Source organism: Triticum aestivum, chromosome 5A (genome assembly GCF_018294505.1).
Source record: "Triticum aestivum cultivar Chinese Spring chromosome 5A, IWGSC CS RefSeq v2.1, whole genome shotgun sequence".
NCBI lineage: Eukaryota > Viridiplantae > Streptophyta > Magnoliopsida > Poales > Poaceae > Triticum > Triticum aestivum.
This window is the reverse complement of record NC_057806.1, coordinates 614,431,375-614,503,463: the sequence shown is the minus strand read 5'-3', so window position 1 is coordinate 614,503,463 and position 72,089 is coordinate 614,431,375. Positions and strand designations below refer to the sequence as shown.

General features: G+C 46.5%; 2 protein-coding genes across 2 annotated transcripts; both read left to right on the top strand.

Annotated features, from left to right (window-relative positions):
- The first annotated feature begins 31,228 nt into the window (after nucleotides 1-31,228).
- Nucleotides 31,229-39,540, top strand: LOC123105341 (indole-3-acetaldehyde oxidase). Its single transcript, XM_044527399.1, has 7 exons — nucleotides 31,229-31,511; nucleotides 34,913-36,517; nucleotides 36,814-37,076; nucleotides 37,203-37,412; nucleotides 37,502-37,720; nucleotides 37,802-38,962; nucleotides 39,046-39,540. Exons 1-7 carry the CDS (start codon nucleotides 31,349-31,351, stop codon nucleotides 39,457-39,459), a joined length of 4,035 nt encoding a protein of 1,344 aa, XP_044383334.1. The 5' UTR covers nucleotides 31,229-31,348; the 3' UTR covers nucleotides 39,460-39,540.
- Nucleotides 39,541-44,469: 4,929 nt separating this feature from the next.
- LOC123105340 (indole-3-acetaldehyde oxidase) lies at nucleotides 44,470-55,600 on the top strand. The gene is made up of 8 exons (XM_044527398.1): nucleotides 44,470-44,691; nucleotides 44,779-44,963; nucleotides 47,935-49,542; nucleotides 52,278-52,540; nucleotides 52,666-52,875; nucleotides 52,959-53,177; nucleotides 53,419-54,579; nucleotides 55,151-55,600. The coding sequence occupies exons 2-8, from the start codon at nucleotides 44,798-44,800 to the stop codon at nucleotides 55,562-55,564; spliced, it is 4,041 nt and encodes a 1,346-aa protein (XP_044383333.1). The 5' UTR covers nucleotides 44,470-44,691; nucleotides 44,779-44,797; the 3' UTR covers nucleotides 55,565-55,600.
- Nucleotides 55,601-72,089: the final 16,489 nt, after the last annotated feature.

The window sequence follows — 72,089 nt, the reverse complement described above, 5'->3', positions numbered from 1 at the left end:
AATGAGTATCCCCAATATGAGTTCGGAGGTAGTGCACCGATGAAAGATGATGGCGATGACTCCGACGAAGAGTATGAGAGGCACCACAACATTGTTGGTGATGTAGAGGCTGAAGTAAGGCATCAGGACATGGATCCTGACATTATCTATCAGCGTGCTTGTGTGGATGACTCGGATGATGAAGGCCCGGTGAATGAGTTGGACGAGGATGGCTTGACTGCGAAAGAAGCAGAGTGGTACACAAAAATCACTGGTAGGGATCACAAAGTTCCCTTGTTTTGTGATGTTAGCCTTGCATATAAGGCTATAGTCGACGGTGGCATGAGCAAGACAATTGAGGCTAGACAGTTCCCAAGTAGTACACCCGACGCGATTTCGATGTCATACGTGAGGAAAGGTTTGATGTTCGAGCACATGCTAGAATTCAGGATGTGGTTGTGTGAGTATGCTGTCAAACACCACAGGCCTTTCATAGTTGTTCACTCGGACTGCAACAAGCGATACACCGTGAAATGTGAGGTAGAAAGATGCAAATGGAAAGTCAATGGAAGACTCATGAAAGATGGTTGGTGGAATATAACTAGTTGCAAAGCCACTCACTAATGCACACCGCCGGCCGTAGAAGCACGGAAGACACACCGTCAACTAACATCAGAATTCATTGGTTATAAATACCAGAAACATATAGCCGAGGATCCAACCATTAAAGTGAAGTTGTTGATGAGTTGGATTGAAGATAAATTCGGATATAAGGCCAAGTACGGAAATACATGGAAGGCCAAGCAAGTCACTCTCAGAATGTTGTATGGTGGATGGGAAGAGGCTTACAATATGCTAGCCAGGTTGCTGGGAGCGATGTCGTACAGAAACCCGGGAATGTACCACTATGTCCAAGATATTGAAGGAGTGTTCCGTCGTGCCTTTTGGACGCTTGGCCCATGCATTGCAGCTTTTGAGCATTGTCGACCGGTTTTGTCTATAGATGGGACATTCTTGACAGGGAAATACAAGGGCACACTCATGATAGCAATGGCACATGATGCTAACGATCAGGTGTTGCCTGTGGCATTTGCTTTGGTCTCCATGGAGAACCAAGACAACTGGGAATGGTTCATGAGACTTGTTAGGAGCACGGCCATTCCTCCGAATAGGGAGGTATGCATCATATCCGATCGGCACCAAGGCATATTGAAGGCCGTGGATATTCATATTCCAGGTCATGCGAGGCTTCACCACCGATGGTGTATGAGGCACTTCGTTGCAAACTTTTACAGGGCTTGTAAGAACAAGGATCTTTGCAAGGATCTTAACTCCGCATGTGTAGCCTTCTCCGTTAAGTCATTCACGACACGCTTGAACAAAATCTATGAGAAGGCAAACAAAGGTGGGAAAGATTTCTTAGAAAGGAATATTGATGAGAGACACAAGTGGTCACGGGCATGTGACGAAGGAGGCATGAGATATGGTGACATGACAAGCAATCTAGTTGAGTGCTTCAACTTTGCCTTGAAGGGTGCACGTCAGTTGCCAGTGATGGCAATAGCGGAATATACCTTTTACAAGCTGAATGAGTATTTTTTGAAGCAGTCCGACGAAATAGACAAGTTGATTGCTGATAGTGAGAAGCCTCCCAATGAAATTTATCCGAAGAAGGTTGCCGAGTGGCTGGAGTTTCAGAGAGACAAGTCAGCCATCCAGCGAGTCACTTGTTTCGATAATGTAGAAATGAAATACCAAGTGAATGAGCCAGGTGGGACAACTAGAGATGGACAATCATATGGTGCTCGCTCATTTACGGTGACTCTTAGGGCAAGACATTGCACTTGTGAGCGGCCTAGTAAGTACCACTGGCCATGCTCGCACATGATGTCAGCGGCCCGCATCAGGAATGTGGATATCTCCGATGGAGTAGTTGTGAGGTTGCATGAATTCAATTTGCAAACTCATAAGTTAACATGGGCGTCTAGATTCCACCCTTTTTTGGACGCATCGCAGTGGCCAGAGTACGATGTAGATACATAATTACCTCCCCTCATTCCACTAGCACAGCACGATGCTTCTCCTCGTAATAATCATCAAGGCCGGGATATTTATCCGGCTCAAACATCCCACAAAATAAGGTCAATGGATTTGTTATAATATATGCTTAATATTATGACCGCATGATATACAAAATCGTGTGAAAACAACTACAAATTATCCCAAAGATACATTACCAACACCAATTCTTTTCAACCTATTTTATCCTAAAGAATCTATCACAACTATTTATTAACAAATAGTAGGCTCAACCTAATCCAAAAAAATGGTCTCTCTCTAAATCCAATAATAAACAAGTTAACTAAGAATACTTAAACACAAGGAGTATATGTCTTCTTTCTAAACATAATGTAACCAAAATATTCTTCAAACAAATCACTAATAACTCATCTTAGGGTTCCACCATGTTTGAAAAAATACATCTACAATAGCCAATCTTGACTGAAAATAAATGGAGGATTGGGAGGACAATACCTCAAGCAACTCGGGGATGCTCCGATCTCCTCGTTTTGATGATCAAAATAGCAGATCTGGGGAAGATTTGGTGAAGAAGAGGGAGGGAGCGGCCGCCAGTTCGTCCCAGAGTAGGAACTGCTCGACTGGGGGAGTGGGCTGGGTTACACTGGTAGAAAAAGGGCCTATAGTCCCGGTTCGTAAGGGCCTTTAGTCCCGGTTCCTGAACCGGGACTAAAGTGTCGATACTAATGCCCCGACCCTTTAATCCCGGTTCAATCCAGAACCGAGACTGATGGGCCTCCACGTGGGCAGTGCGCAGAGCCCAGGCAGGAGACCCTTTGGTCCCGGTTGGTGGCACCAACCGGGACCAATAGGCATCCACGCGTCAGCATTTCTGTGGCTGGGGGTTTTGTTTTTTTTTGAAGGGGGGGTTGGGGGTTTTGGGGGGTTAATTTAGGTGTTTCATATATTGTGTTAGCTAGCTATAATTAATAGAGAGAAGTGTCCTCTCTTATGTCCGTGCTTGGTCGACGCTATGTACTATACATACGTATAGAGAGGACTAGACACGCTAGCTAGCTAGTAAGCAAACGAAGGAAACAGAAGATCGTCATGAACATATATGCATATAGAGAGAAGTGATATTGACCACCTCTCCTTCTACGAGAGATTGGTCGAACAACAAGTTCTCGTATATCTATCTGACACTACCGGCTACATATATACAATAATTATCTCTTACAAATATAATCATACGGACTCAGGGTCCACATAGAATTCTCCGTCTTCAGGGATCACGTGGTCAAGAAAGAATGCCACCAATTCCTCTTGAATTGCTCACATGCGAGCTGGTGCTAGGAGTTCATCCCGCTTCCGAAACATCTAATTTAAAGAAGGGGGTCAATACATATATATATGGATGAATGAAACTCAACACAAATGATGGTAATAAAATAAAATTGTGAATGTTGTTATTTACGTACTTCATATTGTTCGTCAGTGTAGCCCCGCTCACAGGTCGTGTGGCGGATGGACTCGCAAACGTAGTATCCACATAAATCATTCCCTTGTTCCTGCCACAACCACTTTACAAGAAATAGAGGTTAATCAAACTGATAAGCAAGAATGCCAAATGGTATTGATGAAACTAGTGCTTGAATGACTAGTAGATGCGCTTAAAATGCTACTATAGTACTTACTTTCGGGTGTCTAAATTGCAGCTCCTTCGGCAGTCCCGGAGCTTTTCTGGTGAATTTTCTCCAAACCCTGCCGGACAAACAAAACAATTACTTGATATATCAGGAAATGAACAAAGTTGCTGATATGGTGGATAATGATCGATTTAATTTACTTCTCGAGTATTTGAGTCATGTCTGCATAGTCCTGGGGATATTTTCGTCTTGAGTCTAAGACGGTTACTAGTCCCTGCTCAAGCTTAATCTCTAGGAGAATATAGTGGAAACTGCACACGCATGCATAACTCATCAATTACATTACTATAACCTTGACTAATATATAAGGGAAATCGAATACGCACAAGACAGTAACACTCACTTGAAGTTGTAAGGAAAGAGTATTATATCTTTGTTTTCATTTATTACGAACGATCGTAGCAAGTTGGCCTCGGTAGCTGCGGCATGAAATTTAACCTGAGTTGCATCTATGAGATATGTGTTAATGAACCCAATATCACCGACTTGTCTTTTCTTCAATTCGGCGATCTTCAATCTGCATAATATAGTGAGGATGATTATAAATACATGCAATGAAAGAGCTAAGCTATATAGAGAAACTTAATGACAGAAGTAGTACTACTTACAGACAGTAGCAGGCGACCGTTGTTTTATCGAGGGCCAATTGATTGAAAAACTGATAGAACTCCTCAAATGGAACAGGCAACAGTTCAATTCCAACGAGGTCATGCTCCTTTTTAACTTTCACATACAAAGTACTCCTCCCCCCAGAGTCTCTGCAGATTTTCAAGTACCAATCATGCAATCTTCGCGTCATCGTTGATAGAGATCTTTCATCTTTGACGAGAGGCTTCCCGTACTCGTATCTTTGTATCTGCACGTCCATGGGTTCATAATGTACTTCGTCGGGCAGGTAATCTGCAAGATTGCTATAACCGGGCACCATCCTCGGATCATTAGCGACGTTGTGGCTAGGCACCTTGAGCGGGGGGCACGATTGCTTCGCTTGTTCGCCGAGATGGGCAATTTGTTTCCCAGCTCGTCGTTCTTTCAGCCTTTGATCACTGACAGTACTTCTCGACCGCTCCGCTTCGGCAAATTCCTTTCCAATAATGCGCTTATAGTTTCCTTTCGGCGGAGACTTTGGTGGTTTTGTCAGGGCAGCCAGAGTGCACTTCACTTTCACCGGATCTACCGTCTCCTCCGGAGGTGGATGTCTCTTTGCTCTCAACCCTTGAAACCAGTCATCCACTTCGGTTCACGCGATCTCGGCGTTCTCCTCCGGGGTCCTCTCATATGGTAACTTCTGGAGTCTTCAGAGAAGGACCGAATCTGTATGTCCTCCCGCCTCTGGTTGTACTGCTAGACGCCGACCGAGCAGACGGAGCGGTTGTCTTCTTTACTTGCTTACGAGGCGGAGGAGAAGGACTACGATGCGCCGGAGCAGCTGGAACGGCGGCAGGTCTCTTCCGCCCTTGCTAACGAGGCGGAGAAGGAGGAGGTTGGCTGCTCGGGCACGTCGGCACAGGCAGAGAAGGAGGCGGAGTGCCGCCACGCGCCGGAGAAGGAGCCGGCTGAGGGCCCTGATCGTCACTCGCCGGAGGAGGAGGCGGTGGAGGAGGCGGAGTACCCTGACTCGCTGGAGGAGGAGGAGGAGGAGGCGGAGGCGTCTAGTTCAGAAGGTTGATGAGCTCCTTCCGCCATAGGCATGGAGTCTTCAGAGCAGACCCCAGCCGAGTCTCCCCTTCACCGGTAGGGTGGTCAAGCTAGAGGTCCTCAAATCCCTCCATTATTTCATCCACCATCACCCTAGCATATCCTTCTGGAATCGGCCGGCAGTGAAAAGTTGCACCGGGTTCAGTAGGATAAACAGAGCCAACAGCCGCCTTGACCTTCAAATTCATCCATTGCGTCATAAGGTGGCAATTTTGAGACTCCGTGATAGCATCCACGGGATAGCTGGCAGGAGCCGTCAAGGCATGCTCCGGCTGAAGCAGCTCGGTGGAAGCCACGCTGCTTCTGCGCTGAGATGGCGGGGTAGCTTCGGGGGAGGCTTCGGCAGTACGTTTGCTGTGATTTGCTTCTCGTTCCTCTATCGCGTCTACCCTTGCTTGCAGCGCCTGCATTTGGGTCTGCTGCACTTTTTTCCTCCTCTCATGGGATTTGTATCCGCCTGCGTCCGAAAACCCAACCTTCCACGGAATGGAGCCTGGCGTGCCTCGTGTCCGTCTAGGGTGCTCAGGATTCCCGAGGGCCATTGTGAGCTCGTCGTTCTCTCTGTCTGGAAAGAACGTCCCTTCCTGCGCTGCTTCGATATACTGCTTAAGCTTCCTGACTGGTATGTCCATTTGATCGTTCGTCCAAATGCACTTCCCTGTTACAGGGTCCAAGGTTCCGCCAGCCCCGAAGAACCAAGTCCGGCAACTGTCTGGCCAGTTAATTGTCTCTGGTTCGATCCCTTTATCAACCAGATCATTCTCAGTCTTGTACCACTTAGGCCGGGCTACGAGGTAGCCACCTGACCCCGTGCGATGGTGAAGCTTCTTCTTCGCAGCATTTTGCTTGTTTGTCGTCGACATCTTCTTACTCTTTTCTGATGTCTTGTGGGCCACAAATGCGGGCCAGTGATCTCTGATCTTCTCATATCTGCCCTTGAATTCTGGTGTCTCATTATTTTCGACAAACTTATTCAGCTCTTTCTTCCACCTCCTGAATAGTTCTGCCATCCTCTTAAGAGCAAAAGACTTGATTAATTTCTCTTTAACTGGGTTCTTTGGATTATCCTCTGGCGGTAGGGTGAAATTTGACTTCAGCTCAGTCCAAAGATCATTTTTCTGCATATCATTGACATAAGACACCTCAGGGTCTTCTGTAGCCGGCTTAAACCATTGCTGGATGCTTATCGGGATCTTGTCCCTAACCAGAACCCCGCACTGAGCAACAAATGTGCTCTTTGTCCGGACGGGTTCAATCGGTTGGCCGTCGGGCGCGATTGGTATGATCTCAAAATTTTCATTCGAGCTCAACTTTTTCTTCGGGCCTCGTCTCTTTACCGAAGTTGTGCTCGATCCGGAGGGCTAGAAAAAAGAACAAAGACTTAATTAATATGTGTACATACCAAAACAATGAATGCATCAATCAGCTAGTCAGCATAGGCTTAACTAATATATATACCTGGCCGGACTCGGTTCGGTCACCGGAGCCGTCATCACGGTCTCCTTCTTGCACCGGCATTGGGTCACCAGAGCCGTCCTCATGTTCTTCTTCTTGCACCGGCATTAGGTCACCATAGCCAGCTTGTTCACCCTCTCCTTCCAGACCATCGGTTTTGGTGAGAAAAAACGAGACGGCATCACTTCCTTCTGCGATTATGTCCCTCGACAACGCTTCTTTTGCTTCGTCTAGGGCGGTGTCCATAGTTTCTACAAATATTTACAACATGACAATTATTATCCAAACATGACAGATGGATATATTAGTGCCAAACGTAGAACTAGCTAACTAATCATAGTAAGCTATCGGGAGGGGGTATATATCGACAACGACGACACTACATCTATGTCCCTCGACGACCCTCGTTCCCGATAAAAAAAGAGGAAGAAGAAGAAAAAAAAGAGGAGAAGAAAGAATAGAGGAGAAGAAAGAACTCTTCTCCTCTTCTTCTCCTCTTTTTTTTCTTCTTCCTCTTCTTCCTCTCATGTTCGAGAGGATCGCCGAGGGGTCGGGAGGTTGCCTAGTGTCAAAGTATTCAACAAAACCATGTCTTCATCATTAGCCAAAAGTAACATGTGCATGATGGTACGAAGCTCTTCAAAGTTGTTCTGGAACGGAGTCCCAGATAGGATAATTCGCTTTTTGGTACAAAGTTCAGCAAGAGCCTTCCGAATATCGCTATTTGGAAGGCCTTTGCTGAATTCGTACCAAAAGGCGGATTATCCTATCCGGGACTCCATTCCAGAACAACTTTGCAGAACTTCGTACCAACATGCCCTGGTTACTTCCGGCTAATGATGAAGGCATGGATTTCTTCAATACTTTGACACTAGGAAACCTCTCTCGACCCCTCGGCGATCCTCGACCCCTCGAACCCTCGACGACCCTGGAACCCTCGACCCCTAGATGACCCTCTTCTTCCTCTCATTTTCGAGAGGATTGCCGAGGGGTCGGGAGGTTGCATAGTGTCAAAGGATTCAACAAAACCATGTCTTCATCATTAGGCGAAAGTAACATGTGCATGATGGTACGAAGCTCTTCAAAGTTGTTCTGGAACGGAGTCCCAGATAGGATAATTCGCTTTTTGGTACAAAGTTCAGCAAGAGCCTTCCGAATATCGCTATTTGGAAGGCCTTTGCTGAATTCGTACCAAAAGGCGGATTATTCTATCCGGGACTCCATTCCAGAACAACTTTGCAGAACTTCGTACCAACATGCCCTGGTTACTTCCGGCTAATGATGAAGGCATGGATTTCTTCAATACTTTGACACTAGGAAACCTCTCTCGACCCCTCGGCGATCCTCGACCCCTCGAACCCTCGACGACCCTGGAACCCTCGACCCCTAGACGACCCTGGAACCCTTGAACCTCGACCCTGTAGAACCCTCGAACCCTCGACCCTGAAACCCTCGACCCTTGACCCCTTAACGACCCTCGACCCTCTACCCTAGTTCCCGACCCTCGACCCCTCGGCGATCCTCGACACCCTCGTTCCCGATAAAAATTAAGAAGAAGAAGAAGAAGAAGAAGAAGAAGAAGAAGAAGAAGAAGAAGAAGAAGAAGAAGAAAGACGAGAAGAAGAAAGGAATAGCTAGAGGAGAAGATCGAAGAAAAAAAAAGAAGAAAAAAAAAGAGGAGAAGAAGAAAGGAATATTCTATTTTTTCTTCTTCTCGACTATTCCTTTCTTCTTCTCCTCTTTTTTTTCTTCTTTTTTCTTCTTCTTATTTATTTCTCCTCTTCTTCCTCTCCTCTTCTTCTTCTTATTTAGTTCTCTCGACCCCTCGTCCCTCTCTAGACCCCTCGACGACCCTCGTCCCTGATAACATTTTTTTCTCCCCTCGACACCTCTCGACCTCTCGTCCCACTCTCGACCCCTCATCATCATCTATCACCCCCCTCGTTTTCTTTAGCATATATCCATGAACAAAATAGAGGAGAAGATCAAAGAAAAAAAAGAAGTCTTCCTCTTCTTATTTTCCTTTTTCCACTCCTTCCTTTTCTTCTTCTTCTTCTTCTTCTTCCTTCTTCCTTCTTCCTCTTTTATTCCTTTTCCTTATTTTACTTTTTCCTCTACACTAACCTAATTAAAATGCACTAACCTAAAATCGATATCTACTAACAAACTAAATAAAAAATTAATACATATATGAAAAAACATATATAAACAAAAAATGCTATGAACATTATATTCATACATACATACATATATATAGCCACACCCATTCATCATATAGCTATAAACAAAAAAATTAATACATATATGAAAAACATATATAAAAAACAGAGCCTCGATGGCGGCGGCTCACAACGGGGGCGACCGGCGGCGGCGGGCCCGGGGCGGCGCGGGGCACGGGCGACGGCGAGGGCGGCGACAACGTCGGGGCGGCGCGGGCGACGACGGGGCGGCGCGGGGCAGCGCCTGGCGGCGACGGGGCAGGGGCGACGACGGCGGCGGGCTCGGGGCAGCGCGGGGCACGGGCGACGGCAGGGGCGGCGACGACGTCGGGGCGGCACGGGCAGCGCGGGGCGTGAGCGACGACGGGGGTTGCGATGACGTGCGCGGGCGACGACGATGAGGAACTGAATGAAATTTTTGACAAGTGTTGTATATATAGTAAGAGCATTGGTCCCGGTTCGTGGCACAAACCAGGACTAATGCCCCCTTTAGTCCCGGTTGGTGCCACCAACCGGGACCAAGTTGGTGGCACCAACCGGGACTAAAGGGGGGCATTGGTCACGGTTGGTGCCACGAACCGGGACCAATGCCCCCTTTAGTCCAGGTTGGTGCCACCAACCGGGACCAATGGCCTTGTGCTGCCCCGCGCCCAAAAAAGTCCCACTTCGCTAGCTGAAGGGCGCCGGCACTTGTTTATAAGCGCTGGTGTGCCTCCCCATTCGAGCTCCTCTCTTATGCAGGCTTTCGGGCCTAAACTTGCTACTGCCTATGGGCCTATTGGGCCTTCTGCGGGCCTGAATCCTGGCCCATGTAGGGTTTCTAGTCGTATTCAGGCCGTGGAGGCCCAGTAGGTGGTATTTTTTTGGTTTTTTCTTTTTTATTTCTACATTTTTTTGTTTTTTGTTTTTTATTTCTACTTAAAACTAAATACTTACAGTTTTTTAGTGATTTCTTTTTGCTTTTAGGTCACAAAAATTATAAACTTTCTGTTAGTGCCATTAGTTTTAAATTTTGAATAGTTTAAATTTGAATTTTTAAAAATTTGTGTGAATCACTAGTTTATGAATAACTTTACTATAAAAATAGAATTTTTTTTCTATTTATTTTTTATTTATACTTACAACTAAATACTTATAGTTTTTAGTGATTTCTTTTTGATTTTAGGTCACAAAAATTATAAACTTTCTGTTAGTGCCATTAGTTTTAAAATTTTGAATAGTTTAAATTTGTATTTTTTAAAATTTGTGTGAATCACTAGTTTATGAATAACTTTACTATAAAAATAGATTTTTTTTCTTTTTTGTTATTTATTTTTTATTTATACTTACAATTAAATACTTATAGTTTGATTCTAGGTCACAAAAATTATATTCTTTTTGCTATTAAAGAATATTATAGTTTTATTTGAGTTGATCATAACATAATATTTTAATTGATTGTTTTTATTTTCATAAAAGTTTTGTAGTTCATTTTGTTTGCTATTAATTCATTCTTTGAGCTAAATGACCCTGAAATTGGAAAGCATTTAAAATGAACTCTGAAAAAGTTGAAAGTTGGGATGGTATCATAATTTCACCCACATAGCATGTGCATGTACAAAACGGACAATGGTAGCATGTTCGTGTGTTACAAAGTTGGCATGGTATCATCATAATAGTTGCGGGAGAAAGTCTTCACTTTTTCTTCGCTTGTGTCATTTGCTTATTGCGCCGTAACCATGGATAATCTTCATTGTTTATCAGGATGCTTGGGTCAGCCTTGACATTGAAGGGAGGAATTTCATGAAACTTTTCATAATCTTCAGACATGTCTGTCTTGCCGTCCACTCCCAGGATGTCCCTTTTTCCTGAAAGAACTATGTGGCGCTTTGGCTCATCGTATGATGTATTCGCTTCCTTATCTTTTCTTTTTCTCGGTTGGGTAGACATGTCCTTCACATAGATAACCTGTTCCACATCATTGGCTAGGACGAACGGTTCGTCAGTGTACCCAAGATTTTTCAGATCCACTATTGTCATTCCGTACTGTGGGTCTACCTGTACCACGCCGCCTAACAGATTGACCCATTTGCACTTAAACAAAGGGACCTTAAAATCAGGTCCGTAGTCAAGTTCCCATATGTCCACTATGTAACCATAATATGTATCCTTTCCGCTCTCGGTTGCTGCATCAAAGCGGACACTGCTGTTTTGGTTGGTGCTCTTTTGATCTTGGGCGATCGTGTAAAATGTATTCTCATTTATCTCGTATCCTTCGTAAGTCAATACAGTCAAAGATGGTCCCCTGGACAACAAGTACAACTCATCACAAACAGTGTTGTCACCTCTGAGACGTGTTTCCAACCAACTGCTGAAAGTCCTGATGTGTTCACATGTAATCCAGTCGTCGCACTGCTCCGGGTGTTTGGAGCGCAGACTGTTCTTGTGTTCATCGACATACGGGGTCACTAAGGTAGAGTTCTGTAGAACTGTGTAGTGTGCTTGAGACAAAGAATATCCGTCCCTGCATATTATTGAGTCTCTTCCAAGAGTGCCTTTTCCAGTCAGTCTCCCCTCATACCGCGATTTAGGGAGACCTATCTTGTTAAGGCCAGGAATGAAGTCAACACAAAACCCGATAACATCCTTTGTTTGATGGCCCATGGAGATGCTTCATTCTGGCCTAGCGCGATAACGGACATATTTCTTTAGGACTCCCATGAACCTCTCAAAGGGGAACATATTGTGTAGAAATACGGGCCCCAGGATGACAATCTCGTCGACTAGACGAACTAGGACGTGCGTCATGATATTGAAGAAGGATGATGGGAACACCAGCTCGAAACTGACAAGACATTGCGCCACATCACTCCTTAGCCTTGGTACGATTTCTGGATCGATCACCTTCTGAGAGATTGCATTGAGGAATGCACATAGCTTCACAATGGCTAATCGGACGTTTTCTGGTAGAAGCTCCCTCAATGCAACCGGAAGCAGTTGCGTCATAATCACGTGGCAGTCATGAGACTTTAGGTTCTGAAACTTTTTCTCTGGCATATTTATTATTCCCTTTATATTCGACGAGAAGCCAGTCGTGACCTTCATACTGAGCAGGCATTCAAAGAAGATTTCTTTCTCTTCTTTCGTAAGAGCGTAGCTGGCAGGACCTTTATACTGCTTCGGAGGCATGCCGTCATTTTCGTGCAAACGTTGCAGGTCCTCCCGTGCCTCAGGTGTATCATTTGTCTTCCCATACACGCCCAAGAAGCCTAGCAGGTTCACGCAAAGGTTCTTCGTCACGTGCATCACGTCGATTGAGGAGCGGACCTCTAGGTCTTTCCAGTAGGGTAGGTCCCAAAATATAGATTTCTTCTTCCACATGGGTGCGTGTCCCTCAGCGTCATTCGGAACAGCTAGTCCATCGGGACCCTTTCCAAAGATTACGTAGTGTAAATCATTGACCATAGCAAGCACGTGATCACCGGTGCGCATGGCGGGCTTCTTCCGGTGATCTGCCTCGCCTTTGAAATGCTTGCCTTTCTTTCGACATTGATGGTTGGTCGGAAGAAATCGACGATGGCCCAGGTACACATTCTTCCTGCATTTGTCCAGGTATATACTTTCAGTGTCATCTAAACAGTGCGTGCATGCGTGGTATCCTTTGTTTGTCTGTCCTGAAAGGTTACTGAGAGCGGGCCAATCGTTGATGGTCACGAACAGCAACGCCTTAAGGTTAAATTCCTCCTGTCTGTGCTCATCCCACGTACGTACACCGTTTTCATTCCACAGCTGTAAAAGTTCTTCAACTAATGGCCTTAGGTACACATCAATGTCGTTGTCGGGTTGCTTAGGGCCTTGGATGAGAACTGGCATCATAATGAACTTCCGCTTCATGCACATCCAAGGAGGAAGGTTATACATACATAGAGTCACAGGCCAGGTGCTGTGATTGCTGCTCTGCTCCCCGAAAGGACTAATGCCATCCGCGCTTAAAGCAAACCATACATTCCTTGGGTCCTTTGCAAACTCATCCCAGTACTTTCTCTCGATTTTTCTCCACTGTGACCCGTCAGCGGGTGCTCTCAACTTCCCATCTTTCTTTCGGTTCTCACTGTGCCACCGCATCAACTTGGCATGCTCTTCGTTTTTGAACAGACGTTTCAACCATGGTATTATAGGAGCATACCACATCACCTTCGCAGGAACCCTCTTCCTGGGGGGCTCGCCGTCAACATCACCAGGGTCATCTCGTCTGATCTTATACCGCAATGCACCACATACCGGGCATGCATTCAGATCCTTGTATGCACCGCGGTAGAGGATGCAGTCATTAGGGCATGCATGTATCTTCTCCACCTCCAATCCTAGAGGGCATACGACCTTCTTTGCTGCGTATGTACTGTCGGGCAATTCGTTATCCTTTGGAAGCTTCTTCTTCAATATTTTCAGTAGCTTCTCAAATCCTTTGTCAGCCACAGCATTCTCTGCCTTCCACTGCAGCAATTCCAGTACGGTACCGAGCTTTGTGTTCCATCTTCGCAATTGGGGTATAACCCTTTTTTGTGATCCTCTAACATGCGATCGAACTTCAGCTTCTCCTTTTGACTAATGCATTGCGTCCTTGCATCGACAATGACCCGGCGGAGATCATCATCATCGGGCACATCATCTGGTTCCTCTTGATCTTTAGCAGCTTCACCCGTTGCAGCAACATTGGGCACATCATCTGGTTCCTCTTGATCTTCACCAGCTCCCCCCGTTGCAGCATCACCGTATTCAGGGGGCACATAGTTGTCATCGCACTCTTCTTCTTCGCCGTCTTCCATCATAACCCCTATTTCTCCGTGCCTCGTCCAAACATTATAGTGTGGCATGAAACCCTTGTAAAGCAGGTGGGAGTGAAGGATTTCCGGTTAGAGTAAGACCTCGTATTCCCACATTCAGTGCATGGACAACACATAAAACCATTATGCTTGTTTGCCTCAGCCGCATCGAGAAACTCATGCACGCCCATAATGTACTCGCGGGTGTGTCTGTCACCGTACATCCATTGCCGGTTCATCTGCGTGCATTATATATAATTAAGTGTCCAAATGAATAGAAGTTCATCATCACATTAAAACCAAAGTTCATACATAGTTCTCATCTAACAACATATAGCTCTCTAGAGCATCTAATTAATTAAACCATACATTGAAACTATGTAAAACATTTCAATGCGAAAACAAATGCGATCATAATCGCAACCAAGGTAACAATTGATCCAACGGCATAATGATACCAAGCCTCGGTATGAATGGCATATTTTCTAATCTTTCTAATCTTCAAGCGCATTGCATCCATCTGGATCTTGTGATCATCGACGACATCCGCAACATGCAACTCCAATATCATCTTCTCCTCCTCAATTTTTTTATTTTTTCCTTCAACAAATTGTTTTCTTCTTCAACTAAATTTAACCTCTCGACAATAGGGTCGGTTGGCATTTCCGATTCACATACATCCTAGATAAATAAAATCTATGTCACGTTGGTCGGCATTGTTGGGGAACGTAGCAGAAATTCAAAAATTTCCTACGTGTCACCAAGATCTATCTATGGAGAAACCAGCAACGAGGGAGGAGTGGATCTACATACCCTTGTAGATCGCGCGCGGAAGCGTTCAAGAGAACGGGGTTGATGGAGTCGTACTCGTCGTGATCCAAATCACCGATGATCCTAGCGCCGAACGGACGGCACCTCCGTGTTCAACACACGTACGGAGCAGCGACGTCTCCTCCTTCTTGATCCAGCAAGGGGGAAGGAGAGGTTGATGGAGATCCAGCAGCATGACGGCGTGGTGGTGGAAGTAGCAGGATTCCAACAGGGCTTCGCCAAGCGTTGTGGGAGGAGGGAGATGTGTCATGGGAGGGAGAGGGAGGCGCCAGGGCTTAGGTGTAGCTGCCCTCCCTTCCCCCCACTATATATAGGGCCAAGGGAGAGGGGGGGCGCAGCCTTGGCCCTTCCTCCAAGGAAGGGTGCGGCCAGGGAGGAGTCCATCCTCCCCAAGGCACCTAGGAGGTGCCTTCCCCCTTTAGGACTCTTCCTTTCCCTTATCTCTTGGCGCATGGGCTTCTTGGGGCTGGTGTCCTTGGCCCATATAGGCCAAGGCGCACACCCCTACAGCCCATGTGGCCCCCCGGGGCAGGTGGACCCCCGGACCCCTTTCGGCACTCCCAGTACAATACCCATAATGCGCGAAACTTTTCCGGCGACCAAAACAAGACTTCCCATATATAAATCTTTACCTCCGGACCATTCCGGAACTCCTCGTGACGTCCGGGATCTCATCCGGGACTCCGAACAACTTTTGGGTTATCGCATACTAATATCTCTATAACCCTAGCGTCACCGAACCTTAAGTGTGTAGACCCTACGGGTTCGGGAGACATGCAGACATGACCGAGATGACTCTCCGGTTAATAACCAACAGCGGGATCTAGATACCCATGTTGGCTCCCACATGTTCCACGATGATATCATCGGATGAACCACGATGTCAAGGACTTAATCAATCCCGTATACAATTCCCTTTGTCTATCGGTACGATACTTGCCCGAGATTTGATCGTCGGTATCCCGATACCTTGTTCAATCTCGTTACCGGCAAGTCTCTTTACTCATTCTGTAACACATCATACCGTGATCAACTCCTTGATCACATTGTGCACATTATGATTATGTCCTACCGAGTGGGCCCAGAGATACCTCTCAGTTTACACGGAGTGACAAATCCCAGTCTCGATTCGTGCCAACCCAACAGACACTTTCGGAGATACCTGTAGTGTACCTTTATAGCCACCCAGTTACGTTGTGACGTTTGGCACACCCAAAGCACTCCTACGGTATCCGGGAGTTGCACAATCTCATGGTCTAAGGAAATGATACTTGACATTAGAAAAGCTTTAGCATACGAACTACATGATCTTGTGCTAGGCTTAGGATTGGGTCTTTGTCCATCACATCATTCTCCTAATGATGTGATCCCGTTATCAATGACATCCAATGTCCATGGTCAGGAAACCGTAACCATCTATTGATCAACGAGCTAGTCAACTAGAGGCTTACTAGGGACATGGTGTTGTCTATGTATCCACACATGTATCTGAGTTTCCTATCAATACAATTCTAGCATGGATAATAAACGATTATCATGAACAAGGAAATATAATAATAACTAATTTATTATTGCCTCTAGGGCATATTTCCAACAGTCTCCCACTTGCACTAGAGTCAATAATCCAGTTCACATCGATATGTGATTAACACTCAAGGTCACATCCCCATGTGACTAACACCCAAAGAGTTTACTAGAGTCAATAATCTAGTTCACATTACCATGTGATTAACACTCGATGAGTTCTGGGTTTGAACATGTTATGCTTGTGAGAGATGTTATAGTCAACGGGTCTGAATCTTTCAGATCCGTATGTACTTCGCAAATCTCTATGTCATCTTGTAGATGCAGCTACCACGTTTGGCTTCAATAACTTACTATACGAATCCAGTTTACTACTCAGAATAATCTGGATTAGTGTCAAAGTTTGCATCGGCGTAACCCTTTACGATGAACTCTTTTACCACCTCCATAATCGAGAAAATTCCTTAGTCCACTAGTTACTAAGGATAACTTTGACCGCTGTCCTGTGATCCATTCTTGGATCACTCTTGTACCCCTTGACTGACTCATGGCAAGGCACACTTCAGGTGCGGCACACAGCATAGCATACTGTAGAGAGCCTATGACAAAAGCATAGGGAACGACCTTCGTCCTTCCTCTTTCTTTTGCCGTGGTCGAGCTTTAAGTCTTAACTTCATACCTTACAACTCAGGCAAGAACTCCTTCTTTGACTGATCCATCTTGAACACCTTCAAGATCATGTCAAGGTATGTGCTCATTTGAAAGTACCATTAAGCGTTTTGATCTATCCTTATAGATCTTGATGCTCAATGTTCAAGTAGCTTAATCCAGGCTTTCCATTGAAAAACACTTTCCAAATAACCCTATATGCTTTCCAGAAATTCTACGTCATTTCTGATCAACAATATGTCAACAACATATATTCATCAGAAATTCTATAGTGCTCCCACTCACTTCTTTGGAAATACAAGTTTCTCATAAACTTTGTATACACCCAAAATCTTTGATCATCTCATCAAAGCATACATTCCAACTCCGAGATGCTTACTCCAGTCCTTAGAAGGATTGCTGGAGCTTTGCATACTTATTAGCATCTTTCAGGATTGACAAAACCTTCCGGTTGTATCACATACAACCTTTCCTCAAGAAAATCGTCGAGGAAACAATGTTTTGACATCCTATCTGCAAGATTTCATAAATAATGCAGTAATCGCTAATATAATTCCAACAGACTCTTAGCATCGCTACGAGTGAGAAAGTCTCATCGTAGTCAACTCCTTGAACTTGTCGGGAAACTTCTTAACGACAAGTCGAGCTTTCTTAATGGTGACATTTACCATCATTGTCCGTCTTCCTTTTAAAATCCATCTGTACTCAACAGCCTTACGACCATCAGTAGTTCTCCAAAGTCTACACTTTGTTTTCATACATGGATCCTCTCTCGGATTTTATGGCCTCGAGCCATTTATCGGAATCCGGGCCCACCATCGCTTCTCCATAGCTCGTAGGTTCATTGTTGTCTAGCAACATGACTTCCAAGACAGGATTACGTACCACTCTGAAGTAGTACGCATCCTTGTCATCCCACGAGGTTTGGTAGTGACTTGATCTGAAGTTTCATGATCACTATCATAAGCTTCCACTTCAATTGGTGTAGGTGCCACAGGAACAACTCCCTGTGCCCTGCCACACACTAGTTGAAGAGACGGTTCAATAACCTCATCAAGTCTCCACCATCCTCCCACTCAATTCTTTCGAGAGAAACTTTTCCTCGAGAAAGGACCCGATTCTAGAAACAATCCCTTATTGCTTTCGGATCTGAGACAGGAGGTATACCCAACTGTTTTGGGTGTCCTATGAAGATGCATTTATCCGCTTTGGGTTCGAGCTTATCAGCCTGAAACTTTTCACATAAGCGTCGCAGCCCCAAACTTTTAAGAAATGACAGCTTAGGTTTCTCTAAACCATAGTTCATACGGTGTCATCTCATCGGAATTACGTGGTGCCCTATTTAAAGTGAATGTGGTTGTCTCTAATGCCTAACCCATAAACTATCGTGGTAATTCGATAAGAGACATCATGGTATGCATCATATCCAATAGGGTGCAGTTATGATGTTCGGACACACCATCACACTATGGTGTTCCAGGCTGTATTAGTTGTGAAACAATTTCCACAATGTCTTAATTCTGTGCCAAACTCGTAATTCAGATATTCATCTCTATGATCATATCATAGATATTTTATCCTCTTGTCACGACGATCTTTCAACTTCACCCTGAAATTACTTGAACCTTTCAATAATTCAGACTCGTGATTCATCAAGTAAATATACTCAACATCTACTCAAATCATCTGTGAAGTAAGAACATAACGATATCCACTACACGCCTCAGCACTCATTGGACTGCACACATCAAAATGTATTACTTCCAACAAGTTGCTTTCTAGTTCCATTTTACTGAAAACGAGGCTTTCAGTCATCTTGCCCATGTGGTATGATTTGCATGTCTCAAGTGATTCAAAATCAAGTGAGTCCAAACGGTCCATTTGCATGGAGTTTCTTCATGCATATACACCAATAGACATGGTTCGCATGTCTCAAACTTTTCAAAAACGAGTGAGCCCAAAGATCCATCAACATGGAGCTTCTTCATGCGTTTTATACCGATATGACTTACGTGGCAGTGCCACAAGTAGGTGGTACTATCATTACTATCTTATATCTTTTGGCATGAACATGTGTATCACTACGATCGAGATTCAATAAACCATTCATTTTAGGTGCAAGACCATTGAAGGTATTATTCAAATAAACAGAGTAACCATTATTCTCCTTAAATGAATAACCGTATTGCGATAGACATAATCCAATCATGTCTATGCTCAACGCAAACACCAATCTCGATGGTAGAGGGAGCGTGCGATGCTTGATCACATCAAGCTTGGGAAAAACTTCCAACACATATCGCCAGCTCACCTTTAGCTAGTCTCCGTTTACTCCGCAGCCTTTTATTTCGAGTTTAGTAACACTTAGCAACCGAACCGGTATCTAATACCATGGTGCTACTAGGAGTACTAGTAAAGTACACAATGTATATCCAATATACTTCTATCGACCTTGCCAGCCTTCTCATCTACCAAGTATCTAGGGTAATTCTGCTCCAGTGGCTGTTCCCCTTATTACAGAAGCACTTAGTCTCAGGTTTGGGTTCAACCTTGGGTTTCTTCACTAGAGCAGCAGCTGATTTGCCATTTCATGAAGTATCCCTTCTTGCCCTTGCCCTTCTTGAAACTAGTGGTTTCACCAACCATCAATAATTGATGCTCCTTCTTGATTTCTACTTTTGTGGTGTCAAACATCGTGAATATCTCAAGGATCATCATATATGTCCCTGATATATTATAGTTCATCACGAAGCTCTAGCAGCTTGGTGGTAATGACTTCGGAGAAACATCACTATCTCATCTGGAAGATCAACTCCCACTCGATTCAAATGATTGTTGTACTCAGACAATCTGAGCACAAGCTCAACAATTGAGCTTTTCTCCCTTAGTTTGCAGGCTAAGAAAATCGTCGGAGGTCTTATACCTCTTGACGTGGGCACGAGCCTGAAATCCCAATTTCAGCCCTCGAAACATCTCATATGTTTCGCGACGTTTCAAAACGTCTTCGGTGCCTCAACTCTAAACCGTTTAACTGAACTATCACGTAGTTATCAAAATGTGTATGTCAGATGTTCGCAACATCCACAGACGACGTTCGAGGTTCAGCACACTGAGCGGTGCATTAAGGACATAAGCCTTCTATGAAGCAATGAGGACAATCCTCAGTTTACGGACCTAGTCCGCATAATTGCTACTATCAACTTTCAACTAAATTTTCTCTAGGAACATATCTAAACAGTAGAACTGAAGCGCGAGCAACGACATAATTTGCGAAGACCTTTTGACTATGTTCAGGATAATTAAGTTCATCTTATGAACTCCCACTCAGATAGACATCCCTCTAGTCATCTAAGTGATTACATGATCCGAGTCAACTAGGCCGTGTCCGATCATCACGTGAGACGGACTAGTCATCATCGGTGAACATCTTCATGTTGATCGTATCTACCATACGACTCATGCTCGACCTTTCGGTCTCTTGTGTTCCGAGGCCATGTCTGTACATGCTAGGCTCGTCAAGTCAACCTAAGTGTTTCGTGTGTGTAAATCTGGCTTACACCCGTTGTATGTGAACGTAAGAATCTATCACACCCGATCATCACGTGGTGCTTCGAAACGACGAACTTTCGCAACGGTGCATAGTTAGGGGGAACACCTTCTTGAAATTTTAGTGAGGGATCATCTTATTTACTACCGTCGTTCTAAGCAAATAAGATGTATAAACATGAAAAACATCACATGCAATCAAATAGTGACATGATATGGCCAATATCATATTGCTCCTTTTGATCTCCATCTTCGGGGCTCCATGATCATCATCGTCACCGGCATGACACCATGATCTCCATCATCATGATCTCTATCATCGTGTCTTCATGAAGTTGTCTCGTCAACTATTACTTCTACTACTACAGCTAACGGTTAGCAATAAAGTAAAGTAATTACATGACGTTTATGTTGACACGCAGGTCATAAATAAATTAAGACAACTCCTATGGCTCCTGCCGGTTGTCATACTCATCGACATGCAAGTCGTGATTCCTATTACAAGAACATGATCAATCTCATACATCACATATATCATTCATCACATCCTTTTGGCCATATCACATCACATAGCATACCCTGCAAAAACAAGTTAGACGTCCTCTAATTGTTGTTTGCATGTTTTACGTGGCTGCTATGGGTTTCTAGCAAGAACGTTTCTTACCTACGCAAAAACCACAACGTGATATGCCAATTGCTATTTACCCTTCATAAGGACCCTTTTCATCGAATCCGATCCGACTAAAGTGGGAGAGACAGACACCCGCCAGCCACCTTATGCAACTAGTGCATGTCAGTCGGTGGAACCGGTCTCACGTAAGCGTACGTGTAAGGTTGGTCCGGGCCGCTTCATCCCACAATGCCACTGAATCAAGATTGGGCTAGTAACGGTAAGCATATTGAACAAAATCAACGCCCACAACTACTTTGTGTTCTACTCGTGCATAGAAACTACGCATAAACCTAGCTCATGATGCCACTGTTGGGCAACGTAGCAGAAATTCAAAATTTTCCTACGTGTCACCAAGATCTATCTATGGAGAAACCAGCAACGAGGGAGGAGTGGATCTACATACCCTTGTAGAACGCGCGCGGAAGCGTTCAAGAGAACGGGGTTGATGGAGTCGTACTCGTCATGATCCAAATCACCGATGATCCTAGCGCCGAACGGACGGCACCTCCGCGTTCAACACACGTACGGAGCAGCGAAGTCTCCTCCTTCTTGATCCAGCAAGGGGGAAGGAGAGGTTGATGGAGATCCAGCAGCACGACGACGTGGGGGTGGAAGTAGCGGGATTCCAACAGGGCTTCGCCAAGCGCTGTGGGAGGAGGGAGATGTGTCATGGGAGGGAGAGGGAGGCGCCAGGGCTTAGGTGTAGCTGCCCTCCCTTCCCCCCACTATATATAGGGCCAAGGGAGAGGGGGGGTGCAACCTTGGCCCTTCCTCCAAGGAAGGGTGCGGCCAGGGAGGAGTCCATCCTCCCCAAGGCACCTAGGAGGTGCCTTCCCCCTTTAGGACTCTTCCTTTCCCTCATCTCTTGGCGCATGGGCTTCTTGGGGCTGGTGTCCTTGGCCCATATAGGCCAAGGTGCACACCACTACAGCCCATGTGGCCCCCCGGCGCAGGTGGACCCCCTTGGTGGACCCCCGGACCCCTTTCGGCACTCCCGGTACAATACCCATAATGCGTAAAACTTTTCCGGCGAAGAAAACAAGACTTCCCTTATATAAATCTTTACCTCCGGACCATTCTGGAACTCCTCGTGACATCCGGGATCTCATCCGGGACTCCGAACAACTTTCGGGTTACCGCATACTAATATCCCTATAACCCTAGCGTCACTGAACCTTAAGTGTGTAGACCCTACGGGTTCGGGAGACATGCAGACATGACCGAGATGACTCTCCGGTTAATAACCAACAGCGGGATCTGGATACCCATGCTGGCTCCCACATGTTCCACGATGATCTCATCGGATGAACCACGATGTCAAGGACTTAATCAATCCCGTATACAATTCCCTTTATCTATCGATACGATACTTGCCCGAGATTCGATCGTCGGTATCCCGATACCATGTTCAATCTCGTTACCGGCAAGTCTCTTTACTCGTTCCGTAACACATCATCCCGTGATCAACTCCTTGATCACATTGTGCACACTATGATTATGTCCTACCGAGTGGGCCTAGAGATACCTCTCCGTTTACACGGAGTGACAAATCCAAGTCTCGATTCGTGCCAACCCAATAGACACTTTCGGAGATACCTGTAGTGTACCTTTATAGCCACCTAGTTACGTTGTGACGTTTCGCACACCCAAATCACTCCTACGGTATCCGGGAGTTGCACAATCTCATGGTCTAAGGAAATGGTACTTGACATTAGAAAAGCTTTAGCATACGAACTACATGATCTTGTGCTAGGCTTAGGATTGGGTCTTGTCCATCACATCATTCTCCTAATGATGTGATCCCGTTATCAATGACATCCAATGTCCATGGTCAGGAAACCGTGACCATCTATTGATCAACGAGCTAGTCAACTAGAGGCTTACTAGGGACATGGTGTTGTCTATGTATCCACACATGTATCTGAGTTTCCTATCAATACAATTCTAGCATGGATAATAAACGATTATCATGAACAAGGAAATATAATAATAACTAATTTATTATTGCCTCTAGGGCATATTTCCAATAGTCTCCCACTTGCACTAGAGTCAATAATCCAGTTCACATCGATATGTGATTAACACTCAAGGTCACATCCCCATGTGACTAACACCCAAAGAGTTTACTAGAGTCAATAATCTAGTTCACATTACCATGTGATTAACACTCGATGAGTTCTGGGTTTGAACATGTTATGCTTGTGAGAGATGTTATAGTCAACGGGTCTGAATCTTTCAGATCCGTATGTACTTCGCAAATCTCTATGTCATCTTGTAGATGCAGCTACCACGTTCTACTATACGAATCCAGTTTACTACTCGGAATAATCTGGATTAGTGTCAAAGTTTGCATCAGCGTAACCCTTTACGACGAACTCTTTTACCACCTCCATAATAAAGAAAATTCCTTAGTCCACTAGTTACTAAGGATAACTTTGACCGCTGTCCTGTGATCCATTCTTGGATCACTCTTGTACCCCTTGACTGACACTCATGGCAAGGCACACTTCAGGTGCGGCACACAGCATAGCATACTGTAGAGAGCCTATGACAAAAGCATAGGGAACGACCTTCGTCCTTCCTCTTTCTTCTGCCGTGGTTGAGCTTTAAGTCTTAACTTCATACCTTACAACTCAGGCAAGAACTCCTTCTTTGACTGATCCATCTTGAACACCTTCAAGATCATGTCAAGGTATGTGCTCATTTGAAAGTACCATTAAGCGTTTTGATCTATCCTTAATGATCTTGATGCTCAATGTTCAAGTAGCTTAATCTAGGCTTTCCATTGAAAAACACTTTTCAAATAACTCTATATGCTTTCCAGAAATTCTACGTCATTTCTGATCAACAATATGTCAACAACATATATTCATCAGAAATTCTATAGTGATCCCACTCACTTCTTTGGAAATACAAGTTTCTCATAAACTTTGTATACACCAAAAATCTTTGATCATCTCATCAAAAGCATACATTCCAACTCCGAGATGCTTACTCCAGTCCTCAGAAGGATTGCTGGAGCTTTGCATACTTATTAGCATATTTCAGGATTGACAAAACCTGCCGGTTGTATCACATACAACCTTTCCTCAAGAAAATCGTCGAGGAAACAATGTTTTGACATCCTATCTGCAAGATTTCATAAATAATGTAGTAATCACTAATATAATTCCAATAGACTCTTAGCATCGCTACGAGTGAGAAAGTCTCACCGTAGTCAACTCCTTGAACTTGTCGGGAAACTTCTTAGACAAGTCGAGCTTTCTTAATGGTGACATTTACCATCATTGTCCGTCTTCCTTTTAAAATCCATCTGCACTCAACAGCTTTACGACCATCGAGCCAAAGTCTACACTTTGTTTTCATACAAGGATCCTCTCTCAGATTTTATGGCCTCGAGCCATTTATCGGAATCTAGGCCCACCATCGCTTCTCCATAGCTCGTAGGTTCATTGTTGTCTAGCAACATGACTTCCAAGACAGGATTACGTTCCACTCTGAAGTAGTACGCATCCTTGTCATCCCACGAGGTTTGGTAGTGACTTGATCTGAAGTTTCATGATCACTATCATAAGCTTCCACTTCAATTGGTGTAGGTGCCATAGGAACAACTCCCTGTGCCCTGCCACACACTAGTTGAAGAGACGGTTCAATAACCTCATCAAGTCTCCACCATCCTCCCACTCAATTCTTTCGAGAGAAACTTTTCCTCGAGAAAGGACCCGATTCTAGAAACAATCCCTTATTGCTTTCGGATCTGAGACGGGAGGTATACCCAACTGTTTTGGGTGTCCTATGAAGATGCATTTATCCGCTTTGGGTTCGAGCTTATCAGCCTGAAACTTTTCACATAAGCGTCGCAGCCCCAAACTTTTAAGAAATGATAGCTTAGGTTTCTCTAAACCATAGTTCATACGGTGTCATCTCATCGGAATTACGTGGTGCCCAATTTAAAGTGAATGTGGTTGTCTCTAATGCCTAACCCATAAACTATCGTGGTAATCTGATAAGAGACATCATGGTATGCATCATATCCAATAGGGTGCAGTTATGATGTTCGGACACACCATCATACTATGGTGTTCCAGGCTGTATTAGTTGTGAAACAATTTCCACAATGTCTTAATTATGTGCCAAACTCGTAATTCAGATATTCATCTCTATGATCATATCATAGATTTTATCCTCTTGTCACGACGATCTTTCAACTTCACCCTGAAATTACTTGAACCTTTCAATAATTCAGACTCATGATTCATCAAGTAAATATACTCAACATCTACTCAAATCATCTGTGAAGTAAGAACATAACGATATCCACTACACGCCTCAGCACTCATTGGACTGCACACATCAAAATGTATTACTTCCAACAAGTTGCTTTCTAGTTCCATTTTACTGAAAACGAGGCTTTCAGTCATCTTGCCCATGTGGTATGATTTGCATGTCTCAAGTGATTCAAAATCAAGTGAGTCCAAACGGTCCATTTGCATGGAGTTTCTTCATGCATATACACCAATAGACATGGTTCGCATGTCTCAAACTTTTCAAAAACGAGTGAGCCCAAAGATCCATCAACATGGAGCTTCTTCATGCGTTTTATACCGATATGACTTACGTGGCAGTGCCACAAGTAGGTGGTACTATCATTACTATCTTATATCTTTTGGCATGAACATGTGTATCACTACGATCGAGATTCAATAAACCATTCATTTTAGGTGCAAGACCATTGAAGGTATTATTCAAATAAACAGAGTAACCATTATTCTCCTTAAATGAATAACCGTATTGCGATAGACATAATCCAATCATGTCTATGCTCAACGCAAACACCAATCTCGATGGTAGAGGGAGCGTGCGATGCTTGATCACATCAAGCTTGGGAAAAACTTCCAACACATATCGCCAGCTCACCTTTAGCTAGTCTCCGTTTACTCCGCATCCTTTTATTTCGAGTTTACTAACACTTAGCAACCGAACCGGTATCTAATACCATGGTGCTACTAGGAGTACTAGTAAAGTACACATAACAATGTATATCCAATATACTTCTATCGACCTTGCCAGCCTTCTCATCTACCAAGTATCTAGGGTAATTCTGCTCCAGTGGCTGTTCCCCTTATTACAGAAGCACTTAGTCTCGGGTTTGGGTTCAACCTTGGGTTTCTTCACTAGAGCAGCAGCTGATTTGCCGTTTCATGAAGTATCCCTTCTTGCCCTTGCCCTTCTTGAAACTAGTGGTTTCACCAACCATCAACAATTGATGCTCCTTCTTGATTTCTACTTTTGTGGTGTCAAACATCGCGAATATCTCAAGGATCATCATATATGTCCCTGATATATTATAGTTCATCACGAAGCTCTAGCAGCTTGGTGGTAATGACTTCGGAGAAACATCACTATCTCATCTGGAAGATCAACTCCCACTCGATTCAAATGATTGTTGTACTCAGACAATCTGAGCACAAGCTCAACAATTGAGCTTTTCTCCCTTAGTTTGCAGGCTAAGAAAATCGTCGGAGGTCTTATACCTCTTGACGTGGGCACGAGCCTGAAATCCCAATTTCAGCCCTCGAAACATCTCATATGTTTCGCGACGTTTCAAAACGTCTTCGGTGCCTCAACTCTAAACCGTTTAACTGAACTATCACGTAGTTATCAAAATGTGTATGTCAGATGTTCGCAACATCCACAGACGACGTTCGAGGTTCAGCACACTGAGCGGTGCATTAAGGACATAAGCCTTCTATGAAGCAATGAGGACAATCCTCAGTTTACGGACCTAGTCCGCATAATTGCTACTATCAACTTTCAACTAAATTTTCTCTAGGAACATATCTAAACAGTAGAACTGAAGCGCGAGCTACGACATAATTTGCGAAGACCTTTTGACTATGTTCAGGATAATTAAGTTCATCTTATGAACTCCCACTCAGATAGACATCCCTCTAGTCATCTAAGTGATTACATGATCCGAGTCAACTAGGCCGTGTCGATCATCACGTGAGACGGACTAGTCATCATCGGTGAACATCTTCATGTTGATCGTATCTACCATACGACTCATACTCGACCTTTCGGTCTCTTGTGTTCCGAGGCCATGTCTGTACATGCTAGGCTCGTCAAGTCAACCTAAGTGTTTCGCGTGTGTAAATCTGGCTTACACCCGTTGTATGTGAACGTAAGAATCTATCACACCCGATCATCACGTGGTGCTTCGAAACGACGAACTTTCGCAACGGTGCACAGTTAGGGGGAACACCTTCTTGAAATTTTAGTGAGGGATCATCTTATTTACTACCGTTGTTCTAAGCAAATAAGATGTATAAACATGATAAACATCACATGCAATCAAATAGTGACATGATATGGCCAATATCATATTGCTCCTTTTGATCTTCATCTTCGGGGCTCCATGATCATCATCGTCACCGGCATGACACCATGATCTCCATCATCATGATCTCTATCATCGTGTCTTCATGAAGTTGTCTCGTCAACTATTACTTCTACTACTACAGCTAACGGTTAGCAATAAAGTAAAGTAATTACGTGACATTTATGTTGACATGCAGGTCATAAATAAATTAAGACAACTCCTATGGCTCCTGCCGGTTGTCATACTCATCGACATGCAAGTCATGATTCCTATTACAAGAACATGATCAATCTCATACATCACATATATCATTCATCACATCCTTTTGGCCATATCACATCACATAGCATACCCTGCAAAAACAAGTTAGACGTCCTCTAATTGTTGTTTGCATGTTTTACGTGGCTGCTATGGGTTTCTAGCAAGAATGTTTCTTACCTACGCAAAAACCACAACGTGATATGCCAATTGCTATTTACCCTTCATAAGGACCCTTTTCATCGAATCCGATCCGACTAAAGTGGGAGAGACAGACACCCGCCGGCCACCTTATGCAACTAGTGCATGTCAGTCGGTGGAACCGGTCTCATGTAAGCGTACGTGTAAGGTTGGTCCGGGCCGCTTCATCCCACAATGCCACCGAATCAAGATTGGACTAGTAACGGTAATCATATTGAACAAAATCAACGCCCACAACTACTTTGTGTTCTACTCGTGCATAGAAACTACGCATAAACCTAGCTCATGATGCCACTGTTGGGGAACGTAGCAGAAATTCAAAATTTTCCTACGTGTCACCAAGATCTATCTATGGTGAAACCAGCAACGAGGGAGGAGTGGATCTACATACCCTTGTAGAACGCGCGCGGAAGCGTTCAAGAGAACGGGGTTGATGGAGTCGTACTCGTCGTGATCCAAATCACCGATGATCCTAGCGCCGAACGGACGACACCTCCGCGTTCAACACACGTACGGAGCAGCGACGTCTCCTCCTTCTTGATCCAGCAAGGGGGAAGGAGAGGTTGATGGAGATCCAGCAGCACGACGGCGTGGTGGTGGAAGTAGCGGGATTCCAACAGGGCTTCGCCAAGCGCTGTGGAAGGAGAGAGATGTGTCATGGGAGGGAGAGGGAGGCGCCAGGGCTTAGGTGTAGCTGCCCTCCCTTCCCCCCACTATATATAGGGCCAAGGGAGAGGGGGGCGCAGCCTTGGCCCTTCCTCCAAGGAAGGGTGCGGCCAGGGAGGAGTCCATCCTCCCCAAGGCACCTAGGAGGTGCCTTCCCCCTTTAGGACTCTTCCTTTCCCTTATCTCTTGGCGCATGGGCTTCTTGGGGCTGGTGTCCTTGGCCCATATAGGCCAAGGCGCACACCCCTACAGCCCATGTGGCCCCCCGGGGCAGGTGGACCCCCTTGGTGGACCCCTGGACCCCTTTCGGCACTCCCGGTACAATAACGATAATGCGCGAAACTTTTCCGGCGACCAAAACAAGACTTCCCATATATAAATCTTTACCTCCGGACCATTCCGGAACTCCTCGTGACGTCCAGGATCTCATCCGGGACTCCGAACAACTTTCGGGTTACCGCATACTAATATCTCTATAACCCTAGCGTTACTGAACCTTAAGTGTGTAGACCCTACGGGTTCGGGAGACATGCAGACATGACCGAGGTGACTCTCCGGTTAATAACCAACAGCGGGATCTGGATACCCATGGTGGCTCCCACATGTTCCACGATGATCTCATCGGATGAACCACGATGTCAAGGACTTAATCAATCCCGTATACAATTCCCTTTGTCTATCGGTACGATACTTGCCCGAGATTCGATCGTCAGTATCCCGATACCTTGTTCAATCTCGTTACCGGAAAGTCTCTTTACTCATTCCGTAACACATCATCCCGTGATCAACTCCTTGATCACATTGTGCACATTATGATTATGTCCTACCGAGTGGGCCCAGAGATACCTCTCCGTTTACACGGAGTGACAAATCCCAGTCTCGATTCGTGCCAACCCAACAGACACTTTCGGAGATACCTGTAGTGTACCTTTATAGCCACCCAGTTACGTTGTGACGTTTGGCACACCCAAAGCACTCCTACGGTATCCGGGAGTTGCACAATCTCATGGTCTAAGGAAATGATACTTGACATTAGAAAAGCTTTAGCATATGAACTACATGATCTTGTGCTAGGCTTAGGATTGGGTCTTTGTCCATCACATCATTCTCCTAATGATGTGATCCCGTTATCAATGACATCCAATGTCCATGGTCAGGAAACCGTAACCATCTATTGATCAACGAGCTAGTCAACTAGAGGCTTACTAGGGACATGGTGTTGTCTATGTATCCACACATGTATCTGAGTTTCCTATCAATACAATTCTAGCCTGGATAATAAACGATTATCATGAACAAGGAAATATAATAATAACTAATTTATTATTGCCTCTAGGGCATATTTCCAACAGGCATAATTTTCATAAACAATAAATGAACCAATAGTTATAAAGATAATATACATACCACATCCGAATCATAGACAGGACGAGGGCCGACGGGGGCGGATACCAAAACCATCGCACTATATAAGATGCAATAATAAATGTAAGAAAATGATACAAGTATCTATGTAAACATACAAGTAAGAATAGTTTTCCTTTCAGAAAGAAGATACGAACAAGAGGCTCACCACGGTGGTGTCGGTGATGAGATCGGCGCGGGTGATCGACGGCGGTGAAGACGGGGACGGGGCGTGACGGACCGCTAAATCTAGACAAATCTCGAGAAAAATGGAGTTTGGAGGTCGAGCTTCGAGAGTAGAAAGCTTAAGTAGTGTGGCTCGGGCATTCCATCGAACACCTCATGTGCATAGGAGGTGAGCTAGAGCACCACAAAGCCCTCTCCCCCTCGGCCAGAAAAAACAAAGCACTGTGCTCTGCTCTTGCGCGAGGGGGTATATATAGGCACCTCATTGGTCCCGGTTGGTGACATGAGCCGGGACTAAAGGGGAGCCTTTGGTCCCGGTTCAAGCCACCAACCGGGACCAATGGTGGTGGGCCAGGAGCGAGGCCCATTGGTCCCGGTTCATCTCACAAACCGGGACCAAAAGGTCCAGATGAACCGGGATCAATGGACCACGTGGCCCGGCCGGCCCCCTGGGCTCACGAACCGGGACCAATGCCCATATTGGTCCCGGTTCTAGACTGAACCGGGACTAATGGGCTGACCCGGCCTGGACCATAGCCCTGTTTTCTACTAGTGTTAGGCCCCAGCGGCCCGCGCGCGTTACTTAATCCTGGTCAGAAACGCCAAGGACCTTGGCGTTTCAAGCGGGCCACGTCAGCGAAAACAGCGGGTTCCGACTGACTGTGGCCCAGGTCAGAAACGCTAGCCGCCTCGGCGTTTGCGTGTTGGCTTGAAACGCTAGCTTGCTCGGCGTTTCTATGTTGGGTGGAAACGCCACGGACCCTGGCGTTTCTAAAAGGGTCAAATCGCGAAATACTTTTTCGTTGAGCTCAGTTTATGACTATAAACGCTGACAAGGTCAGAACAGTGATTTCGGCCTACCTCGACCACGCGATCACCAACGTCACGTCGCGCCCTTGACTTGCGTGAAAGTACGCCCGCGCTGAGCACACACGCACGCCAGCCATTTCCCGTCGCTTTCCCCATCTCCCGTCCAACGCCACTTAGCTAGCGAGGTGCCTCGCCGGCCGGCTGCCGGCCGTATAAAGGATAGATTAATAGCCGGGGCTCAGTGTCCCTGCGCGCACTAGGTGAGCGACTGGTGCTCAAGGAGGAAGGTCGACCGGGTGTGGACTGTGGAGAGAGAGATGGGGTCGCTGGGGAAGGAGGCGGCGTCGGCGGGGGAGCGGGTGGTGCTGGCGGTGAACGGCGCGCGGCACGAGGCCGCCGGCGTCGACCCGTCGATGACGCTGCTGGAGTTCCTCCGCACTCGCACGCCCGTCCGGGGGCCCAAGCTCGGCTGCGGCGAAGGTGAGCACCGCCCCCGACGACTCCATCGATTTCATCTCCGGCGGCTAGCTCGCTCAGTACTACTAGTTCGTTACGCTGTGTGTGAGAGTGTTAGAGAATCTTTGGCTGAATAAGCGGATCGGATCGAGCCAGATCGATTGAACTCTGCATACGTGCACGTAGGACCTCGCGCCACATGCGCACCCATCCCAGGTACCTCTCGTCTCGTCTTCGCCTAGGTTAGCCAGCGCTACGCTATCGTTCATCGTCTCCTCACGTACACATCGCCAGGTAGGTAGGAAAGGATCGATCGTACCTGTGGTAGGCATGTACCTGTTTTTCTTTCTCTGTTTCTTCTCTTCTTTTGGCGCCATGCATCTTTCATTCAGCAACCATCACAGCTATGTTTCTTCTTGGGAACCCTCTTGCCTTCTCCGGCCTCGGTGTGCGTAGCGTAGCATGCGACGATCTGATCACGGAGATCGCAAGAAACACAAACAGAGACAAGGCACATGCTATACATGTTCCGTTCTTGCAAAAAATTAACACAGTATAGATGCAGACGCTCGTACATACACATACACCCATCTCTATAAACACATGCACACACCTTACGAACCTCTAGGAGCACCTTCGAAAGATTGGGCTGTCACATCATCTCGATATTAACAAAGACACCATAGACGTTTTTGTAACCGACGGGAACTTGAACCCTGAATGCACATCATTGGAAAGATTGAAATAAATCAAAAAATTAAACATCAATATCAAGTCAAGAACTTGAACCTTGATAGACTGGTTGCACCACAAAAAATCTAACCATCTCTTGCATGTTTTTTTTCAACATGAACGAAGCATGTAGAAATATACACATATGGAGACATAGAAAGGCAAATACCATACTTGTATTGCTTGCCGGCCGGAGAGGATCTAGGCACTGACGTTCCAACCTACTATTAACACTTCGACAGCACAGACAATCGCATTAGCCGCTGCTCCTTTAGTTTCATAGTGATCCATAAGTGAAAAAAAAATCAACTTGCTCTCAAGTGTATAACTCAATTTTTGTGTGGAAGACACCAGATTCTTCTTCTTTTTTGCGAACCACCTGGTAATATCCTTCCAAACGTTCAGTGTAATTTTTTTTCTTGATATGGCTTACCACCCGTGCCAAATGGTAAATGCCAATATGGCTTTACTTATCAATCGATCAACGACATCTGTTTGAAGGACAAGCAATATGAATCCGAGAGAATAGAAACGGGGCAAAAACACACCTCGCTCAGCAATGACACTGCACGTTACTTTCACTACGCTCAGGCCTAGCGATGGTATGGAGATATAATATCTTTTTTGGGGGGATAACTTATAGTATTGATTAAAAAATGGGTAAAGCTGGAGGATTGGTTCTTTACGGGCACTCAGGCATGATGGAGACAAAATCATACCCTGCCGCTGTACTTTTCTTTTCTCGTAAGTGGAGTAGGCATGCAAAGCAATCAGGCTGTAATGGGGAGTAAAGAACTACATTTATGTTGTCATATGTTGGTATCATAGAGAACTACATTTATTGTCATGCATGATACAAAGTAGCACATCATTTAATATGATACAGTATCATGATATGATACTCAAGCCTCTCTTTCTTCATTTAATTCTATGTCACTTCATCAAAATTGCTTAGTTAGCATGCATGATACTACCTACGATACTCCCATTACAGGCAGCTTCATACACCCATCCCAAATCATTGGACCTTGACCCCCTGATTTGTGATTGTGATTGCCAATTTTTCCGTTTGGTGGTCAGGTCCCATGTGCAACCGACGGTATTTCAACCTTTGGCACGTGCTTAAGTTTGCTACACGGCGATATTTCTAATCAGCAGCAAACTTTAGCCTGTATCAATTCGACAGATGTTTTTGTAGTTACATTGATGTTTATATAGATTCACATCACTTTACATAAAATATAGCCAATAAACGAGGTAATTTAATGGGACCATGTGCTTCACGATTGCCTTTTTTTAGTTGAGAATTATATAGTCTTCCACTTGTTTTCTCACATAGCTGACAAGAAAAAGAAAAGAAAAGAGGATAGTACTATGAAATCATCATACCACGAAAACAGAATATGCTTCCCTAACTAAATGTGCAAGTTGCTAACTTTAGTAGAAAGGTTTGCTTCATTATGAGTACACATGAACAATTGATTACATTTTCGCACAACTCATGATTTATTTTTAAACTTTGAGATAATGAAAATTTTGGTACATGTATATAATATTCGCGGAAATATGACAATAATAATCGAAATTCGTGCGAATGTTTCCAAAATTGATTAAAATATAGGTGATTTTATAAATGTGAATATCTATAATTATATACTTTATTTAGTTTTGAATAATTAAAAATAAATATGTATTTAAATTATTTTTAATAATTTAAACTCTTTTAGAATAATTATCTTTGAATAATTATCTATAAATATTATTTTTATTGAACTTACTGAAGACTTTAAAATTGCAAGAAAAATATAACGGACTCTTTTTGAACTTTTTTAGGCTATTGTCAAAATTATTTGATTTTTGAGGTTTGTGTTTTCTTATTGTATGAAAATTATTGAAATAATTATATTTGGAATGTCCATCAACTGAAAATCGAAACACAGATCGAAAAAACTATAACCATCAATAATACATGGCCTAACATCTGGGTGGATTGATGATTTAGGAAAAAACACCACTCATTGAGAAGCCTGACCGAAGGCACGAGATACTTTTGGGCCTATCGTTAGCATGCACGAGTTCCCGATTCTTCCCCTTTTTTTCGAGAAAAAAAATTCCAATTCCCATTACGCTCCCGATTCAGCCACGCGGAGGTCGCACGGCGGAGACGGGGAGGCAGCGTTGAGGCCCGGCAGCCAGGCAGCTAGTTGCAGCGCCGAGGGCGACCCATCCCCCATTCTGCGGCGGCGCGGCCATGCTCCAGGCACCTAGCTGCGGCGAGCCGGCGACGGGCGACCCAGCCAACGAGCACGACCGGCCGCACAGGCACCGCGCACTAGTAATTCCTCTCTTTGCCCTAATCGCACCACGGCGTCATCTCAGATTCTCAATACCAGTTTCCCCATAGGCTATGGAAATCTGAGATTCGCAGTTAGCGATTTGGTAGCATGAATTGTCAGTCAATTGGTTTTCTTACAAAAGTTTATAGATTGCAATTTAAGTAGATTTGGTTTTCAGAAGGCATTCATATTGTTTGGAATTGAGATGATTCTCGAAATAACTGAGTTGATGCCTATTGAAATAGTGCCGTCAGAACTTGAGGAAAGGAAAATTGTGCTCTTCTGTAGCTTGGCCTGCCCAACCATTTGTGTAGCCGGCAGTGTTTCTGATTTACAATGTCATGTTGCTGCGTGCAGGTGGATGCGGCGCATGCGTAGTTCTCATTTCCAAGTATGATCCGGCCACCGACGTGGTGACCGAGTTCTCGGCGAGCTCCTGCCTGACGCTCCTTGGCAGCCTCAACTACTGCTCGGTCACCACCAGCGAGGGCATTGGCAACACCCGCGATGGCTACCACCCCGTCCAGCAGCGCCTCGCTGGCTTCCATGCCTCCCAGTGCGGTTACTGCACTCCCGGCATGTGCATGTCCATCTTCTCTGCCCTCGTCAAGGCCGACAAGACCGGCGACCCCGCCCCAACACTGGGATTCTCCAAGCTCACCTGCTCCGAGGCCGAGCATGCTGTCTCCGGCAACCTGTGCCGCTGCACCGGCTACCGGCCCATCGTCGACACGTGCAAGAGCTTCGCCGCCGACGTCGACCTCGAGGACCTCGGCCTCAACTCATTCTGGAAGAAAGGCACCGACCCTGCCGACGTCGGCAAGCTGCCAGAATACTCCAGCGGCGCCGTCTGCACCTTCCCTGAGTTCCTCAAGTCCGAGATCAAGGGTCAAATGAAGGATGCTCCAGTGGTGAACGCCGGCGAAGATGGCTGGTACCGTCCCAAGAGCATCGAGGAGCTCCATACCCTCTTTGACTGCAAATGGCTCGACGAAAACTCCGTCAAGATCGTGGCGTCAAACACTGGTGCCGGGGTGTACAAGGATCAAGACTTATATAAAAAATACATCGACATCAAAGGGATACCAGAACTTTCGGTCATCGACAGGAGCAACAAGGGGGTGGAGATTGGGGCAGCCGTGTCCATCTCCAAAGCCATCGAGATCTTCTCCGATGGCACACCGGTGTTTAAAAAGATCGCCAATCATCTCAGCAAGGTGGCCTCGCCGTTCATCCGCAACATGGGGACGATCGGCGGGAATGTAATCATGGCGCAGCGGCTGCCATTCGCTTCAGACATCGTCACTGTTCTTCTTGCCGCGGGTTCGACGGTCACAATCCAGACTGCTTCCAAGATGCTGTCCCTAACACTGGAGGAGTTCTTGGAGCAGCCTCCCTGTGATGCCAAGACCATACTGCTCAGCATATTTGTTCCTGATTGGGGTTCAGACAATGTCATCTTCGAGACATCTCGTGCAGCTCCCAGACCATTCGGCAATGCTGTCTCCTATGTGAATTCTGCATTCCTGGCAAGGACTTCAGGGGATGCAGCATCAGGGGAGCTCATTATCGACGAAATCTGCCTAGCATTTGGTGCTTACGGCGTCGATCACGCCACTCGGGCTCCGAAAGTTGAGGAATTCCTGAAGGGGAAATCAGTGAGTGCACCGGTTATACTTGAAGCAGTTCAGTTGCTGAAAGATGTTATCTCGCCGTCAGAAGGCACCACACACCCTGAGTACAGAGTCAGCTTGGCTGTCAGTTTTTTATTCAGTTTCCTTTCTGCACTTGGTAACAACCTGAATGCTCCCAATGGATCATGTCCTAATGACCCCGAGAAGCATGGTAAGGTTGTCAGCGATGACTTGCCGATTCGTTCAAGGCAAGAACTGGTTTTCAATGACGAATACAAACCTGTCGGCAAGCCGATCACGAAATCCGGGGCCGAGTTGCAAGCTTCTGGTATACTCCTACACTCTGATTCCATTTTTTTATTTAGCTTACAAGTGTTTACTTAAATTAGTTTGTACTCTTGAATTACAAGTGCTAGTAGTACTTCAACCTTATAACTTCTTAGATTTCTGTAGCTTGAACAAGATTGTTTGGGATTTCTTTTTATTCATCTTTAGTACACTGCTTCAATCATGCTGAACCATTTGAAATGCTTCATCCCTGAATGTATTTCTTCAAAAAAATGTTGGCACATCTAATTTCTGTCCTGAAACATGGGCTTGACATTGTTCCTGCTTGATTTCCAGGGGAGGCTGTGTATGTTGATGACATCCCTGCTCCCAAGGATTGCCTCTATGGAGCATTTATCTACAGCACACACCCTCATGCCCATATAAAAAGTGTCAACTTCAGATCATCTTTGGCTTCAGAAAAGGTCATCACAGTTATCTCCGCAAAGGACATTCCTGCCGGTGGAAAAAATGTTGGATCCGGCTGGGCGTTTCTAGGAAACGAAGCTCTTTTCGGCGATCCGGTTTCTGAATTTGCTGGTCAAAATATTGGCATCGTGGTACCTACTTCTGAACCGCTTGAACTCAATTTCAGGAAAATGCATAACCAGTAGTATATTTTTACCCTGAATTTTAAGAGGTCATTTGAACTTATCGCATCATCATGTTCCTTTGCTATCACTCAGATCGCTGAAACACAGAAGTATGCCTATATGGCAGCGAAGCAAGCTATCATTGAGTATAGCACCGAGAATCTTGAGCCGCCAATTCTGACAATAGAGGATGCCATCCAACATGACAGCTACATTCCTGTTCTCCCATTTTTTGCTCCTCAGCCAATTGGGGACTTCGACCAAGGGATGTGTGAAGCAGATCACAAGATCCTATCAGGAGAGGTACACACTTGATATTTAGGAGGCTGCATTCTTAGTTTCAGACAAGGCCCAAATATTGACACCTAGTAACTTTTGTTAATTTCCGACAGGTGAAACTTGAATCACAGTACTACTTCTACATGGAGACGCAGACTGCATTGGCCATCCCTGACGAAGACAACTGCATCACCGTCTATGTCTCGACGCAGCTACCCGAGATCACGCAGAATGTCGTCGCGGACCTCCTTGGCCTTCCCTACCACAATGTTCGCATCATCACCAGGAGAGTTGGAGGTGGCTTTGGTGGAAAGGGAATGAAAGGAACCCATGTAAGTTCATTCAGACTACACACCAACAATAAGTTCTGACATTTATGAAACTGATCATGGAGAAATTGTTGTGTTCTTCAGGCTGCATGTGCGTGTGCGCTTGCTGCATTCAAGCTTAGGCGCCCTGTCCGGATGTACCTCGACCGGAAGACGGACATGATCGTGGCAGGAGGGCGTCACCCGATGAAGGCGAAGTACTCCGTCGGGTTCAAGTCGGACGGCACGCTCACGGCGCTGCACGTCGATCTCGGCATCAACGCCGGGATATCACCGGACTTGAGCCCGTTGATCCCGGCTAACACCATCGCTTCTCTGAAGAAGTATAACTGGGGCGCCCTGGCCTTTGACATCAAGTTGTGCAAGACGAACATGTCGTCCAAGTCGGCGGTGCGGGCGCCCGGCGACGTGCAGGGTTCCTTCATCGCCGAGGCCATCATCGAGCACGTCGCGTCTGTGCTCGGGTCCGACACCAATTCGGTCCGGAGAAAGAACCTCCACAGCGTCGAGAGCCTCACGAAGTTCTACAGCGACTCTGCGGGAGACGCCCCGACATACAGCCTCGTGGACATCTTTGACAAGTTGGCCTCGTCGCCGGAGTACCGGAGCAGGGCAGAGGCTGTTGAGCGGTTCAATGGTGGGAGCAGGTGGAAGAAGCGCGGCATCTCGTGTGTGCCGATCACCTATGAAGTGACCCTCCGGCCAACGCCGGGGAAGGTGTCCATCCTGAACGACGGCTCGATCGCCGTGGAGGTTGGCGGCGTGGAGATCGGGCAAGGGCTGTATACCAAGGTGAAGCAAATGACGGCATTCGGGCTAGGGGAGCTCTGCCCCGACGCCGACAGACTCCTTGACAAAGTGCGTGTCATCCAGGCCGACACGCTGAGCATGATCCAGGGCGGCTTCACCGGCGGGAGCACCACCTCGGAGAGCAGCTGCGAGGCGGTCAGGCAGGCGTGCACCGTGCTCGTCAAGCGCCTCAAGCCCATCAAAGAGGGCCTCGAGGCGAAGTCCGGTGCGCCGGTGCCATGGAGCACCCTGATCGCCCAAGCGAACATGGCAAGCGTGAACCTGTCGGCGCACGCCTTCTGGACGCCAGACCCAGCCTTTGTAAAATACATTAACTATGGAGCCGCCGTAAGCGAGGTGGAAATCGACGTGCTGACTGGGGGCACGACGATCCTGAGGAGCGACCTTGTGTACGACTGTGGGCAGAGCCTGAACCCGGCGGTGGACCTCGGCCAGGTGAGCTCGCCGCCGATCAGCACATCCACTTGCTATTGCTGAAGATCGTTGTAATCTGAATTCATTTTTGCTGGATGGATCAGGTGGAGGGTGCGTTCGTGCAAGGGGTGGGTTTCTTCACGAACGAGGACTATGCGAGGAACGCCGACGGGCTGGTGGTGAACGACGGCACCTGGACGTACAAGATCCCTACGGTTGACACCATCCCTAAGCAGTTCAACGTGGAGCTCATTAACAGCGCGCGCGACCAGAAGCGCGTGCTCTCCTCCAAGGCGTCCGGCGAGCCGCCGCTGCTGCTGGCTGCGTCGGTGCACTGCGCCATGCGGGAGGCCATCAGGGCGGCCAGGAAGGAATTCTCGGCCAACTCGCCGCTGACGTTCCAGATGGATGTGCCGGCGTCAATGGCCGACGTCAAGGAGCTGTGCGGCCTCGACGTCGTCGAGAAGCACCTTCAGAGCCTCACTTCCGCCGCCGCCAGCGCCGCAGTGAAGGCGTGATCGTATTTGCATTTAAGTTGTGTCGAAACGTGGGCATATGTACTGCTGTAAGACACGATGAAGGTGTGGGACGCTGAACAATGACGTGCCTGTGTGCTGCTGTGTTGGGTTTTCATCTAACGGCAGGCATGCACATGTTGCGATTCTGCTTATAATGTAGTATATTTTTACTACAAAAATGAATATATTCAATTCCTTATAAATAAAAGCAAATCTAATCCCCGAAACCTTTTTCTAGGGTTTCGAGTGGACCGGTGACTCTATCTCCCAAGTCGCGATCGTGAGATTCCGGCCGCGATCTCCTGCCCTAGGCTCTACCCCTCTCCACCGCTCTTGGTTAGTGTGTTCGGGGTGATCACGGGGTCCTGGCGACCCTGCCCACCCTTGGTACCCATGGGACGGTTGAGGGAGAAGTCAAGGGGGATCGACGGCCATGGCTAGTTCATCAACGAACACTGGCAAGGAGAGGGAAGGGATGGAGAAGATGATGGAGAGAACGAGTCTGACTCATAGGGAAAGTGTAAAACTCATGATGGACAATCAGGAGGAAGCGCATGACTCTGCTAAAGAGTATCCAAGATGTTGCGTGGAGTCTTTGTCGAGCAGGTTACTCGTGCTCATTTCTCTTGTCCGGGTGCTCATGCTCAGAATGGTATGGCTGAGCGCAAGCATCGTCACCTTCTTGAGATGGCTCGTGACTTGATGATCGCTGCCTCCCTTCCGCCTCACTTTTGGGCATGCGTTGTCTCAACTACCACCTATGCCATCAATGTTCAGCCATCCACTGCTCTGCAGGGCACCAAACTGATCGTTTAGTCTGTTGAGTGTGCCTTCTTAGGATATAGTGGTGAGCAAAAGGGGTATCACTTTTTATCATGTTGGTCATCAGATGCTTATTTATTGGGATGTGAATTTTTATGAGTCTCGTCCCTTCTACCCACGTCCACTTTCCTTGAACTTTCAGTGCATGATATCACTTTCCTCCTATCACTCCCATTGAGCCCTTGTCCACCCATACTACTGCTCCTGCTTCTTCGACTCTTACAGAATTGACGCCGCCATCTCCCATGGTTTCCTCAACTCGCTTATTATAGGATTCTACACCTTCATCCCGTTGGCTTCCATCTCCATCAATTGAGTTTATCCCGGTGATTCCTCCTCGTATTCTTCCATCTTTTACTCACTTTTATATTCGTCGGTCTCATGGTGCGGGTGCATCTACTGATGCGCCATCTACTTATGATGTGCCATCTTCCTCGTCTCTGCCTACTTACGGCTTGCATCCTCGATTCCTTGTTCGCTTTTCGCCTGTTGATCGCCCTGTTTTTTCAAGAGCTAGTGCAATTGTTCTTGAGCCGACTCCTTATCGTGATGCTATTGTTCATCCCGAATGGCAGCTTGCAATGTCAGATGAGATTGCGGCTCTTGAGCCCACCGACACATGGGTTCTTGTTTCTCTTCCTCCCCGTGTTCATTCCGTCACTTGTAAGTGGGTCTACAAGGTTAATACTCACTCTTGATGGTTCTCTTGAGCACTAGAAAGCTCGCCTTGTGGCTCGTGTCTTTCAATGGAAGCATGGTCTTGATTACGATTTCCTCCTGTGGCGTGTGACCTTTGTTCGTGTAGGTCTATATCTCATCTTGATGTTAAGAATGTCGTTAGCATGGTCAGTTGCGTGAGGAGGCCTACATGTAGCCACCGCTTCGGTATCCTATTCTTGACGGCACGGTATGTTGTCTTTGTCGCTCTTTCTATGGCCTTAAGTAAGCCCGTCGTACCTGGGGTGAGCATTTTGCCTCTCTGGTGACTGCCACCGGTTTTTAAGTGAGTGGCCATAATCATGTGTTATTGGTCCACCTTTCTGCTCGTGGTCGGGCTCTTCTTCTTCTACATGTTGATGATATGATCATCGATGGCGACGACCTTGAGTGTATTGCCTTTGCGAAGGCACGTCTTAGTGAAAAGTTTCTTATATTTGATCTTGCCATTCGCTATTTTCTTGGGATTGATGTTTCTTCTATCTCTAATGGCTTTTCTATTTTCCAAGAAAAGAATATCTAGGATCTTCTTGCTTGTGTTGCTCTTACTGATCAACGCACTGTTGAGACTCCCATGGAGCTCAATGTGCACCTTTATGTTACTGATGGTGACCCCTTATTTGAGTCGACATGTTACCATCATCTTGTTGTGAGTCTTGTCCATCTAGTCGTCACTTGTACGGATATCTCCTATCATGTCCCTATTTTGAGTCAGTTTGTCTCTTCTCCCACTTCAGTTCACTATAGTCACCTCCTCCATGTTCTCCGATATCTTCTCCGCAAGATCACTCAACGTCTGTTCTTCTCTGCTCCAGTTCAGTACAACTTTAGGTCTATTCGGATGCTACATGGGCTAGCGATCCCTCAGACCGCCGTTCATTTCTGCTTATTGTGTTTTTCTTGGCGGTTCTCTTATTGGCTGGAAGACGAAGAAACATACTGCATTTCTCGTTCGACAGATGTTGAGTTGTATGTTGTGGCTCTTTTGACGGCAGAGATGACTTAGTTACAATAGTTACTTCAAGAGTTTGATGTTTCTGTCACTACACGTACTCTGTTATTGTCTGACACTACATGCGCTATTAGTATTGCATGCGGCCTTGTGAAGCATGAGCTCATCAAACATATCGGTGATGCTTTTTTTGTGCGCGTTGATGTGTAGGATCATGTTGTTGCTCTTTAGTATTTGTCTTCCGAAATACAATTGACGGATTACTTTACGAAGACTCATAGTATAGCACAATATGGCTTCTATCTCTTCAAATTTAGTATTGTTGATCCACCATCAGTTAGGGAAGGAGGAAGTTAGAGTTATATATTTAGCCCGTTCTGAAATAAGCCTGCAACTGCGCCACTGTGCCACACGTCACCTCACTGTTACTGCTGATACACCGGAGCGCTGGCTAACCTCGTGGTGACCAGTAGTAAACAAGAACATTAGTGATCATTATTTTGATTCATTCGGAGTTTTTTTAGATGTAGAGTATAAAACTACTCAGACAAGACCAATACATTTATTCAACATGAGTGGTCAATGCCTATCCGGCACTCCTGCGATCACCACCACCTGGTCTTCATTTTCTTGTCTCTCCTGCCAGCTCATGTGCAAGGGTATTAGAGCAACTTCAACGCGTCGACCTAAACGGACGACGCTTTTATTTGTTTTTTGTCAGTTTGCGTCGGTCCGGCAGACACACATGTCAGCTTTCGTGTTTGGGTCGACGCTTGCGCCCAACGCTGGTCCGACCCATTTTTCAGGTGGCGCAAAAAAGACACATAATGCAAGCATTTTAGGTAAAATAAAAACATTAATGTCGATAACAAAGGCCGGCGAGAGTTCATGAGTCCACGTACATTAAAACTAAAACATAATTAAAACTAAAACTACGAGGAGTACATGTTGGCAGCGTTTTACAGATGGAGATAAAGACAAAGCCACAGTGGTCGCGGGCGATAGCACCTGCAGAACTCCATCCAGTGTCTGCCAAAAAACGATGCATCAGAGTTCAGTTTGACTGAACCCCCTCTCGCAGTTGCCAGCAACGCCATAACAGTAAACAGAATTTTCGCACGCATCTCCTCAGACTCGGTATCTAGTAGTACCTGAAGCCAGTCCTCTCCTGTAAACCAAAATTTATTCTCTGCCGGCAAGCTCCATTTCTCCCGTAAAGCAAATCTCAGTGCTCTACTCTTCGTGCATGCTACCACAGCATGGTACTCATTTTCTTCTCCATTACCACATATGTTGTAGGTGGCGTCCATCTCAAGTGTTATTTTCCACTTGTTTTTCTTAGTGGCCAAAGCGTTGGTGGCGACTCTTCATCCAAAAATGCGTACCTTTCCCGGTACCTTTGCTTTTCAAATAAGATCCGAGGAACTTGAGGGGTTGGGCTGGCCACTCGAGTTTAGATCCATAGCTAGCTTGTACGCGCTTTTAACAAGGAAACACCATTCTTTTCATAACGCCATGCAATGTGATCATCCACATTCGATGCCGGAATAGCTAGCTTGCAAATCTCATCAGCATCAAACTGATGAAAAATTTGTCTGACCAACACCTCATTCCATTCCTTACTTCCTGGAAGCATGAGTTGATTAACCCATCAAAGCCTAGACCTCCTGATAAACGCTGCCATCATGAGACATTCCTTCCTAGGGATCCACTAGTCACGCTGAATTTGTATACTCTTTCCATTCCCTATCCGCCAAATAAGACCTTTTTTAAGGAGCTGCAAGCCGAGCTCAATAGCTCTCCAAAATGGGAAAAGCATTTGATGCAAACACCATGTGCAGAATGTTCCTTTCGGGTAGTACTTGGATTTTAATACTCTCGCACATAGGCCATCTGGATTTTGGATAAGCCTCCATATATCCCTGCTTAGCTAGAAGCGCCTGGTAAAAAAGATGCATATATTTGAATCCAATACCACCCACTCTTTTCAGCCTTGTCATCCTCTCCCATGCTATCCAGTGAACCTTTCTCTGACCCTCTTCCTCTCCCCACCAAAACTCTCTGATCACCCGTTCATATTTCTCACGGAGACCCTTGGAGAGCATAAACACACTCATGGTGTACACGGGCAGGGCTTGAACCACATATTTGATGTGGACTTCCGTAGCTGCATAGGACATGTGCTTTTCCGACCGGTCGCTGCATCTCTTCCCAAACCTGTCCATAATTGGTTGAAACTTGTCATCCTTCATTCTCCCCTTTGGCGTAGGCAAACCAAGGTATTTTCTTTTCTTTTATACTCCACCAAGACATAGCTTATGTCTTATTTGCCTTTGCTAGTGACCGGTGTTTTTGGTATGCACGTGTTGGTTCTGGCTGTGTGCATATTAACTATGCAAACGTCGAAAGTGTGCTTATTGTGTTTGAATCCTCTCAATATTTCATTTTAAGCTAGTATAATAAAATTCACAATAGGTCGAAAAAGGGTAAACAAGAACAAAAGCAAACAATCCTGGGTTGACAGTGTGTCATCTTCAGATCAATTATGACCTTTCCCGTCCTTTTGATCGGTCGTACAGTAGTACCGATTGACTGATGCTCCTTTGACAGCAGAAACAGTCCACGGACGAGGGTGGCATCACAGGGAGGCTTCCTCGGTCTGTTCCGCCGGACGTCTGTCTGGACCGGAGAGTGTACACGCACCGTCACCAAACACCAATCTCGCGCCCCTTGACATCCAGGTAGCGATCGAAATCCCGCTCTACAACGGGCCTCCGTCTGTCTTCTCTTTCCCTGCGCGCACTTCTGGTAACCGAGTACCAGCGCAGGAGGATAAGGTGGAGAGCGATGGGGTCGCTGGGGAAGGACGCGGCGGCTGCGGCGGCGGAGCGGGTGGTGCTGGCGGTGAACGGCGCGCGGCACGAGGCGGCCGGCGTCGACCCGTCGACGACGCTGCTGGAGTTCCTCCGCACGCGCACGCCCGTCAGGGGGCCCAAGCTCGGCTGCGGCGAAGGTGAGGACAGCACCGCCCGTCCACCACTCGATTCATATCCGCTCGTTTAAATTTTTCTTTCGGTGGTTCGTTCCGGTGGGAATAAATAAGCGGATCGAGGCAGCTCGACCGAACCAATGTCAGAGATGATGGTTCATTCATCATCCTTCACAGCTCGAACCACCTATGGATCTCGGTATTGACTTTTCAGCCAGCTCTCAACACTCCGACAACACGGACGATCGGACTGACCGCTGCTCTCTTTTACTTTCATATAATAATAATGTTGATTTGAATTTTCCGAAGCGTGAAGACATAATCTGGCCAATCAGGCAAGTTCACGCGTATAATTTCAAGTAGGAGTACATAATTCGACTTTGTAGTTCAGTGGTAGTAATTTTTTCCCCTGAAGTTTAATTTGACTTTTTTTAAGAATTAATTTTAATTTAGCTTTACCTATTGTATATACAGTTAGGGAAAATAACCTTACCCAACACGTTATTTTCCCTGAAGTTTAATTTGACTTTTTTTAAGAATGAATTTTAATTTAGCTTTACCTATTGTATATACAGTTAGGGGAATTTTAATTTAGCTTTACCTACTGTATATACAGTTAGCTTTACCTATTGTATGTACAGTTAGGGGAAATAACCTTACCCAACACGTTATTTAGCGATGGTATTGAGATATATTAGAGTAAGGCGTTTTGGTGCCCAGGCTCATATGCACTTGGTTAGAAAAAAAATCGTAAAAAATACTAGAAAAATTCAAAAAATTCTATTTTTTTGGGCGGTAGAAAATTTGATGTGTGAGACCCGCTCTAAATTTTAAATCATTTAGACATCTGAGAAGCTCTCAGCAAAAAAGACAAATCAGACCAAAACAGTACATGAACATATCAAAACAGTACATGAACAGTAAACTTTTTTACAGACTCTTAATTTGTCTTTTTTTGTCAAGAACTGCTCAAATATTCAAATGATATGAAAATTGGAGTGGACCTCACACATCAAATTGTCTACCGCACAAAAAAAATTGGATTTTTTGAATTTTCTAGTATTTGTTTTGTTTTTTTTCGTCACCTTGGATACAGATGAGCTCAGGTGCAGATATGAATTTTCGGATATATTACTATTTTCTTGACTTTTATCTAAGATAACATATACTCAGCGAGCAATGCTACATCCACACGGACGAGGGTGGAAACAAGTAAGAGGAAGATTACATAGCATGCCCGTAACAGTCCGTATGTGTAGGATTATTGGCCACTCAGCTCAAGCATGACGGAGACAAAAGGATACCTTGCCGTTGTACTTTTCCCATAGTGGAGCAATCACACACCCATCCAAAACCATTGGACCATGACTCTCTTATTTGTCAATGTTACTTTTTTTCTGCTTGGTGATCAGGCCCCATCCATGTTCAACTACCGATGTTACTAGTTTACTAGAAACTTTGGCGCTTGTTTCAGTTTGCCACATAGAGAAATTCTGCAAGAGCATCTCTAGCAGATCCTATAAAATGATCAAACCTGTAAAACAAAGTGTTTACAATTTCAGTTAAAAAAACAGCGCCTAGCAGATCCTGTAAAACTCGTTCAGCCCTTAAACTTTTTAAAGGGTACTGAAAATCCATCCGCAAGAACCTCATATGTACAGTTTCGAAGGAAGTATTCAGGTCAACCCACAAACCAATCAAACCTCGTCGAAGCAGATGTGCCGCCGCGGAACTGGCCAGAATCTACCAGGAACTCTTCGGAATCCATCGGAAGAAGCCACCGCATGCCGGAATTTGCCGCCGCCGGTCCAAATTGCGGCTGGCTCGACCTCCACTGCCGGGGCTAGATGGCACATGTGTGTTATCAGATTTTCGAGTAAACATGTATGGAAAGTTTATCCTTTGTATCCTCTAACATGCACAAAACGTAAACAATAATTTTACCTGGTGAACAAACGTTTGGTGCAAGGGGGATGACAAGCGAACCATCTTTGATGACAGTTTTAGTTGTAAAAAATTAGATCAAACGACAGCAATTTAAAAATTGCTTTCTCGGGGAGAAACTGCCACGTCTTCTTGAAAAAATGTCACCTCTTCCCACTTAATCACAACTAAAACTGTCATCAAATCGTTTGCATGTGCCATCTCCCCTGACGAACGTTCGCCAGTTAGGAGGGTCCAAAGTAAAAGGGGTCTTCTCTCTTCTGCATGTAGAAATTTCTCTATATGGTTGCTTCCTCACATGCAAAGACTCAATGTAATTTTGAAATTTTGTAATTACATATGCATGTCTCTGGCATCATGTACTTCGTCTGTATGTGTTGATTTTACTACTATCCATGTGTGTTCCTGCGCGCTCATATTTTCTTTGTGAGAAACAATAGTACTCGAAACAAAAAGTTATACTCCCTCTGTAAACAAATATAAGAGCGTTTAGATCACTAAAGTAGTTATCTAAACACTCTTATATTTGTTTACGGAGGGAGTACTTTGCTAATTAAATTTGCAATTAGGCAATTTTAGCCAAAAGGTTAGAAGTTTGTACTATCAATTTTGTTGGCGGGTATTTTTTGTACTATCATTTTGGGTAGACATGAACAATTGATTGCACTTTTTGCACCAACCGGTGATTTGATGGATCTTAATCGGTAGGATCACTTCACTCTCCAATGTTCCTTGCTGCTTACATTTAGGCTGTAGCCTAGTGGCAACGGTGGGCAGTGGCTCACCCTGCGACTAGGGTTTGAACCTCGTCGGGGTTGAATTTTCTGGTTCCTCATCTCAGGTGGGATTCTTCTATAAAACTATATACTGGATGCTAGTGTCTATGGATCTCTTTTTTTTTACATTTACGGACAACCGTTGCCTTTAGCCTGAAATTCTGTGAGATTTATCTTCAGTTTCGGTCGATTCTTTCTGAAATTAACAAATCCCTGCAAAAAAAGCTGAAATTAACTAACAACGTGTGTTAACGTTGCTGCGTGCATGCATGCAGGTGGATGCGGCGCATGCGTGGTCCTCATTTCCAAGTACAACCCGGCCACCGACGAGGTGACCGAGCACTCGGCGAGCTCCTGCCTGACGCTCGTCGGCAGCCTCAACCACTGCTCGGTCACCACCAGCGAGGGCATCGGCAACACCCGCCATGGCTACCACCCTGTCCAGCAGCGCCTCGCCGGCTTCCACGCTTCCCAGTGCGGCTTCTGCACCCCCGGCATGTGCATGTCCATCTTCTCCGCCCTCGTCAAGGCCGACAAGCCCGACGGCCCTGCCCCGCCAACGGGATTCTCCAAGCTCACCTGCTCCGAGGCCGAGCACGCCGTCTCCGGCAACCTTTGCCGCTGCACTGGCTACCGGCCCATCCTCGACACCTGCAAGAGCTTCGCCGCTGACGTTGACCTCGAGGACCTCGGCCTCAACTCGTTCTGGAAGAAAGGCACTGACCGCGCCGACGTCGGTAAGCTGCCGGAATACTCCAGCGGCGCCGTCTGCACCTTCCCTGAGTTCCTAAAGTCTGAGATCAAGGGTCAAATGAACGATGTTCCAGCGGCGATCGCCGGCCAAGACGGCCGGTACCATCCCAAGAGCATCGAGGAGCTTCATAGCCTCTTTGATTCCAACTGGTTCGACGAAAACTCGGTCAAGATCGTGGCGTCCAATACCGGCGCCGGAGTTTACAAGGATCAAGACCTGTACGATAAGTACATCGACATCCAAGGGATCCCGGAGCTTTCCGTCATCGACAGGAGCAGCAAGGGGGTGGAGATCGGGGCAGCCGTCTCCATCTCCAAAGCCATCGAAGTCTTCTCCGATGGCACTCCGGTGTTCACAAAGATCGCCGGTCACCTCAGCAAGGTTGCCTCGCCGTTCGTCCGGAACACGGCGACTGTCGGCGGGAACGTGATCATGGCACAGCGGCTGCAGTTTCCGTCGGATATCGCCACCATTCTTCTCGCCGCGGGTTCGACGGTCACAGTCCAGACGGCTTCCAAGATGCTGCGCCTGACGCTCGATGAGTTCTTGGAGCAGCCTCCCTGTGATGCCAAGACCATACTGCTCAGCATATTTGTCCCGGATTGGGGTTCAGACAATGTCATCTTCGAGACCTCTCGTGCATCCCCGAGACCGTTCGGCAATGCTGTCTCCTTTGTGAATTCTGCATTCCTGGCAAGGACTTCAGGGCAGCTCGTAATTGAGGATATCTGCCTTGCATTTGGCGCTTACGGTGTCGATCACACCACCCGGGCTCGGAAAGTTGAGGAATTCCTGAAGGGGAAATCAGTGAGTGCAGCGGTGATACTTGAAGCAGTTCAGTTGCTGAAAGATGTTATCTCGCCGTCAGAAGGCACCACACACCCTGAGTACAGAGTCAGCTTGGCTGTCAGTTTCTTATTCAGTTTCCTTTCTTCACTTGGTAACAACCTGAATGAACCGGCGAATGCTATTGCTCCCAATGGGTCATCTGCTAATGGCTCCGAGAAGCATGGTACTCTTGGAAGCGATGACTTGCCGGTTCGCTCAAGGCAAGAACTAGTTTTCAGTGATGAATACAAACCTGTCGGCAAACCTATCACGAAAGCCGGGGCGGAGCTGCAAGCTTCTGGTATATTCCTATAACTCTTATTCCAATGTTTTAGCTTACAAGTGTTTCCTTCAGTTGATTTGTACTCTTTAATTACAAGTGTTAGTTTATATAGCTCACCATTCATGCCGAACGGTTAAGAAGTGCTTACTAGTACTTGACAGTGTTAGTAAGCATTGTTTATACCAATATTTTCTTCTACATACTTCAAGATCATTCGGGAGTTCTTTTTGTTCATCTTCAGTACACTGGTTCAATCAATGTTGAACCATCTCATATGCTTTATTCCTTTATATATTTCTTCAAAAAAGAAATGTTGGCACATCAAAATTCTATCCTGAAACATGGCTTGACAATATTCTCGCTTGTTTCCAATTTTGTTGGCGCCTGTAGTTTCTGTTCCTTTTTTTTAGCAGTCAACTGGGGGCGATTGCCCACCTGAACTTAGTTTTGTATTGATAATAAAAGACAGCGGCTCGGTAAATACACTGCTCCGCAGAGCCGAGAAAGGGCATAGTCTACACGGGAGGGGGCCCGGACCACCCACAAGCGAAGGTGCAACTGGATCGAGTGCCGCAAATCAAGATCCGAAACCCAGATGTTATTGAACACCATCCGGTTCCGGGTCTTCCAGACAACCCAAAGGACACAAGACATCGCCGTGCTGAGAAGCAGACAGCTCCAGGAGGGGTGACAGGCGGTGAAAGCGCGCCAAACGTTTTCCACACATCGAATGACGGGCATACCGTGGCAGCCGAGGACGTGCGCCCACATTGGTTGTAAGCGGGGGCACTCGAGGAATAGGTGCATGATGGTCTCAGGCCGCCCGGGGCAAAAGGGGCAGTAGTCATGCTCGAGGAAGCCGATCCGATGAAGGAAGTCCCGCGTACGAGTGTTACCATGCCGTATAACCCAGGCGAACACCTTGATCTTGACGGGCATGAAGCCATCCCAATTGAGGTCATGCAGGGGGAGCTCATGGCCGGAGAGTTTGATCATGCGGTACACCGCATTCGCCTTGAACTAAAGGCTCCCACCCCAAGCTAGGATCCGCTCATCATCAACCGCAGAGAGCTGGACGTGGTTAAGAGCTGATCGAACCAAGCAGAGTTCCAAACCTACAGTTCTAGGCAAACGGTCATGCACAGGGACTGCATCGGCACCAAGCCAACCAAAGTCCCCCAGGGTTGCATCGAGGTGGAGACCGTGTGAGTAAGCCGCGGGGAGAGCAGCCGCCAAATGACCCAGCAAGGTCCAGTTGTCATGCCAGATGGAGGTGTGCTCTCTATTGCCAAACCTCATCGACGTAAGAGAACGATAGAGCGGGACAAGGGAGGCAAAAACTTTCCAAGTGGGGGTAGAGGCCGCCGGGCGATCACCCAGGTACCAGTGTCGAACCCAGACGGTCCACGGGTTACATACACCACTGAAGATTTTATGAACCATTTTGGCCATACGGGGGCAGTCCATCTTGGCCATAGTGCCCTTGGAGAGGGGGAGCACCAACATGGCATGGGTAGGGATCACGGAGAGCACCGCAGAAGTGGGTGTCAAACGACCCCCTTGGGCGAGGAAACGCGTGCGCCATCCGGGGATGCGCCGCTCAATCTTTGTCAGCGAGAAGTCCAGGGCGCTAGCAGGTAACTTCGTATCGAAGAGAGGTAAGCCAAGGTACGTCTGGGGGACATCGACAGTGGGCACCCAAGCTTAGTAGCCAGGCGGGTGGCACGGGCGGGGTCAATGCTCACCGGAACGAAGGTGCTTTTGTGGAAGTTGATGGGCAGCCCCGTGGCGGCAGAGAATGCATCCAGAATAGACTTGAGCCGCAAGGGTTATCCCTGTTCTGCACGGACCAAGGGGAGGGTATCGTCCGCATACTGAATAACAGGACACGAGAAATCATCGACGAGCGGATGCAGCAACCTGGACGAGGCATCCCTGGCAATCATCTAGTGGAGAAGGTCTACAACCATCAAGAAGAGGTAAGGCGACAACGGGTCTCCCTGACGCAACCCATTTTTATACTGAATCCATTTGCCGGGCACCCCATTCAGCAACACCGCAGTTTTGCTGGTGGCAAGGATATTTCGGATCCAAGAGCGCCAACAGTCGCCAAAGCAACGTGCCTGCGAAATCACAGCAAGTGCTTCCCAACTAACTGAATCAAAGGCCTTCTTGAAATCCAACTTCAAGGCAATCGTGGGTGTTTTGCGGAGATGACAGCTCTGCAACAAATCAACAGCATACAAGAAGTTGTCGGCGATGCATCTCCCGGCAATAAATCTAGACTGTTCAAAGGACACCAGGAGCTCAATAAATTTCTGCAGCCGCGTGGTCAAGATCCGAGAGACAATCTTCATGACACAATTCTGGAGGGAAATGGCTCGGAACCCATCAGCGGAGAGCACCACGTCGCATTTGGGCAGCAGGGTGATGAAAGCTCGCTTAACACCATCCAAGTCCGCAACCCCAGAGTAGAAATCATTCAAGAAGTCCAACAAATCGTTTGGTAGTTTCCAGGGGCGGAGCTATGTGCATTCCGGAGGGGGCTGTGGCCCCCCAGCCCATGACAAATTCTTGAAGATTTTTTTTGAAGGGACATAATTAGAAGAAATTTTCTCATTAGCCCCCTCAAACATGCGCCCTTTGCCTTTTTGCCCCCCCCCCCCCCCCCCCCAAACATCCCAGTCAAGCTCCGCCACTGGTAGTTTCTATTCTGAATCATTAACTTGACAATATTCTTGGTTCTTGTACAGGGGAGGCTGTGTATGTTGATGACATCCCTGCTCCCAAGGATTGCCTCTATGGAGCATTTATCTACAGCACACACCCTCATGCCCATGTAAAAAGTGTCAACTTCAGATCATCTTTGGCTTCAGAAAAGGTCATCACAGTTATCTCCGCAAAGGACATTCCAGTTGGTGGTAAAAATGTTGGATCCGGCTACAGGATGCTAGGAGAGGAAGTTCTTTTCGGTGATCCGGTATCTGAATTTGCTGGTCAAAATATTGGCATTGTGGTACCTACTTCTGAACCACTTGAACTCAATTTCAGGAAAATGCATAACCATTGGTAGTCTATTCTTACCCTACATTTTGCGAGGTCGTAGAACTTACCATATTGTGTTGCTTTGACATCACTCAGATTGCTGAAACACAGAAGTACGCCTATATGGCGGCGAAGCAAGCTGTAATCGAGTATAGTACCGAGAATCTTGAGCCGCCGATTCTGACAATTGAGGATGCCATCCAACATAACAGCTATTTCCAAACTCCCCCATTTTTGGCTCCTCGGCCAGTTGGGGACATCGACCAAGGGATGTCTCAAGCTGATCACAAGATCTTATCAGGAGAGGTACACATTTGATATTTAGGATGCTGCATTCTCAGACATGATCCCAGTAGTAACACCTAGTGTCTTTTGTTAATTTCCGACAGGTGAAACTTGAATCACAGTACTACTTCTACATGGAGACTCAGACCGCATTGGCCATCCCCGACGAAGATAACTGCGTCACCGTCTACTCGTCTACGCAGCGACCCGAGATCATTCAGAATCTCGTCGCGGACTGCCTCGGCATTCCCTACCACAATGTCCGCGTCATCACAAGGAGAGTTGGAGGCGGCTTTGGTGGAAAGGGACTGAAAGGAGCCCATGTAAGTGCCCCACTATAAAAAGCACCCTTTATTGGAAAAAAATTGCAAGTGCCCCACAATACAAGCAGAGATTCACATGGAAATTTTGTGAAATTGTTTTGCGTACTTCAGATTGCAATTTGTTTCTGTTTTAAGGTAGCATGTGCGTGTGCATCATTCATTCAGACTACACACCAACAATAGGTTCTGCTTTCAGTTGGTACAATCTTCTGATGCTGCTGCAATTGGTTTCTGTTTTCAGGTAGCATGTGCGTGTGCAGTTTCAGCGTTCAAGCTGCAGCGCCCTGTCCGGATGTACCTCGACCGCAAGACGGACAAGAGCATGGCCGGAGGGCGGCACCCGATGAAGGCGAAGTACTCTGTTGGGTTTAAGTCGGACGGTACGCTCACGGCTCTGCACGTCGATCTTGGGATCAACGCCGGGATATCGCCGGACTTTAGCCCGTTGATCCCGGGTCACACCATCTCTTCTCTGAAGAAGTACAACTGGGGCGCCCTCGCCTTCGACATCAAGTTGTGCAAGACGAACGTGTCGTCCAAGTCGGCGGTGCGGGCGCCCGGCGACGTGCAGGGCTCCTTCATCGCCGAGGCCATCATCGAGCACGTGGCGTCCGCGCTCGGGGCCGACACCAACGCCGTCCGGAGAAAGAACCTCCACAGCGTTGAGAGCCTCAGGAAGTTCTACGGCGACTCCGCTGGAGACGCCCCGACGTACAGCCTCGTGGACATCTTTGACAAGCTGGCCTCGTCGCCGGAGTACGGAAGCATGGCAGAGGCTGTTGAGCGGTTCAATGGCGGGAGCAGGTGGAAGAAGCGCGGCATCTCGTGCGTGCCGATCACCTACGAGGTGACCCTCCGGCCGACGCCGGGGAAGGTGTCCATCCTGAACGACGGCTCGATCGCTGTGGAGGTCGGCGGCGTGGAGCTCGGGCAAGGGCTGTATACCAAGGTGAAGCAGATGACGGCGTTCGGATTGCGGGAGCTCTGCCCCGACGCCGACAGACTCCTTGACAAAGTACGCGTCATCCAGGCCGACACGCTGAGCATGATCCAGGGCGGCTTCACCGGCGGGAGCACCACCTCGGAGAACAGCTGCGAGGCGGTCAGGCAGGCGTGCACCGTGCTCGTCAAGCGCCTCAAGCCCATCAAAGAGGTCCTCGAGCCGAAGTCCGGTGCGCCGGTGCCATGGAGCACCCTGATCGCCCAAGCGAACATGGCAAGCGTGAACCTGTCGGCGCACGCCTTCTGGACGCCAGACCCAGCCTTTGTAAAATACATCAACTACGGAGCCGCCGTCAGCGAGGTGGAAATCGACGTGCTGACTGGGGGCACGACGATCCTGAGGAGCGACCTTGTGTACGACTGTGGGCAGAACCTGAACCCGGCGGTGGACCTCGGCCAGGTGAGCTCGCCGCCGATCAGCACATCCATAGTTGCCATGTTTCCGGTACGGTGGGAACAAGGAACGGGGACGAGGGACGAGAGTCGATGGCTGAAAAAAATAGGATACAACGAGGGTATACATCTCTCGAACGAATTTTTTATAGCGGGGACGCGATCCAATTCGTTTGGGTACGATGAACCCGGGACGGTATCATGGGTCGAGGAACACAGTTCCTGAAGAACGACGACTCCCTGACGGTCAGCATTCCTTGATGTTAATGGATCCCTTGCAATTAATGGACTTGAGGAAGAACGAGGAGTCCTTGAGAAAAGAAACGACGGCGTGAGTAAATTATGCCTCACGTTTTGGCTGTTGGATCCTGGAACCTGAATCGAGGAGCAGGCTGCGGGAACGCCGAATCTTCATCGAATCGTACCGAATCTGACCTCGTTCCCGAATCCGATTCCGGGTCGATGAATCGGGATCGAGGGACGGCCTACCGTTCCTCGTTTCCGGCTACTATGAGCACATCCACTTGCTATTGCTGAAGATCGTTGTAATCTGAATTCATTTTTGCTGGATGGATCAGGTGGAGGGTGCGTTCGTGCAAGGGGTGGGTTTCTTCACGAACGAGGACTATGCGAGGAACGCGGACGGGCTGGTGGTGAACGACGGCACCTGGACGTACAAGATCCCTACGGTTGACACCATCCCTAAGCAGTTCAACGTGGAGCTCATTAACAGCGCGCGCGACCAGAAGCGCGTGCTCTCCTCCAAGGCGTCCGGCGAGCCGCCGCTGCTGCTGGCGGCGTCGGTGCACTGCGCCATGCGGGAGGCCATCAGGGCGGCCAGGAAGGAATTGAAGGCCAACTCGCCGCTGACGTTCCAGATGGACGTGCCGGCGACCATGGCCGACGTCAAGGAGCTGTGCGGCCTCGACGTCGTCGAGAGGCACCTTCAGAGCCTCACTTCCGCCGCCGCCAGCGCCGCACTCAAGGCGTGATCGTATTTCCATGTACGTTGTGTCGAAACGTGGGCGTATGTACTACTGCATATGATCGTATTTGCATCATACTCTTCTTCCAATTGATGCATGCTTGATTGCTCCCCAGCTTGTTCTGTGCTGTCATTTGGCATTTTCATCTCCTTGTGAAAATTTAATGTGCAGTTGTTGTCCTCCATTTCCATTTCCCTCAGGATAGAGTAACATTGCTCATCAGAAATAGAGTCTTCAACAATCTTATCTATCATCGTTCTCCTGGCCTTTTGAAGAGATTGTGGGACCTGGTTCTTTAGGAGGGAGGGGTGTTCCATTCCATCACAGGGGCTGCAGGCATCAGGCATTTGTTGCAGGAATGCCAGCATTGCCTGTTTCCCAAGGTCAGAGTCAGTCCCACTCTTCTCCCCTTGCTCAGATCTGGCACTTTTGGTGGACCTGTTGTCTTCAGTCTTATATGAAGTCCCTCCATCAGATTGGATATCATGTCCTTCAATGTGCAAATCTTCATTGTTGTCAGTCATGTTCTCACCATCTCTTTCCACTTGTGTTAAAGGCTCAACCTCAAACAGCAGCTTATAGAATTTTCCATTGATGCCAAAAGTTCTTTCCATAGGGATCTTGCTGGCATCTCTACAGGAGAGCCTGACTCTAATCACCTCAAAGAAGCTGTTGAAATTATATTGCCAGTCCACATCAACCAAGGTGCCAAAAACTGATGTGATTTGGTCTAGAATGGCCCGTTCACACCATTTTGGATTGATTTTCCTAATCTTCATCCAGACCACTTGCTGAGAGGCAGTTGCTGTGATCTCTACAGTGACATTACTTCCGGGGAGACCAAAACATGGATATTCAGCTACTGATTCTACTGGTATTTCAGGTGGAAATTTTACCAGCATTGTCCAATTGTCAAGGGCATTTATCTGCCATGGCCAATTAGTCTTGTAGATTTCAGAGAATTCCTTTGCTAGGTCATCTTTGCTGATATCTCCATCCTCTATGAACACAATACCCACATTCTTAGCAAGTTTATGTCAGACATGTCAACATGGTAAAATCCAAGACCTGTGGCAGCACTCCTAAAGTATCTAGCAGCCAAGTGGTTTTTTTCTTCACTGGGCAGTTCTCCTTCTGATGGGTGACCATCTTGCATATGAAGAAGTCCTGGTTTTGGTGCACTTGCCTTTCTCATGTCCTGGCTCTCCACAATTACCACAGACCCCTTTTGCATAGGACATCAAGGTATTAGTGTTGTCTGAAGCCACAAATCTGTTCTCCTACCTCTTCTTGCTCTGCTTGCCCATGCTCTTAGGATTACCCTGCCCAACAATTACAGAGTTCCCCGATCCTTGTCTATTGTTACTGACAGAATTCCCCTTGTTCCCCTCCTTGCTATGGCAGAGGCTACTGTGGGAAGCATGGGGGAGGCATTCCTTGCCATGGCTGCTACGGGGGGAACCCACCATGTAATTGCCCGTTGAAGCCCCAGGGTGGAGCTTGCCCTGGAAATCCAAAGCCAAAGCCAAAGGGGGTAGTACCTAATAGATTTGCGGTGGTGGATCTTGCTGCACTACTGCTTCTGATTATGGTGATCTCCATACCCACGCCCTGGTCTATTCTTCCCTCTTCCTCTCCCACGACCAGTATCCATGGTGCTTTCTAGTAGTGTGGTGGCGGCGGCTGGGGGAGAATTGGGGTCACGCTGGATGGGGGGGGGGTTTGTAGCTCCGGGAAAACCCTAGTATCAACCACTCCCCTGCTTCCGGAAGGGACCCGAAGCTGGGTTAGGTGAGTGCTGTCACCCCCCACACGGGCTCCATTGTTTTCTCCTTTTTCACTTTGGCCTTGTTTATGCTTTTGAACGAAACTGAATCCATTACAGCCACTGAACACGAGTTGCAGGGGGTTTGGTGGCCTCATCAAACCATCTCCAGCAAGCTTCTCTCCTGGGGAATTGGTAATCCTCACAGTTGAGGCACCCTAGGTTCGATCTCCCAGAATGCTATCCACCAAGCCCTCTGATACAGATTCGTCACTTTTCTCATGGCGAGCACCCAGGAGATCACCTCCTCTGCTGTTCTGCTTCTTCCATTCAGCTGCATCTGGAATTCTTCTTCCGTTGCAGCCACCAGAATCCTCGTCATGAGCTTCCACAGATTGTCTCACCCTCGACATGGAATCCTCAGCTCTCTCCTTAGCCTCTCTCTGTAACCGGCAATCAGAGCTTGCTCTCTATGGCGCGGTTCAATTCTGCCAGAGAGAGGATTGGATCCATGGCAGCAGCTATGCTCTAAGTGGTACGGCGAGACTGCACCAAGCATCTGCCAGAAACACACCTGATCTTCAGTTTGGAAATGCAGCTCGTGTCCCGAATTTAGCAATCCAACAGCCTTACAACCAGTCAAAAATCTACTTCTGGCACCAGCAGTCATGGGCTGCAATTTTGTTTGATTGCTCTTATCTTCTTCTACCACTTCCCCAAACAGCAGATCCGGTTCCTCTATGCTGGGCGCAATTGTGCTATCTCCATCCTCTAGCCCAAGCTCGCTAACTGTTGAGGCAACTGATCCACATTCACTGACGGTGGGCAGTTGAGTTTCCTGAGAACACATGCCCAACGGTGATTCTGCACTGGGTCCGAAGATTTTTATTCTGACACTGCCCATTGGAAGATTTTGGCAGGCTTCTGCTTCCAGGGTTGCGGCATCCGGGATTTCTCCTCTTCCATCGCCTCCAGAATGATTATCTCCGCGAGTAGTTCTGTCTCGAAGTTGATCCTCTTTTGACAGATTTGAATATCGCGCAACATCTCTCCTCTCAAATTCTCATGCACCATCACCTTCTGCTTCTCCATCTTCATCTTGCTGAGGGACTGATGCACCCTGTGTCGGTGTCAAAACCGGCGGATCTCGGGTAGGGGGTCCCGAACTGTGCGTCTAAGGTCGATGGTAACAGGAGACAAAGGACACGATGTTTTACCCAGGTTCGAGCCCTCTCTATGAAGGTAATACCCTACGTCCTGCTTGATTGATATTGATGAATATGAGCGTTGCAAGAGTTGATCTACCTCGAGATCGTAATGGCTAAACCCTAGAGGTCTAGCGTGTATGGCTATGATAATGAGTCTCCCCTATTCGGATTAAGTCCTCCGGTTTATATAGACACCAGGAGGATCTAGGGTTACATAAGGTCGGGTACAAAGAAAGGAATCTACATATTCGATGCCAAGCTTGCCTTCCATGCCAAGGAGAGTCCTATCCGGACACGGGTACAGTCTTCGGTCTTTGTATCTTCACAGCCCATCAGTCCGGCCCATGGCTAACAGGCCGGACGCCTGAGGACCCCATAGTCCAGGACTCCCTCAGTAGCCCCTGAACCTGGCTTTAATGACGATATGTTCGATGCGTAGTGCTGTCTTCGGCATTGCAAGGCGGGTTCCTCCTTCCGAACTCCAAAATAGTCTTCGGATGAATTGATCGTGTCCGGACCTGTAACATACACCACACACATCCGTACAGAGAATATAATAATACATGAGTCCAATCTGCTGACAACTTTTACAACATGACATCACGTCCATCCGGTCATAATTTTGAACCATTTTTTGCCTGCCGCTCCACATTTCGAGACGCGGTTGCTGAGGGAGTCCTGGATTAGGGGGTGTTCGGATAGCTGAACTATACCTTCAGCCGGACTCCTGGACTATGAAGATACAAGATTGAAGACTCCGTCCCGTGTCCGGAAGGGACTTTCCTTGGCGTGGAAGACAAGCTTGGCGATACGGATGTTCAGATCTCCTACCATTGTAACCGACTCTATGTAACCCTAACCCTATCCGGTGTCTATATAAACCGGGGGGTTTTAGCCCATAGGACAACATACACATCAACAATCATACCATAGGCTAGCTTCTAGGGTTTAGCCTCTCTAATCTCGTGGTAGATCTACTCTTGTACTACCCATATCATCAATATTAATCAAGCAGGACGTAGGGTTTTACCTCCATCGAGAGGGCCCGAACCTGGGTAAAAGTTCGTGTCCCTTGCCTCCTGTTACCATCCGACCTAGACGCACAGTTCGGGACCCCCTACCCGAGATCCACCGGTTTTGACACCGACATTGGTGCTTTCATTGAGAGTTCCTCTGTATCGTCGCCATCAGGAAGGATGCCTCGCCCCGTCTTCAAAGACGGCACCATTGCTAAGGGAGCTTTGGCTGTCGGCCAAACCCTCCGGCTAGGTGGTTTTCTTATGACTGCCTGTTTGGCTTCTGCGCCGACGATGACCTCTCGAGCCATCAAAAACAATCTTCATGTCAGTTCGGAACTCGCAGAGCAGTTAGATCCAATGGAGCTTTCCTCCATAAACGAGCTATTGGATCGCTTCGCCGCCCTGGGAGTCGCTATGGATTACGACCAGATCGGGCCTAAAACCGATCTGAGAGAGATTAACTCTCCCCAAGTCACCCACCACGTTGCCGTGGTAGAGGGACAATGCGGCGACCCTTCGTCTATCTTAAGGACTCGCTACATCCGGATTCCTGATCCCTCCAAGCCGGATACCCATGGAGGGGAGGATATCACTCAAGACCTGAACTTAGAGTACGGGCTGGATTCGTTGGACAACACCCAGGGATCCAAATTTTCGAGTTCAGAAATTCCTCGGCCTCTGAGCCTCAGACGGGGTGAGGCTTCAGATTTAACTCCACCCACCCACCCCAACATAAGCGATCTATCCAAAATCAGGCAAGAGCCCGACGAAACAGTACATCATTACTGGGCTAGATTCCTCCTGGTTAAGAATAGGCTAAGGGACTGCCGAGAGGAAGACGCAATCTTAATCTTCTGCAATAATTGCACGGACAAGGGAATACTCAACGCCATAAGCCGCCATGATATCACACGCTTCGCTGACTTGGCATCCATTGTACAAAAGTATTGTGCGATGGAAAGCGCCTGGAAAACCAAAATAAAATTTTGGGACAATCCGGCCTTAAATACAAACCAAGTCCGAAATAAAAGGGTGCAGCATAACCAGACACCCAGGTCAAATACCAAAAAGCAAAAACCCTCTATAGGGCATGGAACCGTATTGGAAGGATGGCTTAACGGACCCTGTAAAATTCACAGTACAGAGGACGCCACACCAACTCACAACCTTAGAGCATGTTGGATACTCCGGCAGGTGGCCAAAATTGGCGAAAACCTCCTAATTCCGGAGGCCACAGAAAGCCACCCTAGAGACACCCATACGGTATTAACAGTCTTCGAGACTTTCGCATCAAATAATATGCGAAAAAGGACACTCCGCAGCCTTGCCGAAGTCTACCAAGTAGCAACAATAAACCCATGGAGTGACACGACAATTACCTTTAACGCCAGTGATGAACCTAAATTCCGAACAGCCCGAGCACCAGCCACATTGGTCCTCAGCCCAATAGTGGATGACTTTCGTATTACCAAGGTACTCATGGACGGCGGCAGCGGATTGAACCTCATTTACGAGGAAACCCTTCAAAAAATGGAAATAGACTGGAACCGCATTGAGCGAAGCAGCACAACCTTTCGAGGAATAATCCCCAGTTGGGAAGCGCGTTGCACAGGAAAAATCACACTAGATGTGGTGTTCGGCACGCCGGACAATTACAGGTCCGAAGAGATCACATTCCATGTGGCTCCGTTCAGCAGCGGTTATCACGCTCTGTTAGGGCAGGAAGCGTTCACAATCTTCCAAGCAATACCCCATTACGGGTACATGAAGCTCAAAATGCCCGGGCCTAACGGGATCATCACTCTCGCTAGTGATCCGGACATAGCACTCTGCACCGAAAACAAGACAGCCGCACTGGCCCTCGAGGCACTATCCGAAGCCCTAGCGGCTGAGGAACTGACTGCGCTGCGCTCTATGGTGAATAGGGACGATGTGGTACTCGACAAAAGATCCAAGTCCACCTCCTTTAAACCGGTGGATGAAATAGTCAAATTCCAAGTCCATCCAACGGACCCAAATAAAACAGCTTCCATTGGGGCACAGTTAAACCCTGATGTAGACGCCGCACTGCAAGAGTTCCTACGAGAAAACTGGGACATTTTCGCCTGGCACCCTTCAGACATGCCAGGAATCCCACGCAGGCTGGCCGAGCATAGCTTAAATATCCAAACAGGATTCAAACCTGTCAAACAGGCTCTTCGACGTTTTTCCGAACCTAAGAGACAGTCTATGGGAGAAGAGCTAGCAAAGCTATTGGAGGCCGGATTCATCAGAGATATAAAACATCCGAACTGACTAGCAAACCTGGTGACGGTACCAAAGAAGGACAAATCCTGGCGCCTATGCGTTGATTTTAAAGACCTTAACAAGGCTTGCCCAAAGGATCCCTTCCCCCTCCCCCGCATCGATCAAATTATCGACGCTACCGCAGGACATGATTCGTTGTGTTTCCTCGATGCATATTCCGGCTACCATCAAATCAAGATGGAAGAATCTGACCAATCCGCAACGGCATTTATCACACCATACGGCCCATTCTACTTCAACACAATGCCCTTCGGGCTCAAAAACGCCGGCGCAACATATCAACGCATGATTCAGACATGTCTGGCAAGCCAGATCGGCAAAACAGTGGAGGAATATGTAGATGATGTGGTCGTCAAAACAAGACATGTCGAATCTCTAGTAGACGACTTGAGGCTCACATTTGATAACTTCCGAACATACGACATCAAGCTCAACTCGGAAAAATGCATTTTCGGCGTTCCAGCCGGAAAGCTCTTGGGCTTCATTGTATCCGGTAGAGGAATCAAAGCAAATCCGGCCAAGATCCGAGCTCTGTCACAACTGGATATCCCAAAGGACCTCAAACAAATACAAAAATTAACCGGATGCGTGGCGGCTCTAAGCCGCTTTATCTCCCGCTTGGGAGAAAAGGCCCTACCCCTTTACCGCCTCCTTCGGCGCACCGAACACTTTGAATGGACGGATGCAGCCATGGCCGGACTCGAGGAGATGAAAGCCATACTTGCAACAAACCCAGTCCTGGCCGCGCCAAATATTGGCGAACCAATGCTATTATACATTGCAGCAACACATCAGGTTGTAAGCGCAGTGCTCGTCGTCGAACGAGAAACGGGCGGACACAGATTCCCCCTTCAAAAGCCGGTCTATTATGTGTCCACTGTCCTCACTCCTTGCAAATCACGGTACCCGCATTATCAAAAGATCACGTACGCGGTATTCATGGCATCCCGGAAGCTACGACACTACTTTCTAGAGTGTTCAATAATAGTAGCCTCGGAAGTACCACTCAACGATATTATAAACAACCATGACACAACGGGCCGGATTGCAAAATGGGCCATTGAGCTCCTCCCGTTCGACGTAACTTATAAGCCACGACGAGCCATCAAGTCGCAAGTCTTGGCCGACTTCGTCGCAGAATGGACGGAGGCCGACCTCCCTAAAGAGTACGACACATATTCAAATTGGATCATGCATTTTGACGGCTCCAAGATGTTGGCCGGACTGGGGGCTGGCGTCGTTTTGACGTCCCCCACAGGAGACACAGTTCAATACGTACTCCAGATTATGTACACGGACTCCAACAACACAGCCGAATATGAGGCCCTTTTACATGGTCTCCGGATGGCAGTATCCATGGGCATTCAATGAAGGAAATATGCCCTAGAGGCAATAATAAAGTTATTATTTATTTCCTTATTTCATGATAAATGTTTATTATTCATGCTAGAATTGTATTAACTGGAAACACAATACATGTGTGAATACATAGACAAACATAGTGTCACTAGTATGCCTCTACTTGACTAGCTCGTTAATCAAAGATGGTTATGTTTCCTAACCATGAACAATGAGTTGTTATTTGATTAACGAGGTCACATCATTAGTTGAATGATCTGATTGACATGACCCATTCCATTAGCTTAGCACACGATCGTTTAGTATATTGCTATTGCTTTCTTCATGACTTATACATGTTCCTATGACTATGAGATTATGCAACTCCCGTTTGCCGGAGGAACACTTTGGGTGCTACCAAACGTCACAACATAACTGGGTGATTATAAAGGAGCATTACAGGTGTCTCCAAAGGTAGATGTTGGGTTGGCGTATTTCGAGATTAGGATTTGTCACTCCGATTGTCGGAGAGGTATCTCTGGGCCCTCTCGGTAATGCACGTCACATAAGCCTTGCAAGCATTGCAACTAATGAGTTAGTTGCGAGATGATGTATTACGGAACGAGTAAAGAAACTTGCCGGTAACGAGATTGAACTAGGTATTGGATACCGACGATCGAATCTCGGGCAAGTAACATACCGATGACAAAGGGAACAACGTATGTTGTTATGCGGTCTGACCGATAAAGATCTTCGTAGAATATGTAGGAGCCAATATGGGCATCCAGGTCCCGCTATTGGTTATTGACCGGAGACATGTCTCGGTCATGTCTACATTGTTCTCGAACCCGTAGGGTCCGCACGCTTAAGGTTTTGATGACAGTTATATTATGCGTTTATGAGTTTTGATGTACCGAAGGAGTTCGGAGTCCCGGATGAGATCGGGGACATGACGAGGAGTCTTGAAATGGTCGAGACGTAAAGATCGATATATTGGACGACTATATTCGGACATCGGAAAGGTTCCGAGTGATTCGGGTATTTTTCGGAGTACCGGGTAGTTACGGGAGAAGTAATGGGCCTTGATGGGCTTTAGTGGGAAGAGGAAAAAGGCTGCTGCGCCCCCCCTCCCCTTTGGTCCGAATTGGACTAGGGAAAAGGGGGCCGGCCACCTCTCCTTCTCCTCCTATTCCTTCTCCCTTCCTCCCCTCTTGGTGGACTCCTACTAGGACTTGGAGTCCTAGTAGGACTCCCTATCCTGGCCGCACCTTTGCCTTGGCCGGCCTCCTCCTCCTCCATCCTTTATATAGAGGTGCAGGAGGCACCCCATAGACACACAAGTTGATCCACGTGATCTATTCCTTAGCCGTGTGCGGTGCCCCCTGCCACCATATACCTCGATAATACTGTAGCAGAGTTTAGGCGAAGCCCTGCTGCTGTAGTACATCAAGATCGTCACCACGCCGTCGTGCTGACGGAACTCTTCCCCGACACTTTGCTGGATCGGAGTCCGGGGATCGTCATCGAGCTGAACGTGTGCTCGAACTCGGAGGTGCCGTAGTTTCGGTGCTTGATCGGTTGGATCGTGAAGACGTACAACTACTTCCTCTACGTCCTGTCATTGCTTCCGCAGTCGGTCTGCGTTGGGTACGTAGACAATACTCTCCCCCTCGTTGCTATGCATCACATGATCTTGCGTGTGCGTAGGAAATTTTTTTAAATTACTACGAAACCCAACAGTGGCATCCGAGCCTAGGTTATTTATGTTGATGTTATATGCACGAGTAGAACACAAGTGAGTTGTGGACGATACAAGTCATACTGCCTACCAGCATGTCATACTTTGGTTCAGCGGTATTGTTGGACGAGACGACCCGGACCAACCTTACGCATACGCTTACGCGAGACCGGTTCCCTCTACGTGCTTTGCACATAGATGGCTTGCGGGCGACTGTCTCTCCAACTTTAGTTGAACCGAGTGTGGCTACGCCCGGTCCTTGCGAAGGTTAAAACGGAGTCTATTTGACAAACTATCGTTGTGGTTTTGATGCGTAGGTGAGATTGGTTCTTACTTAAGCCCTAGCAGCCACGTAAAACATGCAACCACAAAGTAGAGGACGTCTAACTTGTTTTTGCAGGGCATGTTGTGATGTGATATGGTCAAGACATGATGCTGAATTTTATTGTATGAGATGATCATGTTTTGTAACCGAGTTATCGGCAACTGGCAGGAGCCATATGGTTGTCGCTTTATTGTATGCAATGCAATCGCGATGTAATGCTTTACTTTATCACTAAGCGGTAGCGATAGTCGTGGAAGCATAAGATTGGCGAGACGACAACGATGCTGCGATGGAGATCAAGGTGTCGCGCCGGTGACGATGGTGATCATGAAGGTGCTTCGGAGATGGAGATCACAAGCACAAGATGATGATGGCCATATCATATCACTTATATTGATTGCATGTGATGTTTATCTTTTTATGCATCTTATCTTGCTTTGATTGACGGTAGCATTATAAGATGATCTCTCACTAAATTATCAAGAAGTGTTCTCCCTGAGTATGCACCGTTGCGAAAGTTCTTCGTGCTAAGACACCACGTGATGATCGGGTGTGATAGGCTCTACGTTCAAATACAACGGGTGCAAAATAGTTGCGCACGCGGAATACTCAGGTTATACTTGACGAGCCAAGCATATACAGATATGGCCTTGGAACACGGAGACCGAAAGGTCGAGCGTGAATCATATAGTAGATATGATCAACATAATGATGTTTACCGATGAAACTACTCCATCTCACATGATGATCGGACATGGTTTAGTTGATTTGGATCACGTGATCACTTAGAGGATTAGAGGGATGTCTATCTAAGTGGGAGTTCTTAAGTAATATGATTAATTGAACTTTAATTTATCATGAACTTAGTCCTGGTAGTATTTTGCAGATCAATAGCTCGCGTTGTTGCTTTCATATGTTTATATGTTCCTAGAGAAAATTGTGTTGAAAAATGTTAGTAGCGATGATGCGGATTGGATCCGTGATCTGAGGTTTATCCTCATTGCTGCACAGAAGAATTATGTCCTTGATGCACCGCTAGGTGACGGACCTATTGCAGGAGCAGATGCAGACGTTATGAACGTTTGGCTAGCTCAATATGATGACTACTTGATAGTTTAGTGCACCATGATTAATGGCTTAGAATCGGGCCTTCAAGGACGTTTTGAACGTCATGGAGCATATGAGATGTTCCAGGAGTTGAAGTTAATATTTCAAGCAAATACCCGAGTTGAGAGATATGAAGTCTCCAACAAGTTCTATAGCTAAAAGATGGAGGAGAATCGCTCAACTAGTGAGCATGTGCTCAGATTGTCTGGGTACTTCAATCGCTTGAATGAAGTGGGAGTTAATCTTCCAGATAAGATAGTGATTGACAGAATTCTCTAGTCACCATCACTAAGTTACTAGAACTTCGTGATGAACTATAGTATGTAAGGGATGACGAAATCAATTCCCGACCTCTTCGTGATGTTGAAATCGACGAAGGTAGAAATCAAGAAAGAGCATCAAGTATTGATGATTGACAAGACCACTAGTTTCAAGAAAAGGGCAAAGGGAAAGAAAGGGAACTTCAAGTGGAAAGACAAGCAAGTTGTCACTCCTGCGAAGAAGCCCAAAGCTGGACCATAGCCTGAAACTGAGTGTTTACACTGCAAAGGTAATGGTCACTGGAAGCGGAAATGCCCTGAATATATGGTGGATAAGAAGGATGGCAAAGTGAACAAGGGTATATTTGATATACAGATTATTGATGTGTGCCTTACTAGTGTTTATAGTATCCCCTGAGTATTTGATACTTGTTCGGTTGCTAAGATTAGTAAAACGAAACAGGAGTTACAGAATAAACAGAGACTAGTTGAAGGAAAAGTGACGATAAGTGTTGGAAGTAGTTCCAAGATTGATATGATCATCGTCGCACACTCCCTATACTTTCGGGATTAGTGTTGAACCTGAATAAGTGTTATTTGGTGTTTGCGTTGAAGCATGAATATGATTTGATCATGTTTACTGTAATACGGTTATTCATTTAAGTAAGAGAATAAATTTTTGTTCTGTTTACATGAATGAAACCTTATATGGTTACACACCCAATGAAAATAGTTCATTGGATCTCGATCGTAGTGATACACATAATCATAATATTGAAACCAAAAAGATGCAAAGTTAATAATGACAAGTGCAACTTGTTTGTAGCACTGACGTTTAGGTCATATTGGTGTAAAGCGCATGAAGAAACTCCATACTGATGGGCTTTTGGAATCACTTGATTATGAATCAGTTGATGCTTGCGAACCATGCCTCATGGGCAAGATGACTAAGACTCTGTTCTTCGGAACAATGAAGCGGGCAATAGATTTGTTGGAAATCATACATACTGATGTATGTGGTCCGATGAATATTGAGGCTCGCGACAGGTATCATTATTTTCCGATCTTCACAGATGATTTGAGCAGATATGAGTATATCTACTTGATGAAACATAAGTCTGAAACATTTGAGAAGTTCAAAGAATTTCAGAGTGAAGTGAAAAATCATCGTAACAAGAAAATAAAGTTTCTACGATCTGATCGTAGAGAAGAGTATTTGAGTTACGAGTTTGGCCTTCAGTTAAAAACAATGTGAAATAGTTTCACTACTCATGCCACCTAGAACACCACAATGTAATGGTGTGTCCGAACGTCATAATCGTACTTTATTGGATATAGTGCAATCTATGATGTCTCTTACCGATCTACCACTATCGTTTTGGGGTTATGCATTAGAGACAGCTGCATTCACGTTAAATAGGGCACCATCTAAATCCGTTGAGACGACACCATGTGAACTATGGTTTGGCAAGAAACCTAAGCTGTCGTTTCTTAAATTTTGGGGTTGCGATGCTTATATGAAAAAGTTTCATCCTGATAAGCTCAAACTCAAATCGGAGAAGTGCGTCTTCATAGGATATCCAAAGAAAACTATTGGATACACCTTCTATCACAGATCCGAAAGGCAAGACTTTTGTTGCTAAATTCGGAAAACTTTCTGGAGAAGGAGTTTCTCTCGAAAGAAGTGAGTGGGAGGAAAGTAGAACTTGACGAGGTAACTGTACCTGCTCCATTATTGGAAAGTAGTACATCACAGAAAACTGTTTCTGCGACACTTACACCAATAAGTGAGGAAGTTAATGATAATGATCATGAAACTTCAGAACAAGATACTACTGAACCTCGTAGATCAACCAGAGTAAGATCCGCACTAGAGTGGTACGGTAATCCTGTTCTGGAAGTCATGCTACTAGATCATGATGAACCTACGAACTATGAAGAAGCGATGGTGAGCCCAGATTCCGCAAAGTGGCTTGAAGCCATGAAATCTGAGATGGGATCCATGTATGAGAACAAAGTATGGACTTTGGTTGACTTGCCCGATGATCGGCAAGCAATTGAGAATAAATGGATCTTCAAGAGGAAGACGGACGCTGATAGTAGTGTTACTATCTACAAAGCTAGAATTGTCGCAAAAGGTTTTCGACAAGTTCAAGGTGTTGACTACGATGAGAGTTTCTCACTCGTATCTATGCTTAAGTCTGTCCGAATCATGTTAGCAATTGCCGCATTTTATGAAATCTGGCAAATGGATAAACAAAACTGCATTCCTTAATAGATTTATTAAAGAAGAGTTGTATATGATGCAACCAGAAGTTTTTGTCAATCCTAAAGGTGTTAACAAAATATGCAAACTCCAGCGATCCATCTATGGACTGGTGTAAGCATCTCAGAGTTGGAATATATGCTTTGATAAGTTGATCAAAGCATATAGTTTTATACAGACTTGCGGTGAAGCCTGTATTTACAAGAAAGTGAGTGGGAGCACTACAACATTTCTGATAAGTATATGTGAATGACATATTGTTGATCGGAAATAATGTAGAATTATTCTGTAAAGCATAAAGGAGTGTTTGAAAGGAGTTTTTCAAAGAAAGACTTCGGTGAAGCTGCTTACACATTGAGCAACAAGATCTATATAGATAGATCAAGACGCTTGATAATTTTTTTCAATAAATACATACCTTGATAAATTTTTGAAATAGTTCAAAATGGAACTGTCAAAGGAGTTCTTGCCTGTGTTGCAAGGTGTGAAATTGAGTAAGACTCAAGACCCGACCATGGCAGAAAATAGAAAGAGAATGAAAAGTCATTCTCTATGCCTCAGTCATAGGTTCTATAAAGTATGCTACACTGTGAACCAGACATATTGTATACCTTGCTCTGAGTTTGTCAAGGGAATACAATTTTGATCTAATAGTAGATCACTGGACAGCGGTCAAGAATATCCTTAGTAAGGACTAAGGAGATGTTTCTCGATTATGGAGGTGATAAAAGAGTTCGTTGTAAAAGTTACATCGGTGCAAACTTTTACACTGATCCAGATGACTCTAGGTCTTAATCTGGATACATATTGAAAGTGGGAGCAATTAGCTAGAGTAGCTCCGTACAGAGCATTGTAGACATAGAATATTTGCAAAATACATACGGCTCTGAATGTGACAGACCCGTTGACTAAGCTTCTCTCACAAGCAAAACATGATCACACCTTAGTACTCCTTGGGTGTTAATCACATAGCGATGTGAACTAGATCACTGAATCTAGTAAACCCTTTGGGCGTTGGTCACATGACGATGTGAACTATGGGTGTTAATCATATACAAATATGAATATTGGTGTTAAATCACATGGCGATGTGAACTAGATTGTTGACTCTAGTGCAAGTGGGAGACTGAAGGAAATATGCCCTAGAGGCAATAATAAAGTTATTATTTATTTCCTTATTTCATGATAAATGTTTATTATTCATGCTAGAATTGTATTAACCGGAAACATAATACATGTGTGAATACATAGACAAACATAGTGTCACTAGTATGCCTCTACTTGACTAGCTCGTTAATCAAAGATGGTTATGTTTCCTAACCATGAACAATGAGTTGTTATTTGATTAACGAGGTCACATCATTAGTTGAATGATTTGATTGACATGACCCATTCCATTAGCTTAGCACACGATCGTTTAGTATATTGCTATTGCTTTCTTCATGACTTATACATGTTCCTATGACTATGAGATTATGCAACTCTCGTTTGCCGGAGGAACACTTTGGGTGCTACCAAACGTCACAACGTAACTGGGTGGTTATAAAGGAGCATTACAGGTGTCTCCAAAGGTAGATGTTGGGTTGGCGTATTTCGAGATTAGGATTTGTCACTCCGATTGTCGGAGAGGTATCTCTGGGCCCTCTCGGTAATGCACGTCACATAAGCCTTGCAAGCATTGCAACTAATGAGTTAGTTGCGAGATGATGTATTACGGAACGAGTAAAGAGACTTGCCGGTAACGAGATTGAACTAGGTATTGGATACCGACGATCGAATCTCGGGCAAGTAACATACCGATGACAAAGGGAACAACATATGTTGTTATGCGGTCTGACCGATAAAGATCTTCGTAGAATATGTAGGAGCCAATATGGGCATCCAGGTCCCGCTATTGGTTATTGACCGAAGACATGTCTCGGTCATGTCTACATTGTTCTCGAACCCGTAGGGTCCGCACGCTTAAGGTTTCGATGACAGTTATATTATGAGTTTATGAGTTTTGATGTACCGAAGGAGTTCGGAGTCCCAGATGAGATCGGGGACATGACGAGGAGTCTCGAAATGGTCGAGACGTAAAAATCAATATATTGGACGACTATATTCGGACATCGGAAAGGTTCCGAGTGATTCGGGTATTTTTCGGAGTACCGGGTAGTTACGGGAGAAGTAATGGGCCTTGATGGGCTTTAGTGGGAAGAGGAAAAAGGCTGCTGCGCCCCCCCTCCCCTTTGGTCCGAATTGGACTAGGGAAAAGGGGGCCGGCCACCTCTCCTTCTCCTCCTATTCCTTCTCCCTTCCTCCCCTCTTGGTGGACTCCTACTAGGACTTGGAGTCCTAGTAGGACTCCCTATCCTGGCCGCACCTTTGCCTTGGCCGGCCTCCTCCTCCTCCATCCTTTATATACAGGGGCAGGAGGCACCCCATAGACACACAAGTTGATCCACGTGATCTATTCCTTAGCCGTGTGCGGTGCCCCCTGCCACCATATACCTCGATAATACTGTAGCGGAGTTTAGGCGAAGCCCTGCTGCTGTAGTGCATCAAGATCATCACCACGCCGTCGTGTTGACGGAACTCTTCCCCGACACTTTGCTGGATCGGAGTCCGGGGATCGTCATCGAGCTGAACGTGTGCTCGAACTCGGAGGTGCCGTAGTTTCGGTGCCTGATCGGTTGGATCGTGAAGACGTACAACTACTTCCTCTATGTCGTGTCATTGCTTCCGCAGTCGGTCTGCGTTGGGTACGTAGACAATACTCTCCCCCTCGTTGCTATGCATCACATGATCTTGCGTGTGCGTAGGAATTTTTTTGAAATTACTACGAAACCCAACATTCAACGCCTAGAGGTGCGCGGGGACTCGAACCTTGCTATATCCCAAATAAATGGAGACTTTGATGCCAAGGATCCAAAAATGGTAGCTTACCGCAACGCCGTCCTAAATATGTCAGCTCGGTTCGAGGGGCTTGAATTTCACCATATAGCCCGGGAAAATAACTAGGCGGCGGATGTCCTGGCACGCATCGGCGCAAAACGCGATGTAGTCCCCCCAACATCTTCCTGGAAAGGCTATTCAAGCCATCCGTAGTATGGGAAGGGGAGCCGAACAATAACAACCCGGACCCAACTGCACTGCCCGACACCGAACATTCTGACACAATCGGAGGCTCTGCCAATGAAATAACACCTTCAGCCC

Bases quoted from the DNA above. Each gene is read 5' to 3' on its own strand.
- LOC123105341 (XM_044527399.1), top strand. From the start codon at position 31,349: ATGGGGTCGCTGGGGAAGGAGGCGGCGTCGGCGGGGGAGCGGGTGGTG. The intron at 36,518-36,813 runs GTATACTCCTAC...CTTGATTTCCAG, and splicing joins GGCCGAGTTGCAAGCTTCTG to GGGAGGCTGTGTATGTTGAT. The intron at 37,721-37,801 runs GTAAGTTCATTC...TGTGTTCTTCAG, and splicing joins AGGGAATGAAAGGAACCCAT to GCTGCATGTGCGTGTGCGCT.
- LOC123105340 (XM_044527398.1), top strand. From the start codon at position 44,798: ATGGGGTCGCTGGGGAAGGACGCGGCGGCTGCGGCGGCGGAGCGGGTG. The intron at 52,541-52,665 runs GTACCTACTTCT...GACATCACTCAG, and splicing joins GTCAAAATATTGGCATTGTG to ATTGCTGAAACACAGAAGTA. The intron at 54,580-55,150 runs GTGAGCTCGCCG...TGGATGGATCAG, and splicing joins CGGCGGTGGACCTCGGCCAG to GTGGAGGGTGCGTTCGTGCA.